General features: G+C 39.9%; 5 protein-coding genes and 1 long non-coding RNA gene across 9 annotated transcripts; 3 read left to right on the plus strand and 3 right to left on the minus strand.

The window, feature by feature from the left end:
• Positions 1 to 2,718: 2,718 nt before the first annotated feature.
• On the plus strand, positions 2,719 to 3,976 carry LOC104612120 (uncharacterized). 2 transcript variants are annotated; one of them, XM_010279437.3, is made up of 4 exons: positions 2,719 to 2,876; positions 2,971 to 3,282; positions 3,411 to 3,458; positions 3,574 to 3,976. In XM_010279437.3, the coding sequence occupies exons 1-4, from the start codon at positions 2,844 to 2,846 to the stop codon at positions 3,673 to 3,675; spliced, it is 495 nt and encodes a 164-aa protein (XP_010277739.1). In that variant the 5' UTR covers positions 2,719 to 2,843; the 3' UTR covers positions 3,676 to 3,976. The 2 variants fall into 2 exon arrangements, with proteins under 2 accessions (XP_010277739.1, XP_010277738.1); XM_010279436.3 differs by having other exon boundaries at positions 2,734 to 2,876; positions 2,956 to 3,282.
• A 13,938-nt stretch (positions 3,977 to 17,914) lies between these two features.
• LOC104612119 (pyruvate decarboxylase 1) lies at positions 17,915 to 22,593 on the minus strand. Its single transcript, XM_088895073.1, has 7 exons — positions 21,559 to 22,593; positions 21,134 to 21,293; positions 19,923 to 20,484; positions 19,272 to 19,360; positions 19,059 to 19,176; positions 18,746 to 18,934; positions 17,915 to 18,340 (listed from the first exon to the last, which is right to left on the minus strand). The coding sequence occupies exons 1-7, from the start codon at positions 22,037 to 22,039 to the stop codon at positions 18,170 to 18,172; spliced, it is 1,770 nt and encodes a 589-aa protein (XP_088751199.1). The 5' UTR covers positions 22,040 to 22,593; the 3' UTR covers positions 17,915 to 18,169.
• Positions 22,594 to 24,097: 1,504 nt separating this feature from the next.
• On the plus strand, positions 24,098 to 27,284 carry LOC148802977 (uncharacterized). The gene is made up of 2 exons (XR_016081272.1): positions 24,098 to 24,343; positions 24,791 to 27,284. It is a non-coding gene; the product is annotated as an uncharacterized LOC148802977 (long non-coding RNA).
• Positions 27,285 to 32,993: 5,709 nt separating this feature from the next.
• Positions 32,994 to 37,218, minus strand: LOC104612117 (signaling peptide TAXIMIN 1). 2 transcript variants are annotated; one of them, XR_016080548.1, is made up of 3 exons: positions 36,993 to 37,151; positions 35,043 to 36,828; positions 32,994 to 34,777 (listed from the first exon to the last, which is right to left on the minus strand). XR_016080548.1 is itself a non-coding variant. In XM_010279434.3 (2 exons), the coding sequence occupies exons 1-2, from the start codon at positions 37,100 to 37,102 to the stop codon at positions 36,705 to 36,707; spliced, it is 234 nt and encodes a 77-aa protein (XP_010277736.1). In that variant the 5' UTR covers positions 37,103 to 37,218; the 3' UTR covers positions 36,420 to 36,704. The 2 variants fall into 2 exon arrangements, 1 of the variants encoding a protein (XP_010277736.1); XM_010279434.3 differs by lacking the exon at positions 32,994 to 34,777 and having other exon boundaries at positions 36,420 to 36,828; positions 36,993 to 37,218.
• Positions 37,219 to 52,292: 15,074 nt separating this feature from the next.
• On the minus strand, positions 52,293 to 56,220 carry LOC104612116 (diiron containing four-helix bundle family ferritin protein, putative (Protein of unknown function DUF455)). 2 transcript variants are annotated; one of them, XM_088896551.1, is made up of 7 exons: positions 55,606 to 56,220; positions 55,037 to 55,278; positions 54,854 to 54,950; positions 53,112 to 53,253; positions 52,934 to 53,015; positions 52,803 to 52,854; positions 52,293 to 52,699 (listed from the first exon to the last, which is right to left on the minus strand). In XM_088896551.1, the coding sequence occupies exons 1-7, from the start codon at positions 56,008 to 56,010 to the stop codon at positions 52,631 to 52,633; spliced, it is 1,089 nt and encodes a 362-aa protein (XP_088752677.1). In that variant the 5' UTR covers positions 56,011 to 56,220; the 3' UTR covers positions 52,293 to 52,630. The 2 variants fall into 2 exon arrangements, with proteins under 2 accessions (XP_088752677.1, XP_010277735.1); XM_010279433.3 differs by having other exon boundaries at positions 53,112 to 53,295.
• A 2,601-nt stretch (positions 56,221 to 58,821) lies between these two features.
• LOC148802978 (uncharacterized) lies at positions 58,822 to 61,846 on the plus strand. Its single transcript, XM_088886741.1, has 4 exons — positions 58,822 to 59,070; positions 59,155 to 60,265; positions 61,033 to 61,314; positions 61,707 to 61,846. Exons 1-4 carry the CDS (start codon positions 58,822 to 58,824, stop codon positions 61,844 to 61,846), a joined length of 1,782 nt encoding a protein of 593 aa, XP_088742867.1.
• The last annotated feature ends 8,765 nt before the right edge of the window (positions 61,847 to 70,611 follow it).

Genomic DNA, 70,611 nt, shown 5'->3' on the forward strand with positions numbered 1-70,611 from the left:
AATTTCAATCATGAAGCAATTGGACCCTTAAATCTTTAACTCAGCCCTCCTAGGTAAGGGTGTCAATGGACCGGTTTTGGATTGGACCCCATCCAGCCCAAAATCAATTTGGATGGATTGAACAGACCAATAAGACATAATGGATTGGACCAATCTGGTCCAAAAGATTTATTAGACTGGATTGGACTTAATCTGTCCGTAATAAATTTATGCTAGCAGAGGTAGAAATGTAATAAATTTGGATGGACTATCTGTTCTTAGAGTGGTTTGAATGTAAAAATGTAAATAGAGGTAGAAGGAGACTCTAAAATGCTCATTATTTGGTTGAAGTCGGACCGCTTGGGAGCTTGGATTTATAGACTGCTATAAAGGGAGATCACCAACATAACAAAGGAGATTGGGGCTTCTTCCAAATGGACTATAAAATCATCCAATGGTCTAGCCGATACTTTAGCTAAACAGGGGATATTGAGGGAAAGGCTATTCTGGGCGGAATTGTTAAAAAAAGGTCTTTTGGGGTTAGCACCTATTCTGGGGCTGACAGTTGTTCTTGATAGTGTGGTCTCCATTGATATGCATGATTTTAGGGTAATTTGGGTTTAATATCTAATGAATTTCTGTACATGTTCTGTGGCATACTATAATGTGTTCGTGGTCTCTCGTTTCTTTAATATATTTAGAACATTAAAAGGGTCTCTAAAGGTTAGCTTATTTGCGATTTTTTTTTTTAAAATTTATTCTATCATTTTTGTGGGGTTAGTAGCTTTGAAGCAAATAAGCAATCTTGATTCACAGAGCTTGTGAAAAGTTTTGTGAGAGCAGTCTTTGCTTCAATTTCAGCTAGATTCAGTTAATCAACTATACGCATTAATGTTCCACTTCCCTTGTCACATTCCTAAGAGTCCATGGGATATGCCTGTTTGTGTTTGCCCAAGAGATAACTACTTTTGAGTCCCTTTCTACCTCATTCAATCTGAAGCCCAACTGTTTGTTATGATGATTAGTTTATTTGCCTTTGCCTTTCTTTTCACTGAAATTTCTTGCATTTTCTTGTTGCCAAAGACTCTAAAAGAATAAAAGCTCTGGTACACTTCCAGTATATTTCCTCTTTTAGTAGGTATATCTGAGTAGAGAGAAAATGAGATCTTATATCGTTAATTTTATATTTTTGGAGGGGGTCTTCACCATGAGTGAAACAAAGGATGAAAGTGGAGATACAAGATTGCAGTTAAGGGCATTGATACAAGGCTTTCCATTTATATTGGCTTCCATGAATTACATTTCACATTTTACTGAGCATCTATTATCGACCTTTCAATCTTCTCCCATTAACCCTACTATAGTTGTTGTAGAGAAAAAGTTAGCTAAAGTTGTCTCATCAGAATCCTTGATTTGGTCTAAAATCCTAATTATATGGTGCATTTGGTTCCCAGATTTGATATGAATTTGGAATTAGTCCCAATTTTGAGTTCCAATGTTGGTATAAAATTCAGTTTTGATTGAGACATGGGAATTATACTTCATTTTAAAGATATGATCAACCAATGTTTAGGAAGGAGCACTTTTTTTGGTCCCACCTCTTTGAAAATGAAACTACTCTCTCTCCCCCTTTTCATCACCTTTCCTCACAAAACCTTAGTTCCTCCCTTCTAGGTGCTGGCAGTGATATCATACCAATTGTCAATTATTTCACCAACACCATGATTGAAAATTGTATTTCGAGATTTGCTCTGGATCGTGGTTCCTTCAGGGTGGCAGACTCTCTCTTAATGGAAATGCTCTACCTCCCTCCTCCTCCTCAAGGTTGCTATCCCTAGATCCAAGACCAGCTTGAATCATGTACATGCAGGAGAATCAAGACCTTAGAGACAACTATTATCCTCTACTTGTGGAATTCAACTTGCGAGTCATTAATTATCCTCTAATCATAGTGTGTCCTTCACTAGTTGCATGAAATTATATCATTATTGTGGGGGGAGTTCAAATCGGGGTGTTTAATTATTTATAAACTCTAGATATGTTTAAATCAATGTATGAAAGCTCGGGAAAATTTAAATCGGCTTCTAATACATCTTTACCGTGTATTGAGAACATCTCTTGATATTATTATTGTAAGGGGCAATTTTATGGGGGTTGATTTGATCTCAACTCGATCAGGGATATATTGAAGTATTTTACCCATTTAAAAATGATGAACGTTGGACGAGGCTGACAAATGGTTAAACACCTAAAGCATGATTATTATGCTTGGAAACAGATTAATGGACAAAGACCCAAACCACTCAAAGATCAAAATATTCTTGTACATGCATATCAATATGTACACACCAATACCCACTTGTTGGCATGAGGTGATGAATTGCCCAATACGTAAGGCAACCGGCATTGTTTTATTTGCCTTGGATTATGTGTAAATGCAAGTACACTCCTCTGTTAGAATTTTCTAAAAGTAAGCATGAAATGTTTAAATTATCCATATAATTATTATTGAAACTGGTTAATTTTTACATAAAAAAAATACGAACTTCATTAGACAACAACGATAATTTAAAGTTGCAGATTAATTAGCCTGATTTGAGTGATTGATAAAAAGGATAAATTTAAAAAATAAATCAATTTCAGTAAAAAGATTGAAAAGGTTTAGCCTAACAATTCACGCGAAGAAAAAATTTAGAAAATAAATATTTTGATAAAACATAATTACATGAATATTTTGAAGGTTTTAACATTTTTTCTCACACATTATATATAGATGGATAGATAGATAGAGAGGGAGAGAGAAGACCCCACTGAGCACAAGGAGTATAAACTGGGTTATACGTTTCCGCAGAGAAGAATCAAGTATGATGCCAGTGGCAACCTCAACGCTTCAACAGGTACGTACGTTAAACATTTGATATCGTTTTGGTTTAATTTAATTAGTGCCTAGAAGCCAGATATATAGATAATTAGCAGTTGAATCTGGCACAGAGCTGTCTGGGAGGAGATGAGATGGAACAGAAGCGAAGGGATGCATTAACTTGGTATCAAGGCTGTTGTCCTCAAATTAAGAACCTAGCTGGGGAATTTTTCAGAAACATGGATACGGATGGAGATGGGAGTATCAGCATCATCGAGTTCCGAGATTTCCTCAGCAAAACAGAAGAGTATCACTACGACTCTAATATTTTCTACAAGCTCGACAGGAATCGTGACGGTGTTCTAGATTTCAATGAAATCATCGTCTTCTTTTACATGACTAAGGATAACCAGCCACCACGGCCACAGCAAACTAGAAGCTTGGTAAGAAGAGATGATATAATTCCATTTTCTCCTCCCTTTGAATTTTATTTTTTTCTTAATTTTCGCAGGCTTTCTCACCTTGTTTTTTTTTTTTTTTTTTTTCCATCCTGATCACCTCCTCCTTTCAGAGTAAAGTGGCCTCTCGTGCAGTTGAAGGATTGCAAACTAGAAGCTTGGTAAGAAGAGATGATATAATTCCATTTTCTCCTCCCTTTGAATTTTATTTTTTTCTTAATTTTCCCAGGCTTTCTCACCTTGTTTTTTTCCATCCTGATCACCTCCTACTTTCAGAGTAAAGTGGCCTCTCGTGCACAAAATGTATTGGAAATCATCGATAAGTTCAGTACGATACTGGATATCGCCTCTAACATCGGGATGTGCAGCATCATGTGAAAGGTCTCGATCGATCAGTTGTTATTTTGATTGTCTGTGGTGCAAGGGGTTTTATTAAGAGATGTTTAGTAGTTGTAGGATTTGTTGTACGTTGTTTTTCCATTTTTTTCTTTCTTTGGTTTGTCTTTGGTGGTTGTTCACATGTTTTCTGTTCAACTCTTGGTGTTTCTATTTAGCTCTTTGAATCCTAGCTATCTTTTCTTCCAAAGATGTGCTGTGCGCAAATAATTAAGCTGTTATTTATTGTTATAAGACCAGTGTCTCTCTCCATGGTTACAAATGGATGGAATTATTGAATTCAGTAAAGGGTATATTCGAATTTGATTCGATAAAAATTATAAGTGATTTAAATTTAATTGGATAAGAATAATTATAGGTGATTCAAATTTAATTCGAATCCGATGAATATTCATATATCTCAATTCCAATTCAATTCGACTATATCATCGAACGAATCCGATTCCATTCAAATGTTTCATCACATATATTATCAACTATTTTCCTTATATATATATATATATAAATCCTAGCTTGAAAGAATAACAAGTACATCGGCTTTTTCTTCCCTCTTTGATATCTAAAAACCGATGTAGAAATGTGGGAGATCACATAAGCTTTTTACAGAGTTGAGGCGCTCTACATGCACTTTGCAATATTATACATTGCAATATCTCTCATATTTGTCATTCAGAGATATTTCCAATATAAGGTTAGGATGTTTCGTGGGGCACTGCCCATGTAAACTCGAAATGTGGAACCAAAACAAAGTAGAAATAGTTCTTGCAAACCTGCAGCAATGCAGGTAAAAGATATTCCCATTTGGCGTGTCTTTTCATACGGTTTTTTGGCTGTTTACAAGTTGGGAAAACTGAAAATCGGTCTATTCTCGTTTGGCACACGAAAGATTTAGTCGTCAAAAGGCGGGATATCGAAAAAATACGAAAAACCCATTTTAGGCTAATTTCGGAAAACTCCAAATGAAATTTCTTGAGTTTTTCACATTTTAATCCCGTGCAAAAAAATACCTAAAATAACACAGAAAGATACATATCTACCAAACAATCTTCGAGCTGTCCAAATCTTATATCAAAAGCTCAATGCATCTTTCAACCATCAGAACTGCAAAACTATCTCTCTCAAAGAGACTTATCAAATGGGCAATTATAACTTTCTGGAATACTTTACAACAACATCTCTAGTATAGACAACGTTGATGGATTCAAGAACGAAAACAGAATCACCGTGTGAGTTCTTCTGTGAATTTTCTTTAACGTGCATGATGGTTTTGGGGAGTGCACGGGCTCCCTACAATGTAAGTAAGAATCAATTTGGAAAAATCTTTCGTACAAGTTGTCAATTGTCATAACGACGTGCCCCAATGCATGGATGCGATGTGAAGCACTCTCAGTGGGAGCCCATCTGAACTTGTTTTAGAGGCAAGAAGACAAGTAAGAATCATTGGAAAATCCTCGGTCAAGTCAACAAAACACATTCCATCACCCTTCCATCATCATCTTACACCACACGTTCACCCCAATTTTATTATCAGATGTGCCGTATCGGATGGAGGAGTGTGAAAACGTTGACTGGAGACTCTTACCTTGAGTACTCAGCACGTCAGTGGACTGGGTAGTAGGGTATTGACTTTTGAGTTTACTTGGAGTCTTGGATGTTGTCTTTTTCTCTAATATTCTGTCATCGAATAGCAACATCCATTTAATATTTTTGCCTTTCAAGTTAACTATTAGGGTGTGTGTGCTCGGTAACATCCAAAAAATTGATTATTTTTATTAATTGATAATGAATAAAAATTAAATATTTTTTCTATTGACAATTTAGTAACAAAAAATTTGTGTTCCGTAAAATTAAAAATTAGTGAACAGATGGGTATTCTGAAACGTCCCTTTCTTATGGGAATTTAGGAGAAAAAAAATAATCCATTCCTCTAGTTGAAATGAGGGGGACCATTTGTATTATTTATTATTATATTTTCAACCTAAATAATTTGGTTGCAAGTTGTAAGAGAGGGTTTCACAATGCCTCCGAATCACTTACTATTCGTGTGGCATGCACATTCAACCCAATGGATATGCTTTGACAGAGATGTAAAAATCATAGATACATCAATAAAAGCTTTCCTTACATAATTAATAGCGGATCATACGGGATTTATTAAACGAAAGCTAAATAATAGGAAGGATAATTTATTAAAATATTTTTTATAGTTTCACGGATTTATTAAAATTTATCCTATATTTAGTATTTTACTAAAACATCACTTATAATTTGCAATGGATTTAATCAATCTTCCATTAGATGACAATGGAAAATGGCAATATTGACCCTAATGTTCATTTAAAAAAATTTAATCAAAAGAAAAAAAATAAAAATATCATTTTTGCCCTTAATAAGACATGGGCAACCACTCTATTGGCTATATTTGGTCAATTTTGTTTTTTGTGCAAAAAAAATGTTAAGGGTATTTTTGAATAAAAAAAATCATGGGACTAATGGCAAAACAAACACTCCTTAATGAGTGGTTGATTAAGTAAATAAGTTGTAAAATATATGAAATGTTTTAGTAAAATGAAAACTATAAGGTAGGTTTAAGTAAATATGTAAAACTATAAGGTGTGTTATAGTAAATGACTCTAATAGAAACACATAAGAGTATACAATTGTTTTATATTTTCAATTTTTAAAAAAGTAATAATTATTCATATTTTATATACTACTTTTAATAATTTTTTTATAATACAAAGTTAACAATAATTAATTTCAGTTAGGTTTATTCATCAAACTGTTGAAACCGACCAACCCGATCAATTCGACCTGAGTTGGTCGGTTTTCTAGTATTTTAGGTCAGCTTTGATTAAAAATTTTCTGATTCAACCAAGTTGGATCAGTTTCACATTGGCCATTTGTAAACCGATCAAAATCGAATGATCCTAACCATGGATATATAATATTTATATTTTAAATATAATTTTTAATATGAAAAAGTTGAAAACTTCCCATATTTCTTAGTCTAAAATGTTTTATATCATAAATCTAATTTTTAGTAATTGCACTATAATTTTTAAAATTAAATTAAATTTTTAAGTTTAAATCTTTTGAACCAACTAACCAAACCAAAAAATCAACCCAAACCGATACAACTTGAGTGGGTCGATTTTCACAAAAGGTCAGTCGGTTTTAGCTTACCAACTCCCCAACCAGACCAAGTCAATTTGGTTGGCCAAATAGCCTACGACTGAACCGAACCAACTAATGAACATATAATTTTAGCTAAATTAATAGTCTCATCTCTAATAAATAACAATAGTTTCATCTCCAATAATTATTGAAAATTTATTGCGAAAATAAACAATTATTAAAAATATAATGATAATGAAAAAATACGATACGCACTAAAAATATATTAACTTATTCAATAAATAGTATAATATCAAATAATAGTTTAATCTCTAACAAATATTAATCAATAAGTTATAACAAAAACACAATAAATACAATAAGTACAATATATTAAATTTAAAAATTTCAATAATAGTAGTTTAATCTCCAATAATTATTGAAAGTTTTCTGTTAAAATCTAGTTATGTTAAACATTTAAAATATTTAGTTATTTAAATACTTAAATAATATGTAAAATATTTAAATTTTAAAATATTAATCATTTATTGAGTTTAATTATCCATAAAATCACTATATATACGATTATTACATAATTTTGTTACTAATTTTGTAATATGTTAAATTATTATTAATTTCAAAATTATTTTATAATTATTTTTTTACTTCATAGTTTTTTTTTAATTTATTACATAAATTCGTTATTTAACTATTTAAAATGTAGTTATGATAAATATTTAGTTATTTAAATATTTAAATAATCTATAAAATATTAAATTTTTTTGTTATTTGCATTTTATTTATTTAAATCTATTACACATTATTAAATATTTGAAAAACATTTAAATTGATAATCCAGAAAACATAATTTAAATTGTTAGTACATAATTTCGTGATATACTTTGTAAAAATATAAAATTATCTTTTGTGTTTTTAATAAATATTTTAAAGTTATTATATAATTTTGTTAGAATATTTAAATAATTCTTAATTTTTTTTATCCAAACTTTCTTTAGATAGATATAGATAAAAAGTAGGGGAGAGGATAAATAGGAATTAGAGATAATTTAAGAGAGAAACTCTCTACTAAATTAGAGATAATTTTGGAGATAAATAGGAATTAGAGATAATTCTAGAGAAAGTGGGGGAGGTTGTTTAGGATAATTTTCAGGAGAAGAGATTATTTAGGTTATTAGGAAAGTGCATCTCATTGGTTCTTTAAAAAATGACATGGAATAAGAAAATTAAAAATTAAAAAAAAAAGAGAAAACGACAGTGGAAAGTGACAGTGTTGATCCTAATGTTCATTTAAATAAATTTAATTAAAATAAAATAAAAATAAAAATACCATTTTTGCCCTTAATAAGACACGGGCAACCACTCTATTGGCTATATTTGCTCAATTTTGTTTTTTATACAAAAAAAGTGTTAAAGGTATTTTTGGAATAAAAAATCATGGGCCTAATGACAAAACAAGCACTCGTTAATGAAAAGTTGATTAAGTAAATAAGTTGTGAAATATATGGGATGTTTTAGTAAAATGAAAACTATAAGGTAGGCTTAAGTAAATATGTGAAATTATAAGGTGTGTAGGAATGGCAATGAGGTGGGGATAATATTCCCCATCCCCAACCTCAACCCTGACCTCGACTGGGTATTCCTATTAAAATGCAATAAATACAACAAGTACAACAAATTAAATTTAAAATTTTCAATAATAGTAGTTTAATCTCCAATAATTATTGAAAAAATTCTGTTAAACAACAAAACAAAATAAGTATTAATTTTAGTATATATAATTATATAATAAATACAGATTAAGAGTTTAAAATTATTATTAATAAATATTAAGTTTTTTGAAAGTTATTTTCTCGAATTATTACTTGATATAAGTGAAATTAGTTATTTACAATATTATGTAAAAATACTAAATTAGTATTAATTTCAATATTATGTTATAAATATTTTTTTACTTTTCAGAATTTTTTAAAATTTTTACATAATTTCTTTATTTTAACTATTTAAAATATAGTTATGTTAAATATTTTTTATTTAAAATATTTAGTTATTTAAATACTTAAATAATATGTAAAATATTTAAATTTTAAAATATTAATTATTTTTTGAATTTAATTATCCATAAAATCATAATTTATATTATTTGACCAATCAGACACCACCATTGTGTTCATAGACCCAAAAAACCCCAGCACACCAAATTTAATGACTAGATTTATCCGTTTGACCGTTAAATTAGAAAAATACCATTTCGACACACTAGATTAAATTGCCACGTCATATGTTCCAACTTGAAGCCTCAAAAGGGTGATGGCTGATCTCAAACCCATTATTGACCCATTAGAACACTTGGACCAATGAAATAGAGCCTAATAGACCAAAAAAGCCCCAAAACCCCAAGATACCCCTATTTAAAACTAAGAAAAGACAAAATAGCATTTTAAAGTTCATCAAATTTACATTTTCTGCCAATGATAGCCCCAAATAGGAGACTGTTGTGATAGGCACGCTCCAAGCTCCCATTCGATATACGAAACCCGTGAAAACCACCCCCGAATCAAAGAAAACATTTCACCAAAGAAGAAATCTTAACTGAACACCTTTTTATTTGAAGAATCCTTACCTATTTTTGTGAAAAAGTTTTTTTGAAGCCCAAACCTTGTGATTGGACAAATTTCATCTCTTCCTCTCCATTTCTCTATAAGTACTGATCCAACTTGACCTCAAAGAGAGGCCCCTAGAGAGAGAGAGAGGGACTAGAGAGAGGGATAGGGAGAGAGAGAGAGAGAGAGAGAGAGAGACAGAGACAGAAAGGAGGACGGGGAAAAGAGAAGAGAGCTTTCTCCCATCCCATATGGAAGACCAGCAACAACTTCTGTTCACCTAAAATTTGGAGGTACTCTGAACCTCGGATTCCAAACTCGCTTCTTCCATTTTCAAGTGGAAGTTGTTGCAACCGGAAGACTCCCTAGCTCAAGAACCCATTTAAACTTCATTCTATCTCATCCCTAGCTATTGGAAAACTTTTGACTAGGTACATACGGAAGGTAAGTCTTTCATTTTAACTTTTAAACTTGATTTCATAATCTCAGTTTTTTTTAGTTTTCCTATATTACTTGAAGTTTAAAATGTTGGAAAACCATTGTAGAGAGGCAAGGGTCTTACGAAAATCAGTACCTAAGACTCGATAACATTACTTCAAAATTGGTTTTTGAAAAAGTTGAAAGCATGTTCCTCCAGACTTAAGAAATTCCTACAACTATTTCTGTTTTTCTTTGTTAGAAATCGAGCTAGAACAACTCCCGTATTGAGTTATTATAGTAGCTTGGAGAGAGGGGTGCCTAATACCTTTCCTCTCCCAATCCTTGGGACCCAAAATCTCTTAGTTGTGTGCTTTTTTCCCATGAAGAATGAGTCACTGTTAAAGATAAATCAATTTCTCGAATCTAAAAATGAAGACCCATTTCCTCTAAAAAAATGGGTGGCGACTCTTACTTTTTGAGCTGGCCACAAGCTTCCCGGAGCTCAGATCGACTATCATCAGTTGGGAGATTTAGCATTCTTTTGGTTACCTTTGTGTCTTCCCACATGCTTTTTAGCATTCCTCTTTATTGATAAGACAATACCTTGCCTTTTATCTCTATGAAATTTCTCAAATAACAAAATGTTTAAAAAAAAAAACATTAGCAAAAGCCAAAAAAAAAAAAAAAGCAAGTCCGCAATATTTAAGTATTGTTGTGATAAATAACGACTCAGTATTTAAGCATTTAACAAGTTAATAATTTAGACAACACAACAATTTTCAAGAGTAGTCCACATGATGGATTGTAGGAAGTAGTACACCCGACAGGGTATGTAGAATGAATGAATATTTCATGACTCCCTTTATGATTTTTTATCTAAGTGTGCCTTAGTGCATGATTACCTAGATAGAAAATTACCTGTAGCTATTTTTCCTTTTAGAAAAACCCTATCAAACTTTCTTCGACACCTTCTTCTTGGTTCTGCAGACCATAGTTTTAGAAAATTTATCAATATAGCATCCTTCAAAACTATCACTAATAAGGTTGCACATACATCTATCTCTTTACCTAAATTGCAGATAGATTTTTTTCCTTTATTATCCTCTGATCAAAACCTTTCAAACTGTCCTCAAACACTTGTTTCACTTCAATCGCTAGCCCCTTTTTATCCAAGTCCCACATAAGGAAGCTAAATGATGAATACCAAGACTAATACCCTCCTAAACCATTATGGTCCTAAGTGTAAATGCCTACTATTAGAGTTCAAGAAGAACCAAAACCAAACTTATAAAGGAGAGAAGAAATTGCCTATGGGTGCTTCTTCTGTGACATGGCAAATTGAGAGCGCATTAGGACAATTTTGTTCAACTTTAGATTATTTTTAGCTTCAATAATTTTGGTCATCAATTCAATATATACCCTCATCATCAATTTAGCTTTAATACCTATTGTCATGTACTTTTATTCAAAGCTTTCATCCACACAAAGATATTTTGAAGGAGTTCTAGTGCTAAATTGTTGTAAGAAATTAAGATTTAACATCTCATGGAAAACAAACTCTAAGAAATACTTTAATGATAATTAGTACTACATCAATAAATTTTGCAAAGCCATGCTAACCAATTAGAAATAGATAAATTAACCAAAGAATGGGAAAAATTGTCCATAAACTAAAGGCCCAAAAGTACTGACCACCATGAAAATATTGAATATTAAAGCAAGTTTTGATCATTTTTCCCTGCAACTTCGAAGTTAAACCTTCTTAAGCTTAACACTGAAAACATAAGATATCTCTAGATAGAAGAGTATACAATGTAGTCTCTACACACTACTGCCTATGAAAAACAGACTTAACCACATCAACCAAGTCAATTCAACAAAGCAATGTTTCTTTTTACTTGGAACCAAACAAAGAAATCATCCAAGTCAACAACCATCAATCCCTCAAATATCTTAGAATAATAAAAATTAGAAAACCAAAAAGGAAGACCCGTGAAAATAGAAGCCCAAAAGTACAAAGAGAGTAGAGGAAAACCACTCACCTGAACCTACAAAGGAAATGCTTCCACCAAGATTAGAGTAAGAATAAATAACCGAAATATAGTGCTCTTCACCAATAACGGTAAACCCAGCACCAGATATTGTTCTACAAAGGATCTATAGAATAAAGATCTCTATTCAGATGTCTAGGATGCCATAGAGTGGAACCTGAAAATCTTGTTGTGGATAGTACAATGTTACACTAATTTCAAACTTGAAGCTAATAGAAAAGTGATAGCAAATAAAAAATAAAGCTCCCGAATTTTTTTTTACGTAGAAAAAAGAAAACAGGACGCACAATAGACTTGGAAACAAAGAAATTTCAAAAACCTAACAATTCAAAAAATGGAAAAGCAACTTAAATTTTAAACAATGAAATAAGTACATTTCAGGCAATGAACCTGGAAGAAACAATTGCAAAGGGGTAATAGAAGCAAAAGGTTTTTCTAAGAAGAGAAACACCTGTATATACTGTTCAAAAGAAGCCAAAGATAAAAAAATATCCCACATATTTTACAACCTTTGTAAAAAAGATAAATTAGCACACCAAGGAACTTATTGAAAAAAATAAACAAATATGGCATCGCACATGTGGCAACACAGAACCACAGAATTGTCAAACGAAACCTCATCACCATGTAGACATCAACTTTGGAGCACTTGGAACACGCCACACCCATCTACCCCACCTCGGCAGATCGACCAGTGGATGCCCCGAGGTGCCGACTTGATTGTGGCCCAGCTAGCGACCTACACTATGTGGATTTCTTGCTCTATTTCTATATATTAAAATAAGAATGTCCACCTCACATAATCTCTCCTTTCACATGTATCATTTTCAACTCTTGATTTGAAAAAGTTAAAAAAAAAGATGAATAATGGGCGGGGATAGAGTAAGGTGCATGTGAATTCTACTGACCTTATGGAGAGCATGCAGTGAAGTATGTTTGATCTTGTGCGTCCATATTTAGAGGGGCACCAATTAATTAACTATCACATGCCTTTCATACAAATTTTTATATATTTTGTTAACTTTTTTTCATTTTCCAAAGAGTTTCTATGCACCTAAACATTAAGGTTATGTTTGGTTTGAAGGAAAAGGTAGGGAAATTCATACAAGATTTGTAAAGGTTTCCCTACCTTTCTTTTCCTTTCCTTTCCTTTCCCTACCTTTTCCTTCAAACCAAACATAGTGTAAGAGAGAGACAATTGAGAATTGAGAAATCGATAAAAACTACATGGGGTCATAATTTAAACATTAATTTTCTTTTATCCTTGATTTTTGTATTTCCTCTCCATCATTAATAAAATTAATTTTATTTATCACATTTATATTCTTAATGTAACAAATACATAATATTAGATATGTGCACCTATATTTTTTACATAATTTCTATCTTTTATATGATTTGTTTTACTTCTATCTATTTTTAATTTTATTATTTAATTATGATATCATGGGATGATGACCCATTTGACATAGATGGCTGAACCATTGACCCACCACTTGCATTAATGAAAAGCTGGTTTGCTTATTGTATTCCAATCTCATTATTAGTGAAAGCAAATATTATTTTCACACTTATTTTTGTTTATTCTTTTTTTTTTTTTTTACTGTCTGACACCCCCATAGGGGTTGTTACTCTTTTAAGTAAACAGTACAACATCACATCCTCAACTCTTTTCTTAAGAGATGATAATAGTGGGATTTGAAGCTGCACCACCACCACTAGGACAATTCATATAGTGCACCAACTGGGATACCCCTCAGTTGGTTAAATCTAATGAATATATAATGTGAGAGAAGTGCTTAAATGTTTTCTACTATATATATATATATATATATATATATATATATATATATATATATTATCTTTTTATGCTTCTAACCCCTTAAATATTTATTATTTAATTATGACATCCTGGGTTGATTTATTTGGTCCAAAAGTTTGGATTGTTAACATGCTATCTAGAGAAGAAATGGTTTCATTCTTAGGTCAATTTTAAATCTTGTATTTCATTTGTATCATTAATAAAAAATTATTTTTTATTGCACTTATTTTTATTTAATATGACTAATATATAATATTATAAATGTATCTAATTTTTTCTATTTTTTTGCATTCCATAATTTAAATATTTCTATTTTAAAAATTTTACTATTTAACTATGACATCATGTGTTGATACATTTGGCCCAAATGATTGAACCACTTACTTGCCACATAGATGCAGAAATGGTTTCATTTCCATATTGATTTTGAAATTTGTAATCTATTTTCATCATTAACAAAAAAATACTTGTTATTTGTCATTATGGATTCACCTATTTGACCCAAATGGTTGAATGGTTTAACTGCCACTTGAAAAATAAATGGTTTTGTTTATCGGTTTGTTTTTAAAATATTGGTTTTATACCATTGAAATTATTTTATCATGGATTTAATCAGTGGAATTTAATATTGGTTTTATACCATTTAAGGTTGAATATTGGTGCTAACTTTGTCCATCGAAATAATAAACATTGAATGCAAAATTAAAAGGCACTTTTGTGAATTAAAAATGCATTTAATGCTAAGATAATATGTCCTTTATACCATCACATTTTCCCAAATTTAAATTCAACAGATGGGAGCAATTTTGTTTATTAAAGAAAACAAAACATACACTGCAATAGTAGAATGACATTTTTACCATCACCATTTCTCTTGTATTTAAATCCAAAGAGGGGGTACTTCCGTCAATTGAAAATTCCAAAAACATGTGCAACATATTTTGTACTTTGGGTGTGTTCTTTTTTTTTTTTTTGGATTTTGAGAGGGGGAAAAGTTGGTAAGTGGAATTTTGGTTCCCATTGACCAAGAATCCCATGTTCATTTTTCAGATTTATGTGGAAAGTTTATTTTCCTAGGTATCCATCTCCAAGGTGGGTAAATAACTTTCCCCCCTATGGGGAAAACTGCTAACACTTGAATGAGACAAAAATACCCCTTTTAATTACGGATTTTATGGCTAAAATGATCATTACCTTATTTACTTGGGAAATAAAAGAACATGGGTAAATGCACTTACCCGACTTAAGTGTTTCGCAAGAAAAACTTACCCAGGTAATTGCATTTACTTGGGTAAGTAACTTACCGAAAAGCGAATAGGACCTTTATAGCCATGGGCCGGGTAGCCCGATGGCCCGACCCGGCCCGGCCCGCACCCCGGTCAGGCTTGGTCATGTAAATAGGCCCGCGGGCCTAACACAGTAAGCCCGACTGTGTTACGGGTCGGGCTCGGGATTTGTCAAAAAAGCCCGGCCCGGCCTAACTCAGCATTATATATTTTATAAAATACATAATATGTATTTTATATATTATATAAAATATATAAATAATATAATATTTATTGAAATATGTATATATTTATAATTTAATAAATACATTTTTTTATTTTTTTCTTTATAATTTCTCTCTCACTCTCTCTCACTCTCTCTCTCTCTCTCTCTCTCTATTCAGTCGCTTCAGCAGTAATAACAACATGGGATAAATTTTGGGCTCGCGCCCAGGCCCGGGCTTTGGACTTTTATGAGGGCCGGGCTTGGGCCCAAGTTGTAGGCCCGATGGTCGGACCGGGCCTTAAAAAAATCTGTTAATACAGAGTGAAAGCCCGGCCCGACCTGTCCCATGAATAGGTCTAGATGTGAGTAGTGATTGCCATTTATGGCATGACCTAGCCTAGCCCTAAGATTTTTGGGCTCATACAACCAATCTTCTTCTAGGCCTAGACCTACACTAGGTCCACACAAAATGCATCAAGCCTGAGCCAAGCAAGCCCTAGGCCTGCTCAACATGGCATGGCCCGTATGTAATGATATATATGTACGGGTGGCCAACAAAAACGGAAAAACCAAAAAACCAAACTAAATCAAGAAAATTGAATTAATTGATCGGTTTGATATTTTTGAAAAACTGAATGATCTGTATAGTTTTTGTATAACCTAGAAAAAACCAGCGGTTAACCAAACCAAGCGATATGTATTTTTAATATATCATTAGGGATACAAACCGATCAGATCGAATTCAAATAAGGGTATATATGAATCCGGTTCGATACTATAAATTGTAAATCTGGTCCGATCCAAAGATCTAATCAGATTTAAAAAACAATGATTCAAACTTGAATTTATTAAAGATGTCGGATATTCGCGAATATGACACAATTTGTATTTATTTTTAAAAAATAATGTTACAAATAAAGAGAATGATTAAATTCATAGTCATAAAAGTATTTTCGAATGATGAAGATCATTTTGGTATGTGTTAAACGAATAGAATTCGGGTCAATCTTAATAGGATGAAATTTGAATTCGAATTTGGACAACCGGATACCATTTGCAAGGTGGGGGTATATTTATTTTGCTAGGCAAACTTGAGGGTAGGGGGTTGGGGATAGAAAAGGACAAATGACAAAAAGGTAGGCTCTGACAAGGTCCAGGGCGAGCTGGTGGACAAATACCGCCCTTGCCACATCCCCGATCAACCTGGTCAATGATAAAAAACGCCCTGATCGGGGCAGCTGGTCAGATTGCATCTCTAAATGAAAGCAGAAAGCAGTGTTGTCAAGCCTGAACTAGATCTGACGGTCTACATGTAAAGCTATAACCAAGTTGCCAACGCCTATTTTTGGTGCACCACCGGCTCTTGAGATGTTGAAAACCTATTTTTGTGTGCACCACCGATTAAGATTGTATTTAGTATTATTGTTGTTACATCACATTACGTAAACAGTGATGTAAACAGTAGCCTATTTTATCTACAATGTAATGTTTATAGTAGATGCAACTGATCACTAGTCAGAACTCGCCAAGTGGCAGCAAGCTAAGGGTAAAGTTGTTAATTGACTAGACTTACTTAGGGTAGGTTGACCTGGCCAAATTGGCCTGATTTGGACAAGTTGAGGTGACCTAACCGAACCAATCTAACCTAGACAGTTGATCTAATCTGACCGAACTGACCCATCAAGTATCAATTCATATCATGCACAAGTAACACGTAGACATCCATACAAGCATACGTGGCCGAGCTGATTAAAATATCAATGCCAACACACCCCATATAGGTCCACTGCCTATCATGTGCACAGGTGTTAACTAAGGGCGTGACAAATGGACCGAACTCTAACCACATATAAGTGACACGTCAGTTCTTAAATGAAACCCCTCTGTCATACATAAGTGAGACCCCATGTGAACGCAACATAATTATGCTACTATGCACAAGACACACCACATCTCTACCTCATCCCTCCAATTTCAACGTCAACAAAGGTGTTTGTGTCTTTCTAAAGCGTTTTTTTAGGTGTCCAGATTGAATTTTAATGTTATTTTCTTTGGGGGTATTATCCTTTTATCCATCGAGAAGGACAAGTAAAGCTTGCCTAAAACAGGAGATCTTAAGAAGCGATTGGAGGAGGTCACGCCAACCCCATTTCTCTGTCTATTTACTCGATGGATGAGCTTTTTAGACCGACAAGGATGGAGATTACCTTCCCATCAAGGTGACCAATCAAATTTGGCTTTTAATGCTCAATGAATGGTTGATGTTACAGAACTGTTGTTTGCAAGGACACTGAAAAAAAATCGTTTCAAACGTTTCCATTCTGACAAGGGGGTATAAAAAAATTAGGGGTTTTTATGCATTTTAAATTCCAACACAGGAAGAAAAGGTACAGAGGGGAAATGCAATTCTCACTAGCTTCTAGTACCGAAGTAGAGGTGCTCATACTGCTGACATGCAGATACCAATCCCGCATCAAATCGACATCCCCTGCTATGGAGAACTGCAAGCTGCCATGTAACCACCTTGACTAAAGGATCACTTGGTGATGGCTCAATCAAGGAATCATCCAAGGAATAAAGAAAAGAAGGTTTTCTGGATAGGGAGTTCAACGAGCATCCTGGTGCCTGAAAATCAGGTATGCTGAGATTCCCATGTGTATAATCCATGAATTACAGTACAGACAACCCATGGAAAGTCATCGACACAAATCGGATAACTGCCTTTAAATTAGATAGCCAAATAGTTCAACATTAAATACATAGAACAGAACGTTCATAGATTTTATTTGGAAACTAAAACCTCATCCACACGAGTGCCGGGGCAATCTGACTACTCAAATCTCAGTATAATGACACAAATCAGTAATCTACAATATATTCCCACATAGCGTTACAATGCTGTCATCTCAACACCCTCCCCCAACCCGGGGAAATTTCATCTAAGGTCCAGAAATTTACTGGGGATTAGGAGGGCGGCTGTTTGCAGAACAAACTCGGGACCCCCACTCCAAAAGCTCTTTGCTAGTGTCATCTTTGTGCACAAGAACTTCAATGAAACATAATGAATCTTGTTTTTCTCCCGTAGCTGTTGCAATCGCCTCTGTTAGCTCATCCTCTGTCCGGACCTGCATTTCAATTATCCAATCCATAAAACCTACCATGAGTGGGAATTGCTAACAATAGGCGGAATTAAGCATAAATGGTTCACAGGGTATTTTCAGGAATGGACCCAACATTGCACTGCACATGCAGTATACAGTGGATCTCTACAATGGCACCTCTTCGACTGGCATAGCCCAGATTAGAAACCAGATCAATCGAGAAAAATCAAGCTGATCATTTTGGTATCCAGTTAATCTAGTTTCTTTGGCTGTGAAAATTCAAAGAGCTATCTACAAATTTAATAATTTAGATTGCTAGCCAGGTGCGCCACATGTACGCTAATGATGGGTTACTTCATTCCTGATGTATCATGCATTCTTTTAATGGGAATAGAAGAGATAACTAGACATTTATCCTTTCAGGCTAACCTTGGCAGTCCAACATTTTCCTTCACCATTATGGATTGCATCTACAAGCCCGGTGTAGTTCCAGTTCTTAATAACATTGTATGGACCATCATGAATCTCTACTTCAATAGTATATCCTCCATTGTTGATGAGGAATATAATGCTCCTTTGACCACATCTGATCATTGTCGAGATATCCTGAGCAGTTACCTGAAAAATGGTATAGGAGAATTAATCAGATTTACAAGACATTCAACCTCTGAACTAAAACTGACTAAAAACAGATCTCAGATAATGGTTCATTTTATGGCATAAAATAGGCACACAGACCAACCTGGAAACTTCCATCACCAATGCACGCAATCACACGCTTTTCTTTAGCAGCCTGAGCATACCCAAGTGTTGCACCTACTGACCACCCAATGGATCCATATTGCATCTGGAACTCGTATCTGCATTAAGTTACATTTAAATTTGAGTGCTGATTAAAAACTAGGGGAGTAATTCTTGGCATACAGTTTATATAAAAGTAACCTGAATTACTTACCCACAATTTTCTGGGAGACGGAGCTTCTGACAGTTGAACCATGAGTCACCTGTCTCAGAAATAACTGCTGTGCCTCCGCTTAGCATATCCTGTTTAATGATTCATACCCATTAGAAGAATAACAAGCAACAGATGGAATATCTGTAATTCTAGAATGCATGGATCCAGTAGCATATTTAAGCTTGTATTTCACTTCAAGATTGAAAGTATTTAGGTTCTCAGGAAATGCACGCATACACACATACATGAGTAAACATGCATATACACATACAAAAGTACTTAAAATATGTAGGTATACATAAAAATACACACATTGACAAAGAAGGAAGAACAAGGGAAGGGTTTCAGTTATTCACCATGGCCTGGGAGATTTCCTATAAAGATAACCAGAATGGATGATAATGATTGCTTCCTAGATCAAAGGTAATCCAAGAAAAATGCTTAGAAAATAGAGCAAACATCAATCAATCACATCACTTTTGGACTAGGAAACTCACGACTGGCAGATTCCATTAATTGGATATATGCAAAGTGCTACGTGCATGATAATGCCATTTTTATCCTAGTCATAGTCTAAAAAAGAAGTTGATAATATTGTTCAGCATCCAGGGGGTGTGGACTAATATTCTAGATTGTGTGTCTGTTACTTGCCTGAATGTGTTTAAACAGGATGTTAACTCTCAAAGGTTCATCTTGATTTCGCTTAAGAGGGATGCCTGGAGGAATATAGATACGGCGGTAATTCTCCACTGCTGTGCTGTTCTTCTTCAGCTTCTTGGCCAATGCCGTCAAGAATTCAGCCATGAAAACCCAACCTAAGGAAGGTCCATTGCCAATATTCACACGATTGGGATGAACTATTACTGATTTCTCCTTCTTGATCAGCAAGGAGTAGCCCACTGAGCTGTAGTCATTGAAGATGGGACCAACAAAAACGTAGGCATCAGCAGACTCCACAATCTCACCACAGAAGCCAGTGCTGACGGCACCCCAGTATGTCCCAATGAAATGGGGGTGGTGCTCTGGAACCAGACCCTTGCTTGATGGCATAATTGCAATTGGATAACCACATGCATCTGCCAGCTCCATAAATGCCTTTTGTGCCTTGGCTACCCTTAATTTGGGCCCACCCACAAGAACGGGCTTCACTGCTTTGTTTAGAAAATTTGCTGTTGCCTCAACTGCTGCTTCCAGTCCCATTTTATTGCTCACCCTGCATTCAAGTGAGTTTGGTCATTAAATGATATTCTTGATAGCCAGGTAAATTACAAAAGCAGATATAGATGTATGAAGAATAATGTGATGACAAGATATCATAAATGGATGGCCTCCAAATTCCCAAATAAATAAATAAATATATAAGAGAAAAAGAACCCTCTGCTTATGAAGAAAAATAAGGAAACTTATTATGCAAACTCCCAAATATTTATCATTGATTACATTAATACAAAGATTATGCAGAAATAAATTAAATAAGTTATTCTGGTGAAGAAAACCTATGACATTTTCAATTTGCATTACTCGTTATCAAGGAGCGTCAATCGAGAATAATTAGTTTTTGCTTCTCAAAAGAAAAAAAAAAAAAAAAAAGAAGAAGAAGAAAAAGAAAAACGTCAAGACACTTTAACAGGACTAGTACTAATTAGTTCATGTTCTCTATCGTGTCTTTCTTTCCTTCTATTTCTACTTAAAGAACACAATCCTAAACAAGTACAAGGCATTAGAAGAAGGGGTCAACTTCATTTAAGCCAATTTCCTTTCAACTCATCAAAATTTAATGACAAGTTCACAAAGGATTTTTCCACTTAATATTAAATGTATATTTAGAAATAAAAGGAGAAAAACAGAGAGGGAAACCATACCATGGTGCAAGGAAGAAAGGAACTGGCTCCCTACCGAAAGTAGGATGAGGAATTGCTGGCAAATTGCAGCTTATGCTGATATAGACAGGCTTACACTCCTTCAAAGCATTCGAAATTGCAGTATCTATTTGCTCGTGTGCATCGTCCAAGTGATTCACCACTGCCTGTTCCAGACATAACAATCCCCATCACAACAGCAGAATACAAATAACCCCCTTCAATTTCAGAGAATTTCCTCAAGTAGACAATAAAAATAATTATTTTATCGTTGATGTCACTAGCATCGCACTTGAACTAACATGGGTCGTCTCTCATTCTTTGCTTTAACAACACAAATTTAACTTGTAAGTTAATTTATCAACTCAGAGAGTTCTAAAAAAATCAAGAGATGGAATTCCGTAACTCATGGCGGGTGGAACAGTGACTTGCCTGATGACATGTGACCGTCTGAAAGCACCGAAGCTCCTGGCTGAAATCCGGCAACCCGATCGTGTGGTGGAGAATCCGATTGGTACCGTAGTCATTCGAATTGGGTCCACCAACGATGCAAATAACAGGGAGGTTCTCACTGTAAGCACCGGCAATGGCGTTGAGGACGCTAAGCCCACCAACAGTGAAGGTGACGACGCAAGCGCCAACCCCTTTGAAACGGGCGTACCCATCTGCAGCATACCCAGCGTTGAGCTCGTTGCAGCAGCCGATGACGTTGAGATCGGGTTCGGCGATCAGGTGATCGAGAAGCGTCAGATTGAAGTCACCCGGCACAGAGAACACATCACGAACGCCGATTTGGACAAGCCGACGAGCCAGATGCCGACCAAGGGTGCCGCTGGAGGCACTACCTCGGACAGCCGGAAGGACGATGCTGGGATGCCCCGTTGCTCCGATATTATTCTGGGCTTCCATTTTCGATTCTGAGGTTGATGAAAAGAGGGTTAAATTAATCAGACAAAGCTTAAGATGGTGAGGAAGAGATCATAGAGCTTCTGTACTTAAAAAGAAAGAACTAAGGGGGTGGTTTTAAGAAACCAGGGGCGGATTTAGGGAATTAGGGGGACGAGGACATGGTAATTTGTAGAAGATGCGAAAGGAAGGAAGCCTGTAAGAAGAAATGAAAGGAGATTTCGTGGGGAGAATTATTGATTTGATTCTGAAAATATGAAATCTATCTACAATGACCAATTGACGCTGTGTTTTGATTATTATATGGCTTCCGCCTCTTGGTGAGCTGCATGCGTTGGACTGTATGGAGTCCACTGACTAATAGTTTACACTTAAAACGAGATAATTAGCGAAAGCTAATCTGGATTAAGACCACAAACGGACAAAGACAATTACATTAATTAAAATTAAATTACATCTTTGAAATTTGAAGTTGAAATCCTTGGACCAGAGTGACTTCACTTCAGGTGGTTACGTATCCAGACCGTCCAAATTGAGGAACCAGTATCAACATCTGTGATCTGTTAACTAATTTTTGTATTTTAGTTTACGACTTTACGCCACGGAGAGGAGAGGACTTCATTGGGCAATGGGCATGCCCACTTACCCAGGCCCATATTCAAAGGGTAGGGCTAGGACCGTAGGAGGTAGGACCACGTCGTCTGAAGAGTTGAGCCAATGAGCCCGGCGGCTTGACAAAAAATGTGAATCTGTTGTCAATAGTTTTGTGCTTCGGTTCGGGTGTGGGCCTACAGCCCACAAGACAAGACCAATAGTTAGGACCTGGTCACCTGGGGCCTGAGGGCTTAAAGTCTGTATTACACGCGGCGGGTCCTATGTTTGTTTGGTTATGTAGTAATGCTAATGCATTGAAAGATGATGAATCCCAATCTTATCCTTTTGTTTGGAAGAAAAAGGAAAGTAGGAAAGAAATGGAATATATTAAGTGTGAAGACAGAAACATACAGTGTGAATATAGAATGTTGAGAATTGAACTATCAAAACACGAGTCTGTGAATAACAAGATTATGGTATCGATCTTCCAACAGAGTTCATATATGCATTAAGTTTTGGAGGTCTTTGTCCTTTAAAGTTTAAAACCGTTTGATTAGTATCTTAGAGTCTGTTTGGCACATCTTTCTGTGTGACCGAAAATCGGTCTATTTTCATTTGGCATGCAGAAGATCTAACCGCTAAAAGATGGGATGCGGAAAAGACGTGCAAAACACATTTTGGGCTGATTTCGGGAAACTCTAAATGAAGTTTCCCGTGTCCTTCGCATTTTATCTCGCGTAGAAAGATCTAAAACGGTGTACGAAAAGACACGCATCTACCAAATGGTCTTTGTGCTACCTAGATCTTATGCCCAAAACTCAATGTGTGTTTTAACTATCAGAGCTTCTCAAAAAAACTTGTCAAACAGGCCCTTAATCTACGTTGATCTATCGGGCTGTTAAATGATAGATTTTAGTTAGGTGTAGAAAGATGGAAGAAACTTCATTTAAAGTTTCTTAGTTTTCGGATATTTTGGACTTCTGGAAGCTTTTTTGGGTGCAGTTCTTTTAAATTGTCAAAAACCCAAAAAGTTTGCCAAACGCCCCCTATATTATTGGTCGGTGGTGTTTTATTTAAAAAGGGTGAGTGTGACATATAACAGCAGAGCAGCTTAATGGTTTTTATTTTGGTGATTGCTCCCATAATTAAAACTTAGCTGTAGTACTTGAATGAATAAGATGAGCTTTAATTAATTTGGCATCTAAGACAAGCCCAAAATCTAATAAGAGGAGGCTTCCTGCATGCAGCAGCTCTATTATTTGTTTTTGTATGCCTTGCAAGTTACAAATTCATCATACAGCACACATCTGGAATATTTGATGTTTAATTCTAGCTATGAAATTTCAGTGCTTTTCCTTTAGAGTAATTCTAGCTATGATTAAATTTTTTATGAATTTACTATTTTACCCTTCATTATCTCACGCTTTGTTTTCTTCCACTTCGATAGAAGTTCATCACACAGAGTACTTCAAGAAGTACCACTCCAAATGAATAGACATTTGGTTTATCAGTCAGCTGCTGCCGTTTAAAATACCCTGAGTCCAGATACCCAAAGCTACCTTTTACACCAGTGCTAACATGGGTCTCATCCAGACAGGGGCCAGACCTTGAAAGGCCGAAGTCAGCGACCTTGGCGACATAGTTTTCATCAAGCAAAATGTTGGTTGATTTAACATCGCGATGGATGATTCCCTGAGTTGAACCTGTGTGAAGGTAATGGAGGCCTCTGGCTGAACCAACGCATATCTCAAGCCTCTGCTTCCAAGACAAAGGTTGAAACTCTGAACCATATAAATGGTTCCTTAATGGCCCCTTCTCCATATACTCATATACCAGTATCATCTCCGACTGTTCTTCGCAAAACCCAATCCGGGAAACGAGATGCCGGTGGCGAATCTTTGACAGAGCTGTTATCTTTGTTTGGAATTCTGGAAGGCTCTGCCTAAACCCCGGTACACCTCGCTTCACAGCAACTCTTGTGTTGTCTCTGAGCACTCCCTTTACACCATACCAAATCCACCCGTACCGACAAGATGGGAATTTTTCAGAGGCAAGATGGAAGTTCATCGCAAGAACATCAGAGGACGATTTTACAACAAGTAATTACTTAATTCATATTTCTTTAATCCAAGAACATAAAACTTACTGTTATGGTCACAGGAACCGACAGCGCACTACATAGGCAGCAGTACGCACAGCAGCAAACACCGCCTGGCAGCGCCGCACAGCAACACGCGTCGCCCAATAGTGCGCAGCACGCACCGCCTGGCAGCACACGGCACGCACTGCCCGACAGCGTGCAGCACACACCACCCGACAGCACGCAGCACACATCGCCCGATAGCAGCACTAGGCAACAGCATGCACCACACAGCAGCAGCACACACCTCACGGCAGCAGCACGCACCGCACGGCAGCAACACCGCGAGATGCGCACACCGCCCGACAACAGCAGTAAGGCGGGGCCCACATGACAGCTCATCAGGCTGGGCCCACACTTATCTTACCACATCAGCTTTGTCCGCCAACTCGCCGCCAGCTTACCTTATCCCTATCTTATTCCATATCCTTTATCCCTTATCCTTATCCCTTATCCCTTATCTTATCTTATCCTTATCTTTATCTTAAGTAAGAGTTGTATTACCATTAGGAGTAGGTAATTAGGAGTTTGAGTTCAAGTTGGAGTTTGAGTTTAATTAGGAATTTCCTTCTGTAATCTCCTATTTAAGGAGCCACGAATTGAAATAAAGCATTCAGTTTTCCAGTCAAGAAAAGAGTGAGGAGAGTTCGGGTGGTCTCTTGGACAAATCATCCCAAGGGAGAGTTCGGGTGGTCTCTTGGATAAATCACCCATTCAGTTTCCACAATAGGGTCTACACGCAAGGGAAGGCGCAAGGCACAAGGGGGAAGCAGGGCTTTCTCACCGAGGACCGACCCGTGACGAGATCCTACGCGCAGGCCCATAACATTTTGGTATCAGAGCCAAACGTCACGGGCGATATGGAGCAGCTATCATTCAAGGTCAACGAACTGGAACATAGGCTAGCAGAAACTAGCACGGAGGTTCGTGAAGTCAAGGAAGATGTCTGGGAGATGCGACGCCTGCTGGAAGCATTCCTCTCCAACAAGGAAAGGAGTTCTGTGGGAATCGCCAACACAAACAGTCGTCGTCCGGACTGGGCAGAGGCATCCAGCGAACAACAGATCGCTGCCCCTATAGCCGCAGTTATTCCCAAGGATCAGCGCGCGGAGGATGAAACTGTAAAGTCTCCTCCTTTGGTCGGGGACAATGTCACAAACATTATATTGGTACCTGCAGAATGCGCTCCTTGGTCAAAGACAGGTGGGCTTGGCGATGTTGCTGGGGCTTTACCGAAGGCTTTGGCTCGGCATGGACATAGAGTTATGGTTGTGGCACCACGGCATGGTAACTATGCAGAAGCCTAAGAAACAGGAGTGCGCAAGAGATATAAGGTGGACGGGCAGGATAAGGAGGTAACTTTCTTCCAAGCTTATATTGATGGCATGGATTTTGTGTTCATGGACAGTCCTATGTTTCGCAATATTGAGGGAAATATATATGGGGGAGGCCGAGAGGATATTTTAAAACGCATGGTTCTCTTCGGAAAGGCTGTTCTTGAGGTTCCCTTCTGTAAGTATACCCGGTGTGTTCCTGTGATCCACAACATAGCATACCAGGGCCGTGGTCCAGTACGCGATTTTTGTTATGTGAATCTTCCACAAAACTACTTCAAACGATATGACCTAGGAGGTGGGGAACACTTCAATGTCCTTGCGGCTGGCCTGAGTGCAGTAGATCGTGTAGTCACTGTAAGCCATGGTTATGCCTGGGAGCTGGAAACTAAAGAAGGTGGCTGGGTAACGCATCAAATAATCCAACTTTATGCACTGAGCTACGGGGCAGTCCCTGTTGTTCATGCTATTGGTGGACTGATAGATAGTGTGCAGTCGTTTGATCCGCAGAGTTCCAAGCCCCGTATCCAGAATTCGAGCTTGAGGACAAGCTCGTTGTCTAGGAGGGGTGTAATGTTATGGTCACACCAACCGACAGCGCATTGCGGCGCAGTCATAGGCAGCAACACGCACAGCAGGCCGCACAGCAACAGGCACCGCCTGGCAGCGCCGCACACACGCACCACCTGACAGCGCGTAGCACGCACCGCCTGGTAGCACACGGCACGCACCGCCCGACAACGCGCAACACGTAGCATGTAGCACGCACTGCACGGTAGCAGCACGCACCACACGGCAGCAGCACGCACCTCACGGCAGCAGCACGCACCGCACGACAGCAGCACCGCGAGATGCGCGCACCGCCCGACAGTAGTAGTAGGGCGGGGCCCACATGACAGATCATCAGGTTGGGCCCACACTTATCTTACCACATCAGCTCTACCCGCCAACTCGCCGCCAGTTTACCTTATCCCTTATCCCTTATCCCTATCTTATCCCTTATCCCTTATCCCTTATCTTATCTTATCCTTATCCTTATCTTAAGTAAGAGTTGTGTTACCATTAGGAGTAGGTAATTGGGAGTTTGAGTTTAAGTTGGAGTTTGAGTTTAATTAAGAATTTCCTTCTGTAATCTCCTATTTAAGGAGTTACGACTTGAAATAAATCATTCAGTTTTCCAGTCAAGAAAAGAGTGAAGAGAGTTCGGGTGGTCTTTTGGACAAATCACCCCAAGGGAGAGTTCGGGTGGTCTCTGGAACAAATCACCCATTCAGTTTCCACAATAAAACCTACACGCAAGGGAAGGCGCAAGGCACAATGGGGAAGCAGGACTTTCTCACTAAGGACCGACCCGTAACGAGATCCTACGCATGAGCCCATAACACTGACAATCAAATACCGAGGAGAATTTTAATCGCTTTTCAATCTAAGATTGTTTATTCCTCAAATAGCGATGGTTTACGTGGATTGCAACTAGAAGATTAGTGGAAGCTCAAACAACAAAAGCTGGTACGAGTTTCGTAAGTTGGTTAAGGACAAAAGTCGAACAACGACTGCTATAATAGATTCTTCTCCAGGGAAGTTGATGGATGATTGGAGAAGCCTGAAGCGGTAAAGGAGTGAAGAGAGAGAAAGGGGAAGATCGCTGAGGCTGATTCGCCATTCAGATGTATTTTGGTCATAAAAATTGCATATTTATACCCATGTGAACAATTTCTGCCGATGAACATTAACGATACATTAAGTTTTAGAGTCGATGAGTTTTAGATAATTTCCCAATTAAATATTAATAACAAAAGGCCAATGCTAACGTCACGACTTATTTCAAGTGACGGAGATAAAATAGTGAGATTTGAGGCTGGCGACCCAGTTTCGAATATTCAATCAAAACTTGAAGGAGCTGATGAGTTCATGTCAGCGCCGCACATCCCGACCTTATACCGGGAACAATTTCCGATGATGTGGAGATGTTCTCAATAAGGTGCGGATGTGTTGTGGGGCGCTAATGTGAACTCGGAAGGACATATAACGCGTATATGTCCGATGATGTGGAGATGTTCTCTTAAGTCTGATCCGAGACATTCACGGCTCACCGCATCCAGAAGGAGGGCTCCAAACGGACATCGCGCATTAACCTTTGACCAGATGTGATGGGATTATAGGCGGTTTAATTTGTCTTGTAGTCCAAAGTTTGAAGTACTACCAAACTAAGAACATCCAGGGGAATGGATGAGACAAACTTCCCCCCATTTAAACAAGTTTCCATATTTCAATGTTTTTATGTTATAACTGCACGATTCAGATTACATAAGCTACTAGTTTTTTCGGTAGAGAATTAATTTAAACTAGTGGATTTAGGCCTTAAATCAATGTTTTTGGAACCGGACCAGACCGGACGGTTGACTGGAAAAATTGAGAACCGGTCATCTAATCAGTTCCGTTTTATCTTAGAATCGTTTTTTAGCAAAAAACCGTTGATTTGATCAGCAAATCATTAATTTGGGTGGTTGAACTATTTGAACAGTCTAACGGTTTTTGGCTATTTTTTGTTTTTTTTTTTTTTATTTCTTTTGTCAGAATGGGTCATCCATTCTGTTCGAATGGTCGGACCATTTGACCCGAAAACCGGACTTCTGAACAGTTTGTTGTCCGGTTCGATTTTAAAAACCTTGCCTTAAATAGTAAAACTCTTGTCTATTGCAGTACTTTTTTCACATTAGGAATGATCCCTTGCTAAGTATGGCACTATTAATCTGAATTATTTCAAATTCTTTATATTGAAAATGATAAATACAACGGAAAAGTATGGACAGGCTCAATGCAGATTTCTAAATCCCTGCAGACCTATAAACATTCAAAATGTCAAAAACCCCTATTCTATACATCAATGCCCACCCATAAATTAGCATCAATTTCGAGTTAGCACCTACCCCAACTGTACTTTGGGCCTAAAAATTCTGACCTTGTGCTGAACCGTCATTCTCCCAAAACATAAATGCATAACTAGCAAATGAGGCATACTAATACGGGAAAATTGGGTTGCTTGTGTTAACGGTAACATTGCCTTTCTATTTATGCCATTTTGTAATATTTTGTCATGTTACAGAGATATGACATTGTCAATGGTGTGGTTGAAGTAGAAGGTGTTACAAATGAAGCTGCAGCAGATCAAGAAGAGGACAAAGGTGTAGAAGGTGACTGATGAGAGCAAATCTGGTAGCTTTTATTAGTTTTTAAATTTTGTTAGATTTTTGTCTGCCATGTCTGATCATTCACTTATGCACTCGAGCAGAGAAGGGAGTTCCCAATTTCTGGTTCACTGCTATGAAGACCAATGAAATTCTAGCAGAGGAGGTAAGGGAACATGATCTACAAATTTTCCTTGTTGGTTGTTTCTAAAGTGATTGACTTTTTGCATTTTCTTAAACCGGCAGTCAAGGGCGTCGGCTAAATAACTAAAGCAGCGGTGAAGGCATCCATTAACGACGGTTTGAATTGCTGTTGTGCACTATATAAGCCGGCGGTCCTCTAAACACCACCGGCAAAAGAATGGTTGGATTGGGTCCCTAAGACGGCAGTCTTTGTCTTTTAAGCCGGCGTCCATGACCTAGGGTGACGCAACTATAGATGGCGGCCAGTGAACCGCCGGCTCATGTCTATACCGACGGTTGAAATGGCTAAGCCGGTGGTTTAATGAGCGCCGACTTAACTTGTTTTTCTTGTAGTGTGTATTGAAAATATCTCTTCATGAATAATAATACAAAGTACACGAGATACTCTAAATGGGCGATTTGAACGCATTGTGAGGTTGGTGTGAGGAGTAGATCCGAATTCCCCCCTCCTCAAGAGGTTATGGGTTAAAATAAACAACCAATACTCTCCAAATATTCACTTGCCGTGAGACCCATTATAATGGCATAAGAATGTGGGGGAAGTTGATCAATTGTTTGATTGACCAACTTACCTCATGAGATACCAGCAAACAAACGGGGCCATGTAAGACTGGGTTGAACAAGGAGGTCCATTGGGTTTGACTATGGTGATGCCAAGGCATTGAAGATGATTCCTCCTTTCCGATTAAAAATCAGTGATTTTTTAGGAAAAAATAAAAAAACATAAAAAATTGTTATTTGGTATCATTTATGTCATATAAATAGTTTGTTTGATACTAATTAGGGTTGTTTATAAGAAGGCCCAACCTGATCAAACTGATCAATCTGGACTGACCCAACTTGAGTTGGCCGGCTTTTCATTAGCATGGGTTGGTTTCGGTTTTTACACAAAAACCAAAATCGATCTGAATCGAACCGACTTAGTTTCTAGTTCAAATATGAAGTTCCAAAACCAATTAGGCCACCTAGTTTTTGAATGGTTGTAAGAAACTTTGGATTAGTGAATAGTGATTAATAAACAACTTTTGTGATTAACTTTTCATTTAAATTTTATCATAGGAGATGGTTGAAATGATGTTCAATTTATCACTGTTTTTAAAATTAGCAAGATTTTATCACAGGGATGAACTTAAAACCGAAACCGACCCAACCCAACTCAAATTGATCAAATCGGTTTTGCTTAACACTGAATCGATTTTGATTTCTATGTTAAATAACTCGACCACATCGGGTCGGTCGTTTTTTTTTGCTGATTTCCCAAAAATCGTGAAAACCGTCCAACGAAAAAGATTAAAAAGTCACCGGTTATTTATCCCATGTGGATCTGACATGGTGCCAATTTTTGGCATCATAGAAATAAGGAATGGTGTACAACATACCCACGGACAAGGTACATGATATGGTGATAGAAGTAGAATTACGGCATGAAACTGACACATAGTCCGAATGGCCCCCAAGCCTTTTAGATTTGAATCGATGTGCTGTCTTGACTGCACGATTAATGATATTGTCGCCCAAGCCTACAATATTGAAGTTGATGGGACTAGGGCGATGCAATTCATAAAGAAAAGAAAGAGGAGGATGGTTATCTGACAAATTGGAACAAAAATCATTTTGGCAATATTTTTAATATAAAACATGATATCCTCAACTCCATTGAGGTTGTGCAAAGGAAGTTAATGGAGAAAAATAATAACAGATGTCTCTCTAATCTTGAAAGGCTTTATCAAAACCAACTTAACAAAATTTTGGAGAGAGAGGAAATCTATTGGGCTTAAAAAGCCATAATTGATTATATCAACTTAGGTGATAGGAATAACAAATTTTTTTCTGCATTGCCGCCACAATCAGAAATGCAAGAAATCAAATTGTCTTAGTTAGGGATGATCAAGGAGATAAGATTGAGGATCAAGAAGAGATATCTGCATTCTTTAGAGAAAAATTTGGTCAAAGATTCCAAACAAAAGGAATTCATAGAGAAGGCCTATGATAGAATTGAATGGATTTTCATAGAAAAATTCTAACAAAGTTTGGGTTCCACTGTAAGTGGGTGGAATGGTTATGAAATGTATTAGATCAATGTCCTACCAAGTACTAATTAATGACAGCCCAACAAGAGAATTTTCCCCTACTAAGGGAATTAGACAAGGGGATCCCCTATCTCCATACATTTTTGTCCTCTGTACTGAACCTCTTGCTGTGAAACTTAAGAAAGAATCAATAATTGGCGAGAACAACATCGGGTGTAAAGCAGCAAAAGGGAGTCCTAATGTTCCAATTCTTCAATTTATAGATGATTGTCTTAGTTTTGCTAATACAATAATTCCTATTTGCTTGAGGATCAAAGAAATTCTTTCTAATTATGCTATTGCCTTAGTACAATGCCCAAAATTTTCTAAGTCAACAATCCAATTCTCAAAAAATACTCCAAAAAGGTTCCAAAAGATTTTGGCTAGAATTTTGAAAATTCCAATCCAAATGAGCTTCTAATACTTATTTGGGTGCTTCGGTTATAAATGGTCAAGTTACAAAGAAAATTTTTTGTAAATTTAAGAGAAAAAGTTTGTAGTAAACCAGCGGGGTGGAAAAGAAATTCCCTTTCTATGGCAAGTAAGATCCTTTAAACTGCCTCAAAACATTATTGAGGAGATCGAAAAACATTAAGGTTGTGTTTGGTTTGAAGGAAAAAGTAGAGGAAGGAAGGGAAAGGTAGGGAAACCTTTATAAAACTTGTATAGGTTTCTCTACCTTTCCCTACTTTTTCCCTCAAACCAAACATAGCCTAAAGGAATTTTTATGGGCAAAATCAAATGATAAGAGACCCCTCCACCTTATTGACTAGAAGAAGGCCTCCACCCCTAAATGCTGGGGGTGGGGGCTGCTGGGATTAAAAAATCTCCATTAGGTTAATGAAATGAACTTAACAAAACTGGGATGAAAATTCTCAAAAAGAAAGAAAACCTTTGGGTTAGAGTTGTCAAAGGAAAATATCTCCAAAAGGATAATTTTTGGGATGTGAAAGTAAAAAAGAATCTCTCTTGGACGTGGAGAGGTATCTCAAATCAAGAGAATTCGTTATTAAAGGTATAGGATGGGAGCTTGGAAATGGTCGACCAATAAGATTCTGGAAAGATAGATGGGCTGAGGATATGGTTTTTAAGGAGACTATCGCTCAAGAAATGATTAATAATAATGAGCTTTTAGTGAGTGAGGTTATGGATATAGAAAGGAATGTTTGGAGGGAGAGTAAAATTAGGATTTTGGTCTCCACCAATTTATGGGAGAAAATTAGAACTATTTTCATTCCTACAGACTCAAGAGAAGATAAATTAATCTAGAAATTAAATACAGATGGAAAATTCACTATCAAATTGGCCTATAAAATAAAATGTAATTCGATCAATAATGGAAATAAAAATTTGAATTGGAATGCAATGATTTGGAATCCAAATTGTCCCCCAAAACTGAAAACATTCATGTAGGAAATTTTCTTATAAACAAAGGATTAAATATTGATGGGGCTTGCAGCTTTTGTGGTGAAGATGAAGACATGAAACATATATTTAAAAACTGTGAAATGGCTAATCAAATATGGAGAACGCTGCCCTCTTCTTTTGTTAATCCAAATGATGTTGATTCATCTCTTGTCGAGTGGTGGGTAAGAGGATAATCATTTAAGTGGGGTTCTTAAATGCAAAAAAGAAATGTGTTTTTATTTTATGGAGCATTTGGAAGAATCAAAACCAAAAAATCTTCAATAATTCTAGTACCCCTCCTCAGATGACCATGGAGAAAGCATTATATGCTCATAAGGAATATGAAAGCTCTCGAAAGGAAAAGGAAACCTACTTGGGCAAAATAAATCATGAAAACTTGTTGCTTGGAAAGCTCCAAAATTTAATACTATCAAAATTAATTTTGATGCCTCTTGTTCTAGTAATGGAAAATGCTCTATTGCAAGGAATCATAATAGTGAAATTGTGGACTTCAAAGCCGTACATTTTAGGGGGATACCACTATCAATCTGACAGAAGCTTGAACAGCTTGGGAGACTCATAACTTGCGACGAACTTCTCCAACAACCCCATCATCATTGAGGGCGATTTAAACATAATTATCTCTTGCCTTAAATTCCTCTCCAATCCACTTTGGTGCCTGAAGAATATTGTTCGTGGATGCTTTGATTTGAAGATGCGGCTGAATGAAGCCATTAATTACAAGGAGACTAATCATGGTGCGGATTGGTTAGCAAATGCAACTTTATTATCGGCCCTTGGGTGAGTGCAAATACATACAGAATGTAAAGTTTTGCACTGTGCATATTTATATTTGTACTCCATCCAAACCAAACTGAGCCTTTAATCTTAATAATATTCATCAAGATTTAGTTTTCATTTTTTGGAAGTGCTACCCCTCAGCTTGTGTAACACAACAGCAGGGTTATATATATGGTAAATTATAAATACCCCCCTACTTTGTTTTGTCCTCTTATACTATAATTGTAATAACTATTAGAAAAATATTTTTAATAGTGAAATGCACGTTATAATATTTTTAATTCTCATAATAACTATTAGAAAAATACTGTTTACCTTCTCTTACCTTAGATACACAAACAACAGCGGCCATAATCTCCCTCTCTCTTTCTCTCCCCCGACCTTTCTTCTTTCCCTTCCCTTTTCTTCTTCCCGCTTTCCTCTGTTTTTCGTTCCTCTCACCATATTTCTCTCTCCCTCTCAATCACCGTTGTGTCTAACTGCACGGAGATGGGGGGTTTCATAGCTGTAACAAGTGTAGGAGATCCCCCGAAGCTGCCGAAGGGAATGAAGAACAGAAACAGCGGAGAGGCTTATAAAAGGAAACGAAGAACGGACGATGTAGATAAACAAAGTGAAGGCTCAAACTATCATCTCAGTCGTCTCCTTTATCCTCTCTTGTCCAACGTCCGATCTCTTTGAGGAAACAATCCACCGATTCTTCTTCGATGCGCACCAAATACAAATCTTTTGTTCCTAATCCTTTCGTCTCAGGTGAGTTTTTTCTTTTATCTATCTCGCCCTGCCAGCCAAGGTTTTCAACGGTCATGGCAGACGCTCCGGCGAGTCCCAGCGGCGGCAGCCACGAGAGCGGTGAGTAGAGTACTGTCGGCTGACACTATGTCAAGGATCTCCTTTCCAAACCAAACCTGCTCAACGGCCAGCCTTTCCTAGCCGTTGGGCGGCAGCGTTGCTTCAAGGGAATCAAACAGCGCAGTGTAGTGGTCCAGTGTATCCACGAACCTCTGCAGGAAGAAGGGATGGTTATGGTTAGCTTCTGCAGGAAGAAGGGATGGAGGAAGGATTGTTTAGGAGGAGTGGGTTGAATTGGAATTTAAGGCCTAGAGATTAAGCGAATCTTTGAAGGCGGTCGCCGGTCCTCCGAAGGGCGTCTAAGCCCTGGCCTATTCCGGTGATTCGGATCATCGGTGGAGGGTTTGATGGGTCTGAGCGCTCGGTGAGTAATAGCAGTATTATCAGCAATAGAAAGGGGGGTCATGGCACTAGCACCTGCAGTGGCAGTGGCCGTGGCTGCCGACGAGACGAAGCTGTGTAAAGCGGGGCGGTTGAGGCGATATGAGAGGGCCCTCGTGAATTGGTGCGCTAATCTGTCAGTTGAGTCGCCGTAAGGGGAAGAGTTGCTGGAGAGGAAGGAGAGGCGGTGAGCTGGGGAATTACGTTCAGTGCAGTTGATCGGTAATTGGCAATGATTGATTTCAATGGATTTAAAGACTAGTATGAGGATTAAAAAATATTGCAATTATGGATTTCATTGGAAGACTAAGGGAAGGAGGTTTTTGTCTATAGGTCATAGTATAAAGGGGTTTTTGTCGCAAAACAAAGTACGAGGGGGTCGTCGGTCACTTGACCTTAACACCATAATTTTGCCATTAAACCACTCTAATTTGCTTATTATAATTATATATATTTTTAGTTTTAAATAAATTTTATTTATTTAGCGGTACTTATTAATAAATGTTGAAATTAATTATTAAAATTTATATATTAATAAATATTAAGATAAATTATATTAGTTATTTAAAAATTGATGTATATATATTTACATTTTAATTTTTTTTACTTTTTTCATATTTTAATTATTTCATCATTTTTTACCGGTTATTAATTATATGTTGATATGTCACATTTTATATAAACATTAAAATACGTTTTTTACATATAAATGACTTATTTACAATCATATAAAATTTATAAATATTATTAATATATTTTTTATGATTTATTTAAATTTCCATCTTCATTTAGTTTCCATCTTCAAATACGTTTTAAATATGCATGAAAAATATATTTTTTAAAATTATCTTTCCAATACATTTTGAGTTTCCATACTTTGAACCTTAGTAGAAAACCAGCACAAAAGCAAAAACAATTTTCTTTCTAGTTTTCTTCACCCTGCATAGTCCCTGACAGGTGGACGTTAACAACCGCCCTTATCTTCCTACCCATGATGATGTTTGCTCCAGTAATCCCTTGCCAGGTGTCAAAATACTTATGTAAATTCTAAGCAATGGCACAATTACGTAGATCAGTTGCTTTATCAGAAACAGTAAAACCGAAAGCCGTGAAAAGTGTAATCTGAAGAAGCAGTCTTCCATTTGTTTACACGTGTCCCGACCACACATGGTGCTCTGCTTCTTCCCATTTCCGATTACCACCTCATCACCAGCGATTATTTGCATTGACGAAAGAAAATGGGAGGAAGCAGAGGAGGGAGCAAGGTTTCTCATCTCTATTCTCTTTCCCAACGAAAATCCTCTCTTCTCAATTCTCAACCTATGATAACATCTCTACATTAAATATGAAGATTGCTAATTCAAGAATGGGATACTCCATGGATCCCAATCGAAGCTCACAATTATCAGGAAATCAATCCAAAGCCACAAGTTTCTAAATTGTATAACAAAATAAATACATAGACAATTCACAGTGAGGCAGAGTAAAAAGACAGGGGAAGTCTCCTTCTACCTTACTTTCTTCTTACAATCCCAACTACAACAACAATCTATTATATGAATCAGAAACAACAAAATCTGTAGACAAGTACATCCTCCCCATCAACCCATTCATCAATTAAATTAAAAGTAAGAAAAGGGGGAACCCCAAGAGATGAAAGTAATCACTATGAAGGAAAAGAACGGAATTGAAATCTATCTAACAGGGGATCTGAGAGGTGAACCACTCCATTACGTGAAGCGGGGCTTTGATCAACTCCAGCGCAAGCTCTACTATGACCGTCACGCAGAGGCAACACGGACATATGCAACTCAGCAACAACCTATTCAATTAGAAAGAGACAAAATCAGAGAGATCATCAGATCAAAGTCAAACTAACTCCTTCCTACTAACCCGCCTGATTTCTAGATTCATCTATAAATCTTAACGAGATATTCAAAACAAACCCAGAATACTGTAAGAAAGAAAGGAATAGAAAGAACAGACCCAACAATCCAGACGATGATGCCGACGATGGAGACGATGAGGGAGAGAAACGCAAAGGGAAGGCCCAGTAGAAAGCCCAAAGGCCGGCACTCACAATCACCGCAGCACATGTTTTCCTTCTTTCACTTTCTTCTCTCCGGCGGCGCTTCCGGTGATGTGCTGCTGCTCTGTTAAAGCCAACCACCTTGTTGTCTAACCTTTTTATCTTTCTTTTAGGTGACGGAAAGAACAAAATTAAAAAAACACTAAAAAAGGCGCAACACGTGCTGGCTGCTGCACTACAGAAAAGCAAAATAATAATAATAATAATAATAATAATAATAATAATAATAATAATAATAATAATAATAATAATAATAATGATAATAATAATAATAATAAAGCAAAAGAATTATTATTATTATTATTATTATTATTATTATTATTATTATTATTATTATTATTATTAAATTGTTTAAACCTGGATAATTGCAATCACCTTTTGAATTTGTTGATATTATCACTATTTTTTTAAATGACAAAATTGCCCTTTAAATGAGAAATATGTGGTTTTTAACATAGGGATAGCAATTTTGAGAAGGAAATTGAAATTTGAAAGGGTTTGGGGCAGCGATTGATATAGGGTAAATTTGAAAAATAAATTAATTTAAAAAAATTAGAAAAATTAGGATAGCGATTGATAGATAAATTTAGAAAAATAAATCAATCTCAAAAAGAAATTAAAAGAATTTGAGATAGTAATTGATATGAAAGGCAAATTTAGAAAAATAAACCAATTCCAAAAAAAATTGAAAGCCATTGATATAAAAGGCAAATTTGAAAAATAAATGAGTTGGTCAAAATTAACTGTATGAGTTATTTTAGTCATTTTACCCATCTTATTAGAGAATTTTATTCTCTAAGGATTTTACTTACAACTGTATTATAAAGTAGAAGAGGTTTCAATAATTTATAATAATAATAATAATAATAATAATAATAATAATAATAATGTAATCTGATTGTTTGGCTATTACTTTATTTTATCCATCAACCACTTGGCCGCTTCCTTGGACTGGGAGCCTTTTTTTCTTGAATAGTCGAAAATGAGACAAAGATGTCAAAAATGTGCTGTAAGCCTGTAATTTAGGACTAATGATAACGTGGCAATGTATCAAAGACCATTCAGGCGTTTGGGAAAGAAATCTTAGCCGTTGGATTTGTGAAGGATTGATACTGTTTTTGATGGTACGCAATCCGATCGGTCTTAGCTGTCAGTGATCTTGCCTCTGAACTGAATTGCAGAGAACCTGAAACAGAGAATATGAGGAAGCTCCGGGGGGAATCCGGTGTAAAGGCTCCGAAGCTCAAGTTACAATCCTTCAAAGGCAAGATAAAACCAGATAGCGCAAAGTTTGCATACCTTGTTCTTGGGGGGTAGAGAGCCTTTTATAACCACCTCGTGCACTCACTCCTAAGCTTCTGTTAGGTCGGATATGATTACTTCCGTGCTTCTGCCAGTTCAGGTGTCATCACCTCTGCTGGGATAGAACCGCCACTGCTCTTTTTGTCGGAGCCGTCTCTGTAACTGGAGATGGCGGTGGCAGGTGGCGGTGGCAGGTGGTCGTTGAAGTGCGGCTGTCAAGCGTCAAATCCCAAGTCAGTCAGGAGCGCCGCCCTTGGATACGGACTCCTTCGGTGTCAGGTACGGTGTGGTTTGTCTAGTTCGGCGTCCTGGAGGCAAAGTGTTGGAGTGGTGTGCGAGGTGAAGTCTTGAGTTCGGATAGGGGAGTGTCCCGAATTGCCATGAGGCAGGCCAGTTCAGGTCACTGCTTTGTGTGGCTCGGGGCCTAAGGGAGAGTTCGGGCTTCGTAGGGAGTTCGAGCTCTTAGTAGGGAGGTCGAGCTCCTCGAAGGGAGTTCAGACTACTGATTTCTTTCCTTTGGTGCTTGCGCCCTGGGTACGTTGTTTTAAGTGCCGAGCTATTCGTTTTTGCCACGTGGAGTGATTGCGAGGTCGGGCCAAATCTTCCTTCATCAATTGCCCCCCACTCCTCGCGCTAAGGGTCTTGCCCTGGCACGGGGAGTTCGCAAGGTGTCAGGTGGATTTGCCCTGTACTTTGAATCTTGGTTCTGATGGCACGAGGTGCGTTGTCAGGGTTCCTTGGGTTTCTTCGAGCGCCCAAAAGGCGGGAAACGTGCCGACCTGCCTAAACGCTGATAAAATGCAACGGCGCGTGATTTATTTCGAAATTTCAAAAAAGCGCGCCACTTGGGAGGCGTGATAGCAGGCGTCTTTTCAAATTTGAAAAAACGTGCCGCTGCCGCTTTTATTGTGAGGAGACGTGCGCTGGCGTTCCGTCAGTTTCGAAAAGACGTGCGCCGGCGCTGTCAGTTTCAGGAAGACGTGCGCTGGCGCTCTATCAATTTCAGAAAAACGTGCGTCAATCACGTTTCGGTCTCAGGGAACGTGCGGTCAGTGCGGCTGTGGGCCGTCGGATTGGCTTTGATCTAAGCCATCGCTTTTCAATCACTGTGAGTATAAATAGCGGGGGGGGGGGGGGGGGACCCCAGTCGCTGTCACTTCTGTATTTCTCTTGAGCTCGCGTTCGAGTTTCAGCTCGCATCCAGGTTTTTCCAATTCGCGTCTAGGTTTTTTCAGTTCACGTTCAAGGTCTTTTGCTCGTCCGAGCTCCTGTGGTCTACAACCTTTTTCCGGGTGAGTACTTTTCTGGAATCCATCTTACTCCCCGATGTCTAGCTTGGATAGCTTAGATAGTCCTTCCAACGGGTTTGATGTAGGTTCTACGAACCGAGTTGCATCCCCTGATAGCCCTAGCGAGCCGGAGGTAGAGCTCGAGGAAGAGTTCGAACTCGTAGGCCGAGGCGCTTCGGGTAGTTTGGCGTCTACCTCTTGTCGGGGTCGGATGTTAGACAAATTTGGCCCTTCGACCATGACGCCCGAGGGGCTCCAATCCCTCATTACCTACTATAACTTGCCTAGGGAGTACGCTTATTTCATACCTTTGGGTAGCTTTCCTTGGGAACAGGGTCCTGATGAGATCGTGATATTCCGGGAGCAGCTCGCCGCGGGGCTGCGATTGCCTTTCCATCCCCTCCTTGTCAAAGTCTTGAACCACTTCGGCGTGACGGTCGGCCAGCTTCACCTGAACTCCATTCGAAATTTGGTGGGGACAATCTCCTTATTTTGCGAAGAGAGCTTTCCTTTGGACTTGGAGATTTTTTCTTCAATCTTGATGCTTAAGAAGCAAGCGGGTCCCCTCCCCGGGCGTAGGCGGGCATATTACCTGTCTCCTCGCCCGGGCTTTAAGCTTTTACATGAACTCCCCAACAAGGTCCCAACATAGAAGCGGGACTATTTCGGGGTGCGAAGTGTGCTGGGGTGGCCGTTTCAGACCGGGTGGGGGATGGCCGCTCCTGACTCCAGGGTCACGCTTGACAAAGAGACGGCGAAGGGCCTCCGGCAATGGGCACGGCTTGGGCTGAAGTGTCAACAGTATCTGACGAATGCCAAGCTCATTGCGGCCGGCCTGAGCTCGGGTAGGTTCTTCACTTAGAGATTCTATCTTGCTGTCTTTCTTGCTTTTTACTGATGGCGAACTTCTTTTCGCAGGTGTGATGGACTCTCGAGGGACCCGTGGTGGGCACTTGTTCCAAGGCATGAAGAGGAGAAAGCGGGTTGCCAAGCGAACTCGCGCTGAGATGCCCCGGGATGCGGAGCCTGAGGTGCCGGACTATCCGTCAGAAGATCTGCCCAGGGAGCCCGAGATGGTTCCTCCAATGCAGGAGCCGGCAGGGGTCCCTTATGCTGAGACTACTTACACAGGGGCTCCTACATACTCCAGTGCTCCTGCTAACTCCGAGTCTGCTCATACGCGAGCTGGGCCCTCTGGCTCGGGGGCCCCGGGGGATTTCAGGAGTGTGCTGTCGCCGACCCATGCTCTTCAAAAGAGTAAAGAGGCTATTTTCCCCGAGGAGGTCGCCGCGTGGACTGATCTCCCTCTGCATCAAGTGGCCTGTCGTGTCATTACCCATGCCATGGTGGTAAGTGTTCTCCCTTTTTTAGAGCTCTTTGGCTTTCGTTTTGTTGGTTCTTTTGATCACTCGGTTCTTTTTGGTAGGTGAATTCTTTTATTCACGCCTTGGCAGCTCAGGTGGAGAGGAGCTCGAGGCAGGTGCGAACTGCCGAAGAGGCTCTTCGCGCTACTGAGACGACTTCGCGAGCTGCTGAAGCGGCTGCTCGTGCTGCCGAGGAGGCTGCTTGTTTTTCACGGATCAGGCAGGCAAGGTCTCAGAGAGATGCCGAGGCCATGGGAGTGGTGGTGAAGCACATGGCGGACTTGAGGCTGGATCTGCAGCATCAGGTTGAGTACCTTCAGGAGGACATCAGGGAGAGGACGCAGATCTTTTCTCAAGGTATCGAAGATGCCAAGAAGAAGGCTGTCGACGAGTACATTGCTTCGTCGGGCTTTGGTGATCTGATGGTGGATTCATACAGGAGGGGTTTTAAACTAAGCCGGTGGATGATCCGGAATACGTACCCCGAGCTCGATATTAGCACCATATCCACTTCACGCATAACTCAGGAGATGGCCAATGCTGTTGATGGTGAGCCAGACTCCAAGGGCGAGGCAGGGCCTTCGGGTATTGTTGAAGTGCCTTCTGATAATGAAGAAGTAGCTCCGGGCTTGTAATTTTTTTTTTAAGTGTACTACCTTACTTTTGAAATGGAATGACTTTCTTTTGGTTAAGTGTTGGTTGTTCTTTCTCCTGAACTGAGCATATTTGCCGAACTAATCATACGTCCGATATGTTTCCTGCCCAGGCTACCGTACTTCGCGCAGCCTGTTTTGGTGGTGATTTTATCCACTTTGATTGGCGGTCTATAGGTAGTATCGCCTTAGGTTGACGATGTTCCATGCTCGAGGTACTTGCTTACCCTCTAAGGTTTCGAGCTCGTATGCCCCCCCCCCCCGAGTGCTTTCTTTACTCTGTAGGGTCCTTCCCAATTTGGTTCGAGTTTGCCCACGCTGGGTTCGGGTACCATGATCTTACGAAGAACCAGGTTGCCGACGCGGAAGCTCCTCTTCTTTACTCTGGCGTTATAGTACCGAGCTACCTTTTGCTGGTAGGCTGCTGTTCGGATGTGCGCGAGGTCTCTTACCTCATCTAGTAGGTCGAGGTTGGTGCGTAACTCGTCTCCGTTTGTCTAGTCGTCGTATGCTTCTAGTCGTAGTGTAGGTATTTCGATTTCCGTCGGGATTACCGCTTCGGTGCTGTAGGTGAGGTTAAAGGGGGTCTCTCCCGTAGCGGTTTTTTCCGTGGTTCGGTGAGCCCACAGGACACTTGGTAGCTCGTCCGCCCACAACCCTTTAGCTCGGTCTAGTCGTGCTTTCAGTCTGCGAAGGATGGCTCTGTTCATTACTTCTGTCTGACCGTTTGCCTGCGGGTGTGCGACCGATGTGAAGTTCTGATGAATTCCCATATTTTGGCACCATTCTTGGAACTTGATATCCTCGAACTGTTTGCCGTTGTCGGAGATCAGTACCCGAGGTAGCCCGAAGCGACATACTATGTTCTTCCAAAAGAAGTTCTGTATGTTTCGGGCTGTAACTGTTGGTAGAGGTTCAGCTTCTATCCACTTTGTGAAGTAATCTACTGCCACCACTAGGAACTTTCTCCCATCTGTTGCTGGCGGGAATGGCCGCAGAAGGTCGATGCCCCATTGTGCAAAGGGCCATGGACTGGTGAGGTACTTGAGGTCGGCAGCAGGTTGATGGTGGATATTGGCATGCTTTTGACACTTGTCGCATTTTCTGACAAGCTCGACGGCTTCTGCCTTCATCGTTGGCCAGTAGTATCCTTGTTGAAGTGCCTTTTGAGCGAGGGCTCTGCCCCCCAGGTGTCCGCCGCACAGACCTGCATGAGTTTCGCGGAGTACGAGCTCGGCTTCGGCAGGTCGTAAGCAACGCAGGTAGGGGAGCGTGTAGGATCGTCGGTACAACCATTCGTCTATTATGACGTATTTGGCTGCCTGGCGCTGCACCCTCTTGGCTGCATTGCGGTCCGCAGGGAGGGTTCCATCTAGCAGGAAGCTCGCGAGTGGGTCGATCCAACTCGGCTCTGCTTCAGGAACGAGAGCGACCTCTTCTGCCCCATCGAGAATGCTGGGCCGGGGTAAGTCCTCTATGTACACCGTTCTCATGGCGTTTTGACTTGTGCTGGCTAACCGGGACAGGGCATCGGCCTCAGTGTTCTCTGACCTCGAGATTTGCCTAATGAAGTGTGACTGGAAGTTGAGCAGAGCCTCCTTTACTTTTGCCAAGTATGCAATCATAGTGAGCTCGCATGTTTCGTACTCGCCTATAACTTGGTTGACCACAAGCTGGGAATCACTGCAGATAACTACGTGCTTTGCTCCGACCTTGTGCGCTAGGTTAAGCCCGGCTATCAGTGCCTCGTACCCCGCCTCGTTGTTGGATGCCGCAAACTCAAAGCGTAGTGCGTATTCCAATTTCGTCCCACTCGGGCCGCATAGCACTATTCCAGCCCTGCTGCCCTACTGGTTCGAGGAGCCATCTACGGAAGGATCCAGGGCTCCTCATCCCAGTTCGCGTTTGGCCTAACCAGGAGAGATGCTACATTGGTTGCTACTTCACGGGGTTCGGACTCTATTGGCTTGGGAGCTCTAAGCTCGCCCGAACTAGGGATCTCGGGCTCGACCGACTTGGGGGCTTCGAGGCTAAATGTGCACTCGACAATAAAATCTGCCAAGGCTTGGGCATTAATAGCAGTTCTTGGCTTGTACTGGAGGTCGTACTCACTGAGTTCGATGTCCCATTTCGTCAGTCGACCGGAAACCTCGGGCTTGAGTAAAACTTGCCTCAGAGGTTTGTCAGTCAGGACAATGACGGTGTGAGCCTGGAAGTACGGGCAGAGTTTCCGAGCTGCTATCACTAATGCGTATGCTACCTTTTCTATCTGCGGGTACCTTGTCTCTGCTCCCTGCAAAATTTTACTAACATAATAGATGGGCCGCTAGACCCGGTCTTCTTCTTTTATTAGTACCAAACTGACCACCTCGTCGCTTGCCGAGAGGTACAGTTCTAAGACCTCGCCCTCCTCGGGCCGGGCTAAGGTTGGCACACTAGCGAGGTAACTTTTTAGCTCGTCAAACGCGAGCTGACAGCCTTGGGTCCATTCGAACCCTTTGCCTTTGACTGCTTTGAAGAAGGGTAGGCAGCGGTCTGCTGATTTGGACATGCAGCGGCTTAGAGCGGCTATGCGGCCGTTTAGCCTCTGAACTTCTTTTACTTTCTAGGGTGGTCTCATATCAAGGATGGCTTTTATCTTGTCCGGGTTGGCCTCAATACCGCGCCAGTTGACAATGTACCCTAGGAACTTGCCCGAGGTGACACCAAAGACACATTTGTTAGGGTTCGGCTTCATGCTAAATTGACGTAGGATTTGGAAAACAGAATCTAAGTCTTGTATTAATTCTTGTGAAAACGGTGTCTTGACGACCATGTCGTCTACATAACATTCTATCTTCGTGCCAATCAAGGGCCGAAACAACCTATTTACAAGTCTTTGGAAGGTTGCCCTAGCATTTTTTAATCCGAAGGGCATGACCTTGTAGCGGTACAGGCCAAACTCGGTTATGAAGCTGGTTTTTTCCTCATTGGACTGGTCCATCCTGATTTGGTTGTAGCCTGAGTAGGCGTCCAGGAAGCTTAGCAACTCATGTCCCGAGGTCGCGTCCACTAGGCAGTCAATTCTGGAGAGGGCGAAGAAATCTTTCGGGCAAGCTCGGTTCAGGTCGGTGTAGTCGACGCACATGCACCACTTGTCGTTTGCCTTTTTCACTAGCACTGGGTTGGCTACCTAGCTCGGGTAATGGACTTCCCTTATGAAATCTGCTACGAGGAGCTTCTCGACCTCCTCGTCGACCGCCCTCTAGCGCTCTGGGGCTAAGTTGCGTTTCTTCTGTCTAACGGGTCTAACTACAGGGTCGGTATTAAGTTTGTGAGTTATCAGGTTGGGGCTAATACCGGGCATGTCGGCCATGGACCAGGCAAAAATATCTAAATTTTAAAGTAAAAAAAGTCACCAGTTCGGTTCGTAGTGGTTCCTCGACAAAAGCACTGATCTGTAGTGTGTGAGCTGGGTCTGTAGCCGAAGTCGGGACTGCGACTGTTTCCTCTGTGGGCGAAGCTCGTTCCTTGCCTTGCTTCGCAAGCCGCTCCAGTTCAAGGTCGTCGGCCACCTTGGTTTTCCCCTTCAGGGCGGCAACATAACACTTGCGGGACTCGAGCTAGTCGCCCCACGCTACCCCTACACCGAAGTCTGTAGGGAACTTCATTACCAAATAGTAGGTGGAGACCACTGCCCGCAGGATATGCATGATTGGCCGCCTTATTATGGCATTGTATGAGGAGGGGGTCGCGACCACCAGGAAATCATGGTTGAGTCTGACCGCACAAGGCCATGTGCCGACTTCCACAGGTACTGTTATTTTTTCGAGGGGCCTGACTTCCTCTCTACTGAAACCCACCAGAAGAGTGTTCGCGGGCTTCAGCTCGCTTCTCTGTAACAGTAGCTGGTCAAATGCTGACTTGAAGAGGATGTCCGCTGAGTTGCCCGAATCTACGAGTACGCGTCTGACCTTGAAATCGCTGATCCTTAGTTTAATGACAAGCGCATCATCGTGGGGGTAGTGGACCCCTCGCGCATCGTCTTCCGTGAAGAAGATCGGTTCTTTAGTCTTTGGTCTTTTTGGGGGGTTCTGTTCCTCGAGGGTCGCTTGGCGAATTGACGTCTGGGCTGCTGCCGAGGTACACCCTGCTACCACCGAACCTCCCACAATTACATGGATGGTTCCTCGAACTGGCCTCTCTTCCGGAGGCTGTCGCTGCAACGGTTCGGCTGGTCTGCTGATAGATTCAGGGGCATCCTTTCCGTGCTCCCCTTGCCGACCTGCCTTATGGTTATTATTGTCATGCTGTACAAAATTTCTTAAGTATCCGCGACGGATGAGTCCCTCTATCTCGTCCCGGAGATTATTACACTGTTCGGTACTATGACCGTGGTCTCTATGGAAACTACAGTACAAATTCTTATTTCTTTCGTTCGGATTTCCCTTTAGGCGAGGTGGCCACTTTACGTATGGGGTGTCCTTGATCGTCATTAAGATCTCGGTCCGCCTCGTGTTTAACGGCGTGTAATCCGTCCGAACTGCTAGGGGAGCTCAGAACGACTAGTTCGGCTTCGACTCTCGGGCCGGGTTTTTCCTGTCGATTGGGTTGGAGGGCTCGCCTTCCCTCTTTCTTTTCTCGTTCCCGCTTTCAGTTCGTTGGTTGATTTCTTCCTCTGTTCTCATGAATTTATCCACGAGCTTGAGGAACTAAGAGAATCGGGGCAGCTTCTACCTCATCCGAGCTCGTCTCTTCCTTGCCTCTGAGCTCTGATAGGACACGGGTGGTAGTTCGGCGACTTCGCCGGCGCCTTCGTTGTTGAGTGGGCCTAGTACTGGCGCTGCTGGCCTCTGTGTTGCCGAGCTCGATGGGCCTGGAATGCTGGTAGTCTGCTGCCAGGGCGCCGAATCGGTTTTCCATGAGCGAGAACTCGGGCTTGGAGCGCCGAGGTGCCGACCTTGCGGGCGAGGTTCCTGACCCGCCTACGAGCTGCGAGGCGGGGATGATTTTTCTCTCTCTTCGGCCTGGGGACGAGGCCTGGCTATTAGGGGGGTTCTGGGGCTGGAAGGCCTTTCCCTGGTGGGGGCGTCCATCCTGTGGGGAGGCCTTAACCGGCCTCGGAGTAGGGTGCCGAGGTGGAAGTAGTGGTTGGTTCAGCAACAGTTGGGGGAACTACTGTTGATAGTGATACTGGGAGATGTTGTGCAGTACTTGGTAAAGATGGAGCTGGTGTTGGTGGAACTGTTGCATTTGGGCTTGCATTGCCCGCATGCATTGCATCAGGTCGTCCAACCGGTTTTGGCTGGCTGCCAGGGGACGACAGTTGGTTCAGTAAAGGTTGTCTCGATAGGGAGAGAAAAGGGGATGCTCATGGCAGGAAGGTTTACGGGCGCCACTGCTTGTGGCGCATTCAAGCTGGGGATCCCATCCACCGAAAGGGGGATGGTGAACTGTCTGATGCACACCACGGGGACTTGAAGTTGTTCCCCGGTGGTGTTTGTCTCCATGCCACGTCCGGTGTTGCTAGAAGAAGCCATGAGTGTTGGGTTTTTTGAAGAAAAGAGGTTATGAGAGTTTGGAGGGAGGCTTTTTGAAGTGTTTCCCACAGACGGCGCCAATTGATGGTGCGCAATCCAGCCGGTCTTAGCTGTCAGCGACATTGCCTCTGAACTGAATTGCAGGGAACCTGAAACGGAGAAGATGAGGAAGCTCTGGGGGGAACCCTGTGTAAAGGCTCCGAAGCTTAAGTTAGAATCCTTCAAAGGCAAGATAAAACCAGATAGTGCAAAATTTGCATACCTTGTTCTTGGGGGGTAGAGAGCCTTTTATATCCACCTCGCGCACTCACTCCTAAGCTTCTGTCAAGTCGGGTATGATTACTTCCATGCTTCTACTAGTTCGGGTGTCATCACCTCTACTGAGGCAGAACCGCCACTACTCTTTTTGTCAGAGCCGTCTCTGTAACTGGAGATGGCAGTGGCAGGTGGCGGTGGCAGGTGGCCATTGAAGTGCGGCTGTCAAGCGTCAGATCCCAAGTCAGTCAGGTGCACCGCCCCTGGATACAGACTCCTTCAGTGTCAAGTACGGTGTGGTTTGTCTAGTTCGGCGTCCTGGAGGCGAAGTGCTGGAGTGGTGTGCGAGGTGAAGTCTTGAGTTCGGATAGGGGAGTGTCCCGAACTGCCATGAGGCGGGCCAGTTCGGGTCACTGCTTTGTGTGGCTCGGGGCCTAAGGGAGAGTTCAGGCTTCGTAGGGAGTTCGAGCTCTTAGTAGGGAGGTCGGGCTCCTCAAAGGGAGTTCGGACTGCTGGTTTCTTCCCTATGGTGCTTGTGCCCTAGGTGCGCTGTTTTAAGTGCTGAGCTATTCATTTTTGCCACGTGGAGTGATTGCGAGGTCGGGCCAAATCTTCCTTCATCAGTTTCTAACCAGGATCGATCGGATGGCTAATTGCTGTCTTGAAATGTTTAGAACTGTATCTCTTAATAATTTAATATTTAATGAATGAATTGAATTTCACCCAAGTTTCAAAGTATCAACATCACAATTTTAAGATACATAATGGGATGGGCTCATTGATATTTTACTTTTTAAAAATTCAAAACCCACAAAATTCTAAAATGGATTGAGAGACCTTGTTCAAATCCTATCAATATAGTTTTTCAATGTCTCAATGATCTATATTCATATCAATTATTAAAAAAGTACAAATGACAGTGTGAAAGATAAACTATTGAATGTGATATTAAAGCTACCATCTTGGATAGTAGAAAGCTTTTCGGTGGTCTTCTATATTTGTTCATACATCTTGTTCTTATAACAAAGTAATCCATGGGCTTGCACAATACGCTATTTTGCATAACAGTTCCATGACCTGGTTTGACATCTTAAATTTTTTAAGGTTTCTGGTGCTCAATGAGATGTAATCTTTATGTGATGAATAGAAACTTTGTTTGTGGGCTAAAAAAAAGAAAAAAAAAAATTGACACTTATTTTTGAATCTGGTCTCTCTCTAATTGTGAGAGCAAAAAATGTAATTTAAACTAGTATTTTTCAACTCATTCAATTCCCTCTCATTAAGTCTTGTGTTTAAGTTATTAAGTTCCATTTTCTCTCATTAATTCCTATATTTAAACTATTTTTTCTCACCAATAAATTTCATCAATTAGATTTACATTCAGTACTTTTTATAATATAAAATCCATATTTTTTAAAATCGATCATGGTGTCCAATAAGAAGTTCAACTATTTGGGCCAAATGGTTCAACCCATGATGTCATAATTAATTAATAAGACTCATAAAATAGAAATAAATATAAAAAATTAAAAAATATAAAAAATTTGTGTGCATCTTTAATATTTCATATTAACAATATTAAAAAAATATTTATAAAATTATTTTTATGATGTTGGAAATGAAATATAAAATTTAAAACCAACCCAAAAAATGAATTTGTTTTCCTATTTGGTGGTGGATCAACAGTTCAACCTTTTGGGTCAAATGTATCAACCCTTCTTATTGGAATTAAACAATAAAATTTAAAAAATGATTTAAACACACATACACATACATACATACATACATACATACATACATATATACATATATATATATATATATATATATATATATATATATATGTGTGTGTGTATATATATCACTTATATTTTATATTAATCATATTAAAGAAGAATAAGTTTGATAAAAAAATAAATGATTTTTATTGAGGATTGAATTTAAAATTGACCCAAAATAAAATTGTTTTCCTATTTGATGACAAATTAATGGTTCATCCTTTTGGGTCAGATGTGTCAATCATTGATGTTATAATCAAATAATAAAAATTTAAAAAGATATGAATATAAATGATTACAAAAAATACTAAAATTTTATAAAAGACATTTGGACACATCTCTATTATTATATATTCATAATATTAAACAAAAATAATGTGATAAATAAGAATTATTTTTGTATATATAAAAATATAAAATTTGTAAAAAATTTTAGAAATATATTATTACTATCATCATCATCATCATCATCATCATCATCATCATCATTTATAAGTGCCATGTGCTTTCACATGTAGATTTGCTAATCCATGTAATGGCTGCAATGATATTAGGCCATACCATCCTGTGCAATGTGTTCATTGCCTAAAAAATGGCATAATGCAATATTACCTTTATTACATTTTTCTCTTCCTATTTTTTCTTGAGCTATAATGTAAAATTTCTCCCTTTATAAAAGTTTATTATAAGAGTTGTAAGAAGCGTTATGGTAATACTCAAATTGATTTTCAAGACAGTTGGTTTCTTGATATGGGTCATCTCACAGTGAATCCCATCATCTAAGGGTGAACTAAACGAAATATTTGGGCCCAAGACCCATCTAAATCTACAGCCACTAAATCCGTAGACTAGAGTATAGATTTTTCCACTATTACGTAGGCCCTCCACATGCAAGGATTGATGGGTGAAAGTAAAGGACAAAAAATAGATGAATTAAAAATTCAAAAATAATTATAATGGGATATTGATAAGTTTGATTGAAAGTTTGGAGCAAAGAGCAGTTCCAATAAAATATTAGGAATTCAACCAAAAGTTTTAATTATTGGAAAAAAAATTAAAATTTTGGTACATGTAAAGAAACTAATAAGAATATAAAAGGATTTAATTAGTTTGATCGGATGGGACAAAAGTAAGTATCAGATGAGTTGGGATCAACTACCAATACAGAACAATTCCAACAGGCCATTGCAGCCCTATATCGGGAACATCTCCCCATGAATGACGGGAAGATGTTTTCGATGTATGGCTGCAATGATCTGCTAGGACGGTGTTGGGAGTGTTTTGCTGGTAGCAAATCTCAACCCATATGAAATATCAAAACAATAAATATACAACCGCTTTTTGCACAATGAGATTCTGTACACCAACAAGCAAAGTTGATCACTTGCCTATCAAAGAAGAGAAGAACAAAGTTGAGGCCGCATTTGGCATTCCTTATTTTAAAAACTAATCTCCTTGTTGCTGTTAAAATGCCTCTATGAACTTCGATTTTTAACTACGAAAAGGAGAAATCCTTATAATAAGGAATGCCAAATGCAGCCTGAGTCCTGCATTTCATTGCTTATATATTATATACAAGGCCGAATGCCAATCAAGTGTTCCATTACTGGATGTGATTCAACACTCGAATGGAAGTACAAGAGATCTGGGCTCATTCACATGCCTACTTAGAATGAAGAACCACATCATTATCTAAGCCTTATCCCAACTATAATAATTCATATTTGCTGAACGCAATGGTTGTGTGATTGACTGTGAAACCTGGAAATAAGTACTCCCAGCTTAATAAAATCAAAAAATTATTGAAACCTGTGGAACAATAAAAAAAGAATAAAAGGAAAAGATGTAAAAAGATCCAACCTCTCAGCTCTAATTATCAACTCTTTTTTTCTCTTCGAATCATCCTTCTCGGAGCCAGAGGTTGCAATGGCAGCAGGGGTGGTCCAAATTCTCCATAGTTGTAACCACAACCAGGCTTACAAAGGCTGAAAAATCTGACTTGGGACTTGGGACTTGGGAGATGCTGCTAAGCAATGTTTTACGGTGATTCGCCAAATAAAATGCTTTATACTGATTCCTAGCTAGTGGAGTGTATTATGCTACAAAAAGTCTTGCACATGGAGAGGATCTATATCCAAAACCTCATCTAGATGATCTCATAGAGATAGCGAGATAGCAGATCAGATGGCTGTAAAGAAAGATGCTTTGCAAAGAAAATTCCTAGGTGGGGAAGGGAGAAAAGGAATAGGGCATAGGTTAGTTGGAAGAAATAATGCATAAGTTGCAAACTAACAAAAGAAAAACTAAAGATACCAATTTGACCAGCCCTCAGTAAGTCAGTATGAGAGAGGGGCAGAAGTTTTCACGTCCAATTATCTATTGGTAGAAATTATAACAAGATGAGATGGTAAAGTTACAAACCTCTGCATAAGACCAGATCCTCTTTTAGTAACTTTAAGAGCCAATGGATATGTTCCTCGAGCTGGGTCTTTCTCAGTACTACTGATTCTCTCTCTGATTATTGATTCTCCTTCACTTCTCACTCACTAGCTGTAGTGAATGGCTCTTGGAACACTAACACCCACACAGCTTCTACAGGGCTTTATCTTTTATCTTATACTCATAATGTTTGCATTGCAGAAGGACAACAATGCCATGCAAGTGATGCCTCAGAAGCTGAACTCTCTCTCTTGGGGATTCATAAAACCACTCTAATCTCTGATGCTAAAGATATTTTGATGAAGATAAAGGGAAGGAACCACAAAAACATTAGATGGAATGGATACACTTCTGGACCATATCAAGTATCTTCTTTTTTTGATGACATAAATCTGCTCTATGTTTGTAGGAATGATGTTACTAATGCCTATAATCTAGCTAAGAGGGCAAATGTAAATAGAACTCATCCTTTTTGTCTGAACTTACCCCCCAAGGTCATCTTCTCCTTTCTGTAAAAGGGGGCTCCTTTTGTATCCTTGATGTTTCTAGTGGATCCTTTCATTTCATTAACAAAAAAAAAAAAAAAAAATCTCTGCATAATGATTGGTGGACCACAAGCACAACTGCTAAAAAAGGCACTATTCATCCAGAACAGTGGTCACCTATATAACAGACCAACACAGCTATAGTTCTCGGTTACATGAGAACGGAACTTAGACCAGTGCTCTTGGTTTCATAGGTTATCAATGAACTAATAATATCAGCACTCCAGCAGGGAATGGTAGATCTCCAGATTAGTTCTGGTGCCAGCAGAGCCGCACATAAAACCCAGATTTACACCATACAATCAAGCTGGAAAATTCATTCCAAAATCCAAATCACTTTATTTGCAGGAAGACGGATCTTATGTGTATCTTCAGGTAAGCCAGAAATTCTTCATGGGTCACCATTCAAATTGGAGTTCTCTTTCTCCATAGAGATGATGCAAGCAAGCCTCTCATAGACCTGCCACAACAAAGGTCTCAAACTCTTGTCCTGAGAAATGAAACCCTGCAATTTAGCATCACAACAATCCTATAGAAAATTCTAGTTTCCCTTGGTAGCATACCTCAGAAAGCTGTTCATTCTCGTCATGATTTTCTGCAGATGATCCATCATACCTAGAAGGTACATATAATTACCCAAGTTAGATTAGCTGACCTGCATTATCTACTCCAATCACAAATTAACTTTTCTTACCAGTTACGAGGAATTCCAGCTTCATCTCGAGCAGAATAATTGAAGGGGCCCTTCAATTCCACATTATACTCCTTTATTAACTCTAGAGGACAAAGGTGTAAACTGTATACAATCAACAACCTGCATATAGGAATTTGTCGTAGGGGATTTACAGTAATTTGAAGGAGTGAAGGTAAACCTTTAAAAGTGGTGCAAGGTGTGCAACCCATTTTCTGGCAGACTGAGATGAACCAGAACACACCAACTGCCACGTGTGCAACTTCCTCATCAGCAATCCTGGCCACAATTTTTGATGTCCTATTATCTCCAAAACCTACCAACTTTTGCACAAGACGAGGCCCAGCATCAAGCCCTCTAGCCTCCTAAAAATGATACGACATTATAAAGCTATCCAGTTTAGAGTTAGACATAAGCTGAAAGAAAACCATAAAATCACTAAAAGGAGTGTAACTCAACTGCATTAGGTATTGCCAATTAAGCAAATGCTGCAAATCACAACAAATTTAGTTAATTTGTCTTCTCAAGATGGACAAATTCTCTTCTTCTATTTTAAGCCTTGTTTGGGACTCTGGTTGAAAGGTCATACCATATTAGATCTCTACTGACATCCTGAAGAAATTTGTTTCTAGGAAGTTAATTCCATGAGAACATAGGGATGATAATGATCAAGGAAGAACAAGGATATCAAAACAAATAGAAAAGAACAAAAGTATGTACTTGTTCTTGATTGGTATGGAAAGGAAGACACATTGGACTTTAGAAAGCATAAAGTTATGAGGGTGTATTGCACCAGTCCGAATTCCTTTAGTAAGTCAGAAATCAGCATGGAAAGAATTGTGGAACCTACAGAATACACACCAATAAAACAAAGAATGAAGGATTTTGAGCCAAGGTAATTTTAGTGATTTACAGATTTACATAAAGTAAGGGACCTCTGCTCGATGCATTGGTAAAATTTCGGGCTGACAATTATGAGAACACAGGTTTTAGTCTAAGAACAGCAACTTGGTGTAAATAAAAGTAATGACAAAGGATAGGTCTGTATCCAGCCTACAGATGCCAAGACCCCAGATAACTGCGATAATCATCAGGGACAGTCCTCAGTTATGGTGAGTCTGGGGAATTTCTTCACTCTTCCTCGAGCTGGTTTGTTGGTCTGTTGGACGCAAATGTTTCAGCCTATCCCTCTGTGGTTTCTCAGGGAGTGGAGTAGGTTGGTAGTTTGGTGTTCCATGTCTGTATTTGTTGTTTCTTGATTGTGGTTTGAGTTCAGGTTGGTGATGTTTTGTCTTATGTTGGTTCATTCTGTCTGTTCCCTGTTCTCTTTAATGAAATTTCTAGTTACAAAAAAAAGTAATGGCCCTTTACAGATTTACATAAAGTAGGGCCACCTAATAGTTGAGGACACTACAGTCAGTAGAGAGTCGACTACTTTTTCTAGGCATAGAAGGAACATGAAGTTCATGAAAAGAATGAGAACCATTTGAGAACTTTAAGTGGAGAAAAGCCTAATGCTATATGATATATTCAAGTTTAGAATACGATCACAACTTGGGCGGGCTCAGTTTTAACATTTGCTATAATTCAAATGCTCTGGCCTGAGGGCTCAAGTCTAATGCTGTGTACATTCTTTAAGTCGGGTGCCTGACTTGCACCTCTAGTTTCGAGTGCATGGGATCTAAGACAATCCTTAATATCAAAACAAGCAGAGCTTGAAAATTAATGCAAAACTTCACCAAAAGAAAGCACAGTATAACTTAGAATTTGTTTACAGAACTCTACTTCTCAAGTGCCTTTGTGGATCATAATTCTTAAATATATAGGGTTTAGGAAATACATCTCTAAATAAAAACTTTCTAATTCCCAAACAAATGAATCCCAATTTTCAAGATGGAATTTCATTCTAGCGCATGAGGTTACCTGAACTAGTGGAATGGCTACCAGACGTGCAGCGACATTCCCTGATGATTTCTCACACTCCCTCCAGAGCAAATTATGAGCAGGCATATCTCCATAACTATTGATAGACTCGATGTTAATCAGTATAACAAACAAGAAACCAGCATGTGTTATTGGGATGGCACAACAACAAAATTTCCTTACCTGAATCCAAGCTCAGCCAGCCTCTGCGAACACCAAGCAAAATGGCGACTCTCGTCGTCGGCAACATGAGCAAAATCGTCAAAAAATCCCTCCCCAAGTACGTCACCATAACGAGAAAACCGGACAACCGTATCCCATGCCAAATCAATGGCATTTAGCTCCACATGCGCGAGATTGTGCAGCATATAAGCATTAAGTGGCAAGCCCGAGTCCTTGGGAGAGGGAATCTCCTTTGGGGACACCTGAGTGAACACCCAGATAACGAAATTATCAAATGCTTTATTGTAGGTGTTGATAAAATTAAAAGAAGCAATCCATTAACAAGAAACTAATAATCCTATAAGCCATGTCGTGATTGCATTCGTCCATGAGCGAACAGTAAAATTCAAAACAAATGCATCTATTTCTCCACTATCCAAAAAAAAAAATGTTCTCTTACTTTAGTTAAATTGGTAATATCATAGAAAGAAAGAAGATTGTCTATACGGAAAATCTAAAGCAGGTTTTTGTCTTGCTTCCTATACATTAATTTATTTAAAGAGGAAACAGAAAAGACGGGGAATACGAACCAGATAGGGTTTAGGTGGACGAGCAGGTCGGTCGGGCGGTGTAGAAACTCCAAGCGGGAGATTCCCAGAGCGCCATCTCGAGTAGGCGATATGGGAGAGCTTCGACTTGGCAAGGGGGTCTCCGGTGGAGAGAACAAGGGTTCCGAGCTCGGCCAGAGACGAGGCCGATGCCGTTGGGTCGTGGTCGGTTTCGATGGATGGTGGTGGTGGTGGTTCTGGACCTTTGGATCCCCATTTTCGGTTTTCGTTCAGTGAGCATTCTCTCCAACTTTGCAGGCCAGAACATAGTTTGTATTGGCAGGAAGAAGAAGATGAAGAAAAGGCACATATCTGTACAGTACGTGAAGGGGAAGATGAGCATAGAGCGCAGCGTAGCGACGCACAGAGATTAGGCTTGAGTAGCATTTGCTGATACTACTATTAGATTAGATTACTACTGCTCAAGTGCTCATGGTTTGCTTTCTTCCGCACAATCTCGGATGTTCTCCTTGTTTGTTCGTGCCCTTGAAAAGGCGGTAACCAGAAGTATCTCAAAAATTAAGGGAGGTTTTTGCGTAGAAAAAAATAACAATACGGTTTTTGGTAAAAGATGAATAATGTTATACAAGTATACATTCTACACTGACTACACTCGCTCCTCTGTATTAATATCTCTGCAAACAGATGTTTGATGTTGTATGAATCAAAGACTCAATAATATTCTACCAATTGGATAAGGCGAAGGTAGAATCAAGGTGATATGCAACTAGGAATGGCAACGGGGCGGGGAGTACATTTTCCATCCCCGACCCCGATCCCCATCCCCGTGGGAGACTCGAATCCCTGAAACTAAGAGAGAGAGAGGACCGTTGTGATTTAGAAGAGTTTATGTTGATGATGATTGATGAGAGAATCCGAAGGGTGACAATGACGATGATCGTCGCAGGGCATTCTGACGTTCAAGTCAATAATATAAGGTGAGATCAGTTGTTGGGATAAGATCGTCCACCAAAGTTCTTGAGAAGCTTTGAAATTATGGTATTACATTTTCGTTTGACGGGATGAGGTAATCCACCAAAATTTTCGAGAAGCTTTGGAATTATGGTATTACATTTTCGTTTGAATTCTTGTGAGTGCCAAAATTTGAGATCATTGGTTTCAAAACCATGTCTCTATTGGAACTACCCAGCTAACATGCCAACCGAGCCACCACTTGTTGGTGTCATAGTAAGTAGTTTGCTTAGACTCCCGTCATGTCTTTTAAGAGTTTCGTAAAGATAATTTTAAGAGATGTAAAATCCATGCAATTCTAAATAATTTATATAAATGCTTACGTATGAACTCAAAATGCACATGATTTCACTAATTATAAATTAATGCATAATGTATTTATAAATAATAATGTGTTTACATATTTTACAAATAAATATAAATTAAGTGCCCATAATTTAGACATGGTATTAAACATAAGGAAATGGCAAAACAAAATTCATGTAACTACCCCCATTAAAGCCCCGTTTAATTGGGATAAAAATAAGATGATAATGGTTAGGTGTGTAAGCAAATCACTACCCATGAACTACTTGAGCTCGACTTGCTGAACATTCAAATTCGTCTTACAAATAATTGAGTTTTATTTGAACTCGAATAGCCTAGGTAGTTAATTGACTTAAGATTTGAGGGTGTGTTTGGTTCGCGGACAGGACCAGAAAAGGAATCGAACATGAGTTGTTGTCTAAATAAAATCAGAAGAAAATAAAGGACAGACATGAGTTCCACAAGTACCCCTTTTTCTTTTTACAAATGGATAGGAAAAGAAGATTTATAACCTTTACCCTACATACTGCAATACCTTTGGATAAATAATTAAAAAAACTAACCTCTGGTTCAGTATCTGTCAGCAAGAAGCTCATTCCAATTTGAGGTCAAAGGGTCATCATCCCTGATTAATTGGTCTGCCCATTCCTGCCAATCACTTGGTTTTGTATTATCATCAAATGGCATGGCACCACTGTTACTACTCTCTACTTGATTGTTCTGGGTAGGAACATTTTCAGGAAAATCAAGGAAACTCTGTAACCAATCTGCACACCAAGCAATATCGCTGTTTTCTTGTTAGGATTGAATTAGGAGTCTCCGGGATTAGGAGACTCCGCTGAGTTAGGATCGAATTAGGAGTAGGAGTCTCCGTTTTCTTCTAATCCTTATCTTGTATAGTTGAGATAGGAAAGACAGGTTTGAGTTTGAGTTCCTATAAACTTAGGAGATTCGATGCCTATATATATATATATATATATCTGAATCCTCAATGAATGAAAAACAAGAAAAACAAACCAGAAAAGCTCCGGTTTTACATGGTATCAGAGCCACGAGAGGTCTGTGTTCCAAGACCTCTGGAGATCAGTGGTGGCAGCGATGATATTCGGTGCCGGGAAAGGAGAGACTCTGCACACCAGATCCCATTCGAGACTCCATCTTCCATAGAGTTCGATCTTCGCCTTCGTCCTACCAAGACTGCAACCGGCGGTGGAAGCGGTGATCTGTTACCAGCTATGCAAACACTGAGAGGCGGGAATCGTTCCAGAGGCGGCGATCCATTACTAGTGGTCATCTTTCGTTCCAGCGGTGGTGATCCATTACCAGTGGTCGTCTTTCATTCCAGCGGCAGCGATCTATTACCAGCGATCTGTTACCAACGGTGCGAACACTGAGAGGCAGGAATCGTTCCAGCGGCGGCGATCCATTTCCAGTGGTCGTGTTTCATTCCGGTGGCAGCAGTGACGATCTATTACCAGTAGGCGATCTCTTACCAGCGGCAACGATCTATTACCAGCGATCTGCTACCAATGGTGCGAACACTGAGAGGCGGGAATCGTTCTAGCGGCGGCGATCCATTTTCAGTGGTCGTGTTTCATTCCGACGGCGGCAGCGGCGATCTATTACTAGTAGGCGATCTCTTTCCAGCGGCAGCGATCTATTACCAGCGATCACCTTCTTTTTGGAGCAAAAGCTTCAGAAGAGGTTGGTTGCGGATGACTCGCGAATTCGGTTGCAATCCCAAATCCGACGAGCAGCTTTTATAAGGACTGACTCGCGAGTTCGGTCAATGCAATCCCAAATCCGAAGAGCAGTTTTTTTTTTAAGGACTAAAGGTATTTCTGAAGCTCAACTCCCTTTTTTATTTTTTTGGGATTTGAATTTCTGTCAAGACTTGTGAAGTACAACATCAGCCCATCGATGGCCGAAAACAGAGAAAAAGAACAGAGCAATGGTCAATTGACAAGGAATGTGATCTCGCCCTACCTTCTATCAACCAATGACAATCCAGGCAGCATTATCACACAGATCTATCTTAGAGGCAACAACTATGATGAATGGGTTCGAGCAATAAGAACGGCGTTGCGAGCCAAGAAGAAATTCGGCTTCATCGATGAATCGATGAAGCAACCTCCGGACGATTCGGTGGAATTGGAAGATTGGTGGATGGTGAATTCCATGCTTGTGTCATGGATTCTGAATACGATAGAACCTAATTTACGTTCAACCGTAACGTACACTTAGATTGCGCAGACACTCTGGGACGACATAAAGGAGCGATTCTCTGTCGGTAATGGACCACGAGTTCAACAACTCAAATCCGAGCTGGCAAATTGCAAACAAAGAGGAATGACAATTCTGAATTACTATGGGAAACTCAAGATGATTTGGGAGGAATTGGGAAATTATGAGCAATATCCCACTTGTCAATGTGGAAAGTGCAGCTGCAACATAAGCAAGGCATGGGATAAGAAGCGAGATGAAGAGAAACTTCATCAATTTTTGATGGGGCTAGACGACACGGTCTATGGAGGTGTGTGTTCGCATATACTAAGTACAGAACCCTTGCCAAGTTTGAATCGAGCCTATGCTATAGTAATTCAAGAGGAGCAAGTTCAAACCATGACTAGAGCAAAGGAAGAGAAGACTGAAACTGTGGCCTTCGCAGCCCACGTAGGGAAGAGGCAAAGCGAAGGCAAAGACAAGAACGTAGTATGTACTCACTGCAACAAGGCAGGCCACGATACAGAGTCTTGTTTCCAACTAATCGGCTACCCTGAATGGTGGGGCGATCGGCCGAAGAATAATGCCCGTGGAACAGGCCGAGGACGTGGTGGACAAAAACAAGGAGCAGGGGCAGGCGGAAAAGGACGTGGCGGCCAAGTCAAGGCCAATACAGCCAAAGCCTCTGCGCAAGGCAATGCGTCTCAAAGAGAATCAATTGATGCAGCCAAGACTGAGATAAATGGACTAAGTAGTGAGCAATGGAACAAATTACTCAACCTTCTGAACACACAGAAAGAGGGGAGTCAACGACTAAGTGGTAAGCAAAAACTGTCAGAATGGATAATAGACACAGGGGCCTCTCATCATATGACAGGAAGCCTCGAGTCAATGAGAGACATAAAGAATGTCATTCTGTGCTCTGTCGGGCTACCAGACGGGAAAGCGACAATAGCTAAGAAAGAAGGCACAGTTGCACTGGACGATCATCTGAAACTAACTAGTGTTTTATATGTGCCTAGTTTGAATTGCAATTTACTTTCTGTCTTGCAATTGATTGAGGAATCGAACTGTGTTGTCCAGTTCACTAATAAATTCTGTGTGATACAGGACCGCACTATGAGGATGCTGATTGGAGCGGGTGAGCAGAGAGAGGGACTCTATTATTTCTGGAGCATTACATCAACAAGAGCAATGAAGACTACAAAGAGCAGAACGTGGGATATTTGGCATCAAAGGTTAGGGCATCCTTCTTATAGAATTGTTAAGTTGCTGCCTTTTATTAGCACTAAGAATAATAATGATGACAGTATTAAGGGTTGTGATGCATGCTTCCGAGCTAAACAATGTCGAGAAGAATTTGTTTCTAGTAATAATAAAGCATCCGATATTTTTGAGTTAATTCATTGTGATTTATGGGGCCCGTATAGAATTGCAGCCTCTTGTGGTGCTCACTATTTCTTGACCATAGTAGACGATTTTTTCTAGAGGCGTTTGGATCTATCTTCTAGTTGATAAGATGGAAGTGGGACGAGTTCTTCGAAATTTTTTTGCTATGGTTCAAAGGCAATTTAACAAACCTGTAAAGGTGATCCTTACTGATAGTGGGACTGAGTTACTGCTTGGGTAGTTATTTTACTGAAAGTGGTATTATTCATCAAACCACTTGTATCGGAACCTCTCTACAAAACGGGAGGGTTGAACGTAAGCACCGCCACATACTCAATGTTGCCCGAGCCTTGCACTTTCAAGCTAGCTTGCCTATTGATTTTTGGGGGGAATGTGTCTTGACTGCATGTTACTTGAGCAATCGAACACCATCCATTCTGTTGAAAGGAAAGACTCCCTATGAAATGCTATTTGGGCAACCTTCTTCTTATGATAATGTGCGAGTTTTTGGTTGCTTAGCATATGCGCACAATCATAGACATGGAGGGGATAAATTTGTCAGTCGGAGCAAACAGTGTATTTTTGTTGGGTATCCTTTTGGAAAGAAAGGATGGAGCTTGTATGACTTAGAATCCGACAAGTTCTTTGCATCAAGAGATGTTACTTTTTTAGAGCATGAATTCCCGTATGCACACAAGGAGGATGCACCGCCGAACAAAGCTCAATGTCAATTTAATTATGGAATAGGTGCGACAGATGAGGTGTTGGTACCATCCACTTGTTTACCTGGACTAGCAAATGGTGAGATGGAGACTACCCAGTGAGGTGAACTCGCTGAAGGAGTTCGTGTAGAAGAAGGAACCCACGTAGACCCAAATGCAAATGCTGGTGAACCCATGCATTCTTGTGATGCCACCACAGAGAATGCAACCAAAGACAGTTCTGAAGTCAGGGGGGTAGTGATGTTGAGCAACAACAACACTCTGAATTTCATTTGGGGCGTGGGCATCAACAAAAACAACAATCCACAAGGTTGAGAGATTATGTGCTTCACACCACACAGTGCTTGAGTCCCTCTCCGCGTCCCTTTGCAAGCTCACTCGGCCAATCACATCCTACAGGTAGTCCTTATCCCATAGATAACTATGTGAATTGTAACAGTTTTTCTTATCGACATCGTGCTTTCTTGGCAGCTATTACTGCAGGAGTTGAATCTACTTCTTTTGTTGAGGCCGTAAAAGATGAAAAATGGAGGGATGCAATGCAGAAAGAAATACAGGCACTTGAGAATAATCAAACATGGACCATAGAGCCTTTGCCATCCAGAAAATGAGTCATAGGATGCAAATGGGTATATCGAATCAAGTACAACGATGATGGGACAATGGAAAGATACAAAGCCCGTCTCGTGATCTTTAGAAACAAGTAGGTTGAGGGAATTGATTATAATGAAAATTTTTTCCCAGTTGCAAAAATGGTTACTGTCTGTACCTTTCTTATAGTCGCATCAGCTAGAAATTGGGAACTTCATCAAATGAACGTACATAACGCATTCTTGCATGGTGACCTTAATGAGGAAGTCTACATGCAAATGCCTCCTGGTTTTCAGTCAGATAAACCAGGTATGGTGTGTCGGTTGTGAAAATCTCTGTATGGCTTGAAACAAGCGCCGAGATGTTGGTTTGCTAAATTAACCACAACCTTGAAAACATATGGGTTTCAGCAATCAGGTTCAGATTACTCCCTATTCACCTTTCGTCGAGACAGGGTACATGTGTTTGTCCTCGTGTATGTGGACGACATTATCATGTCAGGTAATGATCGTATGGCAATTCAAGTCTTCAAGAAATATTTGAGTGACTGCTTCCATATGGAGCAGAATCACCGAAACTCAACAGGAATTTTTCTGTCTCAATGAAAGTATGCTCTGGATATTATCACTAAAGTTGGATTACTTGGTGCAAAACCTACTCCTTTTACTATGGAGCAGAATCACAATCTAGCCTTGACAGATGGGCCTCTCTTATCTGATCCTGAGCGATACAGGCGCTTGGTGGGTAGGCTTATTTACCTCTCAGCAACTCGTCTTGAGTTGTCTTATTGTGTGCATGTTCTATCCCAATTCATGCAGCAACCGCAAGAAAGACATTGGGAGGCTGCATTGCGAGTGGTGCGCTACTTGAAAGGAAATCCTGGTCAAGGAATTCTCTTGCGTTCAGATTGTGACTTGCAGTTATATGCATGGTGTGATTCAGACTGGGCGAGCTGTCCTTTGTCCTGATGTTCCTTGTCTAGGTGGTTTATTCTACTTGGGAAATCGCCGATTTCCTAGAAAACTAAGAAACAAAACACTGTGTCTCATTCTTCAACGGAAGCTGCGTATCGGTCTATGGCCACGGCCATGTGTGAATTAAAATGGCTGAAGGGATTGTTATTGGCTCTTGGAGTGACGCATTCGAACCCAATGCGATTATATTGTGATAATCAGGCAGCCTTGCATATTGCAGCAAACCCAGTGTTTCATGAGCGTACGAAACATATTGAAGTTGATTGCCATTTTGTTTGTGATGAGATTCAAAATGGTTGCATTCGTCCTGCTTATGTGTCGACTACCGTTCAGCTGGCTGACATTTTTACAAAGGCACTGGGTCGCAGAGAATTTGAGTATTTTCTCTGCAAGTTGGGCATTCACAATCTGCATACTCCAACTTGAGGGGGGGTGTTAGGATTGAATTAGGAGTCTCTGGGATTAGGAGACTCCGCTAAGTTAGGATCGAATTAGGAGTAGGAATCTCTGTTTTCTTCTAATCCTTATCTTGTATAGTTGAGATAGGAAAGATAGGTTTGATTTTGAGTTTCTGTAAACTTAGGAGATTCGATGGCTGTATATATATATATATATATATCTGAATCCTCAATGAATGAAAAACAAGAAAAACAAACCAGAAAAGCTCTGGTTTTACATTTCTCTAGGGTAACGACTCATTGGCCTAGATTGAAATACTCCTGAATGAGAAGAATGTGTTAGTGGCAAAGATATCCCATCACTTGATGACTGAGAAATGAATGGAGCATTTTTATAATGCCTCTCATGGGATGCTGAAAAAGAAATGGAGATCTGTTGTGAACCCTGAAGCTGATGAAAACATGTGCCCAACCACCCCACTGTTGGAGGCCAATTGAGTTGCATGTGGAGGCATAGAATTTGCCATTATTTCCCTTTCCAATGAAACCTATAGGGAATCTGGCAATTTGGGATACTTCTCTTCCAGAGGGACGGGAAGAACTGGTAAAGATGAAGACATGGCTCCATATGCTACCAAGTTACTGAGCTTCCTTGCACCAGGTCTCTGAAAGGATAAAGTAGTGTATTCCTCCCTGATTTTCCATATATCAAGAAATGCACACAATATCTGAGATTCATCCAGCTAATATTGATTTGCTATGGCTCAACAACACTGTTTTAATAATACTCACCAAATTAAGCCCCTATTAGCGGTTTCATTGCAGAATCCAAAATGTAATACCACATAGCTCTCATCAGTTTTGGCATCTGTTAATAGAATACGTGAATGCAGAATATCAATGAGCAAGAATCACCCTAGAATGTAAAATATTTGCCTTGGAGAAGATATTGAATAAACTTATATACTCTCAAGTTTGAATGGCATAACAAACAACCCTATACACATGATAACATTGACAACACCCATGAATTAATTAATGATGTTCTCAAATCTCAACGCAAGAAAAAATCAACTTTATAAATGAATTTAGAGCAACATAAAGGAGAAGCTTCATACGTGAATCATGAACTCTAGTATACATAAAAAATGCTAGGATCTTAAATCTAATTGCAACTCATGAAGAATCTTTGATATATTCATTTACCTGCAATGGCATATGTTCCCCTGCTAAAAGGCTTAAGTAAAATTAACTTTGATTTATGAAATAGAACCATTCTACAATCCAAAGGCTTTTGTATTAAGAAGATGGATCTGAGGAACCTGAAGACTGAAGTTAGCTACGGAAGACAGAGTTCCAGCAAAAATAGGCACAGTTGGGATATAAGGCTTGGATGATGATGACTATGTAAAACACAGCTACCACACTACAATATATTAATTTAGGGATAAAAATCACAGCATTAATTTGCCCCTCCCTCCTAAATGCAACAGTCCCCAGACTAGATGGAACATGTTGAGATAATAATTTACCAACCAAACTTACATCAACCAAAATATTTCATATCCTACGTACAGATATAAGCAAGCAAGTAGCAAGTAAATCTAGTAGAACATTTTCATGCAGGAATCACCAAATTAACAGACATAAAAATCCCATTTGAGGCTTTCAATCTTTTTCATGTTTCATCTAGGGTGGAAACCGTGAAGAGGAAATAAGTGGATAAGTTGGCCAAACGGTGGGCTAGCTTACCTTCCTCTGGTAAATATCTGGCCTTCCATGGCATTTCTGTCCACTACATCATAGGGTCCCAAATAGGCTTATAGTGCCAAATTATGGCAGCTAAATATGGAGCCCCATGACAGATGACATATGGGTGTGGAGTTTGAGGAGGAGCCTAAAAAGCATACAAATCTTCCTATGAAAGAATCAACAAAGAGATGTCTCTAAGAAACTACTGGTAGTCAGGTTTGATAACTGGTATGATTCTTGTCCATTGAAAGACATTTTTCCTAGACTAATATAACATCCACCAATTCCAGCTGCATAACCAAGAATTGTTATGAAGCTCCCTTACAAGAATAATAATCTTAACTCCTACTTAAAGCAGTCTGAATGATTGGAAAGTACAGAACATAGCTAGCTTGCTACAAAAGCTATACAAAAAATGCCAAAAGCAGATGAGGTTGAATCAAGAATTTGACTATGAATTGATACACCCAATCAGAATTGTGTCCTTTTCCAGGAAGTGGAGAGAGCTAATAATCACATTCTTCATCCATTGTAAATTCTACATGATACAAAAAATGCCAAAACCAGGGGATTCTTCCCCCTTTACACAAATATTAATTAATGAAATTATACATTATCTTTTTCTCAAAGAAAAAAGTTTAATAATCAAGATCCATCTCATTTCTATGAATCGCAGAAATGGGGACACCTATGAATCTCAGAAAAAAGTAGGAGCAGATCCATTGGTATGAATATTTTGCAGACATGAACTATACTCACTGATTGTCTGGATCTGGTGTAAAAAACTTGTTAATGGTAGCAATGAAGAAGTAGATCGATCCCAAATAGAGTAGGAGCAGATCTGCAAAACATAAAATCATATTTCAGTTAGTGAAAAAAAAAAAAAAAGAAGGAAGAAGGAAGAAGAGGAGGAGAGGAAGAAGAAGATTCAATCAGTGGGTGGTTGATTTCGAAGAAGGAGGAGGAGGAGGAGGGTAATGGTTCAGCAGTGCTCTTACCTTGCCAAAGGTTGGTTCGGCTTTCTGTTCGGCGATGGAAGATGGCTCTCTGTTCGACAAACAACTCTCTTCGACTGGATATGAGGAGGGCATTCTTGTCCAAAAAATAAAAAAGAAATTCATAATTCGGAATGGGAATCGCATTCCCTGGGAGGGGTCCGGAATGGCCATTCCCCCATACGAGGGGTTCCCATTCCGCCTAGAATGGATTCCCATTCCAATCAACCAAACACTTGGAATGGGAATGGGCCATTCCGATTCCGATTCTAAGCTCCTATTCCTTCGAATCAAATAGACCCTGAGTTTATAATACCTGGCTTGAGTAGCTCATGAACTTAATTGAGTATTTAATAGAATATTGATTTTTAATACATTTTTATTTATAATAAGGAAAAATTCCAGATTAATACCAAGTAATTTGGGCCTAGTGTCACTTTGGTCCCCAAACTTTAAAACGTGCCAATCCAGTACCTAAACTTTCAAAGCATGCCAATTTAGTCTCTGCCATAACAATTTGTCAGTTATCTCATCATGTGATGACATGTGCAACTTAAAACTTTTGAAAATGTTAAAATTACCCTTTGAAATAAAATATTATTCATCATGTTCTTCCTCAAGAAAATGAAGCAGAAACCAAGCTCTCTATCACAACCACTGCACTAAGCATAATACCCACCCACATAACTGAGAATGGCGGTTGATAAATTACTGGAGCAGAATACCATATAGAGTTGTAGACTAGAAAGACGAATCAGGTTCTTGAGCTTCATTGAGTAGTCTTTCAACCACCACACTCTTGAAAGAATAGATGATTGATAAAAAAAAATTAGATGACACTCAAAAAGCATTTGTATCTTTTTATATGCCACTTAATGGCTGTTTAACGATAGAGACTAAATAGACACGTTTTGAAGTTCGAGGACTAAAATAATACTAAACCCAAAGTACAAAATACAGGATGTTATTTAATAACCTTAATATATTATGTTATTTAATATTAAATGATTCTTTTGCATTTTATTTTCGTTCTTCACTTCAGTCTTACCACTAGTCCCTGTACTCAGTCAAGTTGAATCAATTCTTGAATATGTCGAGTATCTCATCAACTCAAGTTCGGGTAGGAAATATACACTCGATTGTTTGAATTAAATCACGAATAGCAAGTGTTGGAATCAAGTCAAACTCGAGTAGGGTAGTGTATCAACTCAGCTGACTCAGTTACACCTCTAATGATGTTGATGATGATGATATAAATATATACAAATGTTGCCACTGTAGGCTTGTCTTATACCACACTGGTCCGACTTCCCAATGTCCCAAGCCTAGATAAAGGAAGAGAATGGCATTGGGTTGGCAAATGAACTTTTAGACATTATGATTGTATATCTGGGTGTTGGTTTGTAATTCTAAGTAATGAGTGATTATATTTCACGTTCTCATAGGGATGTCAATGGACAATATATTGATCCAATCTGATTCAGTTTAGTATTTTATTTTTAAGAAAAAAAAAGAGAAGGTTATATTCATAAAGAAAAGGTTACATGAGGGGATTGTCTGGAGTTATAGGCACCTTGATTTCTCCCTTACATGAAAAGTAAGCAAAAAGATGGACTGCCTGGTTATATTGTCTTAAAATATATACAAAATATATAATCAAAAGTGGCTATTAGTCGTCTCAAATGACTTCTGTGTAGCTGTTAAATTCAGTTCATTATTCGATCTATTTTCGCAAATTCTACTAAGGAAGCATTATCTGTATGTACCAACAGATGTGTGATGCCATTAGAAAGAGCCACTTGTAATCCTCTCAACAAAGCTTGAATTTCAGCATCATAGCTTGTGAGAGCCCATGAAAGTCCACCTTCTGCAATGGTATATCGTTCAGATGAAGCCTCATCCTATAGCACCTGAATCTAGATCAAAAGAGCCATCAGTAAATAAGGAGGGAATATTATTTGGAGGTAAATATGATGAAGTGTTCTGGTCCTATTTGTTGCGTACTCCAGTTGGAATTGTAGTGCTACTTTAACCACTTGCATAGGATTTGGGTTGATATTCTCAAATAGTTTCTTATTCCTTGCTTCCCATATATGATAGATGATCAAGGCAAATCTGCTGAGACTTATCATAGCTTGTTGTTTTCCTAGAGTTGAACTCAGCCATGTAAACTAGGTAGTGATGTTAGTGATGGAGGGGGATTAGAACCGACCCCTTGAGACGATGACACATGGACCTGACTCAGCACGAGCAACAGCTCAGCACCACATCCTGATTGCGACTAAGTAACGAGCCCGTAGGACAGCTCGTTACATCATAGCTCACTATAGGGGGAGCTCGCTACAACGCGAGTTCAAGGTCCCCCGAGCTACTGAAAAGGGAATACTCCAAGACTATCCCAGCTCGCGAGCTAGGGTAACCAATTCGCTCCAACACTCAGGCGGAAAAACTGCCCCAAAGACAATCTTGAGAAGGGTCACCTCGAAGTACCCCTAGGGGCTTGCTACAAAGTAGCTCGCGATAGGATAGCTCACTACGTGACAGGGTAGCTCGTGACTAAGCGATGCGATGCTTTCAGGAAGCTTCTATCTGACAAGAGCGTACCCGTCAGATTGCGTCACGTCTCCTGACCGATGGCGCAGTCCTTGCCAATTCAACAGACTGCACCCACGTCTCTCGACGGATGGTGGCATGCCTGTCCTCCCGAGACGTGTCACTCACCCGATTGGGTAGTACCCTGCAACGGTTACCTGCGCAGCCCTGGTAGAAAAAGGCTGCGACAAACGCCCAGTGGCGGTTATGCCCGATTTGACAAGGACGCCCATATAAGAGCCCCTTTGTCAAAGGGGAGGGGATCTGATATGATTTTGGATCTTGAATCATCTTACTTGCTCTCGAGCTAATCTTAAACACTCAGTGATCTAGCGTGACCTACACTCTTAGCCTCTTTACACTCTTTACTATTTTCCCCCCATCGTTCTAACTTAAGCATCGAAGTATTCCCACCGAGCAAGTCCCCCGGGAATTTTCACCGTCTTCTTCTCAGGTGCCGTCCGTTGCCAGATAGGAGCTAGTCAGCAGCTAGATAGGAGTGCCGAATTGCGCAGCATCATTTGGCGCCGTCTATGGGAAACGCTTCAAAAACCCTTCCTCTAAGCTTTTACAATTTCCTTTTGAAAATTCAGCATTCATGGCCTCCTCCAGCAACGCCGGACGTGGTGCCAGCCAGAACGCTTCTGGGGAGCAACCCCAACTTCCCACTGTCTGTATTGGACAGTTCACCGTCCCCCTCTCTGTGGACGGGATTCCCAGTCTGAACGTGCCTCTCACAGGGGCACCCGTGGTCACTCCACTCCCTTCCACGGTGGGAGCAACCTTTGTTGAACCTTCAGTTGTGCCCCTAGTGGCCAACCCGAACCAGTTGTAAGACTTAATGCAATGCATGTGAGCCATGCAAGCTCAAATGCAACAGTTCAAACTTTACCAACAATAAGTGTTGCACCAAGTTTCCCAGTACCAGTACCAGCAGTAGTTTCCCTCTTTGCCTCAAGCCCAGCCGTCACTTCCCCCTCGGCACCCGACCATGAAGCAGACCAAGCCCTCTCGCCGGAGTGAGTGACCTCGCCGGGGAGAGGCCTCCCAGGCCCAGGATCCCGCCAAGAGCCAAGCCTCTTCCCATGGTAGGAAGGAGAGGCTAGCCACCCCCGCCTCGCAGCCTGTGGGCAGGTCGGGGGTCTCCCAGCCAACCAAGCCCATATTGCCCCAGTATTCGCAGTTCAAGCTCCCACTCGTAGAGAACCTGTTCGAGGTCCTGGCCGCAGACTACCAGTGGGGCCCTTCAGTTCAGAGCCACCGCCAGCAGTCCGAGCCCATCGAGGTCGGCGACACTAAAGCATTAAGCACCACCGCCGAGCCAACAAAGCAGCAGCAAAGACGCTGGCAAGCTCGCCGAACTACTACCCGAGTCTCTCCCGAGCTCAAAGGAAAAGAGGAGGTATGCTCAGGTGAAGTGAAAGTTGCCCCTCCCCTCTTAGTTTCTTCCCCTCTATCTCCAGAACTCCTTGTTGTCCCCATGCCAAGGGACTTCAAGCTCCCTCCATTGGACAAGTATGATGGATCCTTCGACCCGAATGATCATGTGGATAACTTCTAGACCCAGATGCACCTGGCAAGAGCCAGCGAGTCCTGCATGTGCGTGGCCTTTTCCACCACCTTCAAAGGGGTAGCTCGCACCTGGTACCAAAACCTCGTGCTACCTCCGACTTCGTCACCAACAAGAGTTGCCCGAGAACTCAGGAAAGCCTCCTCAGCATATTTCAAAAGGTAGGGGAGTCCATTCGAAGTTACATCAAGCGGTTCAACGACGCTTGTGAAGGAATGGTAGGATCCATCTGATGGATGCCAATAAGGTTGCGGAATGGGTGGGCGGAGTTCAAAAATTTTCCTACCTTCTTCCAATTGGGAATCATATTCCCTAAATTTAGAATACCTTATTCAAGGATCTTACTTGAACCACAATCGAACCATATCTGAACCAAAAAGGTAAAAGGGAGGAATATACCTGATCCGGAGAAGCAGTATCTCCCAAAGTTGGTGTTCACGCCCAAAGAAGAAACCAAGATCCGCTCCTGCTGAAGATGACATAGCTGTGGATGGAACGGAACCA

Source organism: Nelumbo nucifera, chromosome 1, assembly GCF_055504915.1.
Source record: "Nelumbo nucifera cultivar China Antique chromosome 1, China Antique-T2T, whole genome shotgun sequence".
Lineage (NCBI taxonomy): Eukaryota > Viridiplantae > Streptophyta > Magnoliopsida > Proteales > Nelumbonaceae > Nelumbo > Nelumbo nucifera.

Excerpts from the sequence above, each read along its gene's own strand:
- LOC104612120 (XM_010279436.3), top strand. The coding sequence starts at position 2,844 with ATGATGCCAGTGGCAACCTCAACGCTTCAACAG. Across the intron at positions 2,877-2,955 it reads CAACCTCAACGCTTCAACAG|TTGAATCTGGCACAGAGCTG; the intron begins GTACGTACGTTA and ends GATAATTAGCAG. Across the intron at positions 3,283-3,410 it reads CACAGCAAACTAGAAGCTTG|AGTAAAGTGGCCTCTCGTGC; the intron begins GTAAGAAGAGAT and ends TCCTCCTTTCAG.
- LOC104612119 (XM_088895073.1), bottom strand. The coding sequence starts at position 22,039 with ATGGAAGCCCAGAATAATATCGGAGCAACGGGGCATCCCAGCATCGTC. Across the intron at positions 19,361-19,922 it reads TCCTGTTTAAACACATTCAG|GATATGCTAAGCGGAGGCAC; the intron begins GCAAGTAACAGA and ends ATCATTAAACAG. Across the intron at positions 19,177-19,271 it reads CGTCTCCCAGAAAATTGTGG|ATACGAGTTCCAGATGCAAT; the intron begins GTAAGTAATTCA and ends AACTTAATGCAG.
- LOC104612117 (XM_010279434.3), bottom strand. The coding sequence starts at position 37,102 with ATGTGCTGCGGTGATTGTGAGTGCCGGCCTTTGGGCTTTCTACTGGGC. Across the intron at positions 36,829-36,992 it reads ATCATCGTCTGGATTGTTGG|GTTGTTGCTGAGTTGCATAT; the intron begins GTCTGTTCTTTC and ends CTAATTGAATAG.
- LOC104612116 (XM_010279433.3), bottom strand. The coding sequence starts at position 56,010 with ATGCTACTCAAGCCTAATCTCTGTGCGTCGCTACGCTGCGCTCTATGC. Across the intron at positions 53,016-53,111 it reads ACCTTGCACCACTTTTAAAG|AGTTAATAAAGGAGTATAAT; the intron begins GTTTACCTTCAC and ends TTTGTCCTCTAG. Across the intron at positions 52,700-52,802 it reads AGAATGAACAGCTTTCTGAG|GTCTATGAGAGGCTTGCTTG; the intron begins GTATGCTACCAA and ends TTGTTGTGGCAG.
- LOC148802978 (XM_088886741.1), top strand. The coding sequence starts at position 58,822 with ATGGCCGAAAACAGAGAAAAAGAACAGAGCAATGGTCAATTGACAAGG. Across the intron at positions 59,071-59,154 it reads AATTGGAAGATTGGTGGATG|ACACTCTGGGACGACATAAA; the intron begins GTGAATTCCATG and ends TAGATTGCGCAG. Across the intron at positions 60,266-61,032 it reads GAGGATGCTGATTGGAGCGG|CATATGCGCACAATCATAGA; the intron begins GTGAGCAGAGAG and ends TTGGTTGCTTAG.